The following is a 72,089-nucleotide window of genomic DNA, read 5'->3' on the forward strand; positions in this document are numbered from 1 at the left end:
TTCCTAGAAACTGCAATGTACTGGTGCAGGGAGGGCAAATTATCTCCCTCCCTCAGCCTTGGAAAAACCATCAGGCAAAAATCTTATAATGGCCTATGGTCGATTTGAAAGATAAAATATTTGGATTTGGGATTAAAACTATACTCTCAACCCTTGATCCTTCAAAACCTGAGTGAGTAACAGGTTATCTATCCATCATGTGCTTAAATGACCACAACATTAAGAGGCTGTGAGAATAACTGGTTAATCTGAGGCAACAGTAGGTCAAGATTATAGAGATACTATTCCAAGCAGGATGACGAGCTGCCCAGAGGACTGAACGTAGTCAAGAACTTACCTGAAGTTGTTTACCAACTTAAGTTGTTTGAAGTGTGATTCCCAGCCTCTCTTGCAAAAAAAAAAAAAAAAAGTGGTTTTCTGCTAATGAACTGAGCAGACATTTAATATTTTACATACCTTTTGAGCTGTGTAACTAAATATTTCCATACTTGACATTTTGTTTTATTATGTAATTCATAAAATGGTGACGTGTATAACATTAGCTCAACCATATATTTATACTGTCGAGGAACTTGTGGTTATAGTTCTGTGGGAGAAATAATTTGTCAGTGTTCACCAGCTTGTAAAAATCTAGTGCAATAGCTTAATCATGAAATGAATGATGAAATGCAAAAAAAAAAAAAAAAAAACTTCAGTTATTACCAAACCAGGAAAAGATGCCCCAGAGGCCACTAGGGTCCTTTCTAGAAGACCCAGGAGGTCTTCTGATCAAGCCTCATAGAGGCTACTTTGTCATTTTTGTTGATTTAGATTAACTCTATGAGTTGGCAATTGAATAAGCTGTTTGAGAAATATTTGTTGAAAATCTTAGGGAATTATCACTCAGTTTCTCACCAATAAGGACCTCATCATTGCATGCTGTATGGTAAGTTGCTTCAGTTGTGTTCAACTCTTTGAGACCCTATGTACTGTACCCTGTCAGGCTCCTCTATCCATGGAATTCTTCAAGCAAGAATACTGGAGTGTGTTACCATTTTCTCCTCCAGGGGATCTTCCTGACCTAGGGATGGAATCCTAGTCTCATGTCTCCTGCATTGGCAGGTACCACTAGCACCACCTGGAAAGGCCCATCTCATCTTTAAATGATGGAAAATATCTCACCATTAAGTATCTGAAGTCTCATATCCATTATTCCCTAAATGCAACCATTGTACTGGAGAATCTATTTCACCATATTAATTGACCATTGTCACCCAGTAATATGTATATACTTTCACAGTTTTAAGTTCCTCCTTGACTTATTTCTTTCAGAAGAAATACATCATGATATTATATCTATGATACTCTCACATGCTAGCGAAGTAATGTTCAAAATTCTCCAACTAGACTACAACAGTATGTAAACCAATAACTTCTAGATGTTCAAGTTGGGTTTAGAAAAGGCAGAGGAACCAGAGATCAAATTGGTAGATCCTCTGGTTCATAGGAAAAGCAAGAATATTCAGACAAAATCATGTATTTTTGCTTCAATGACTAGGCTAAAGCCTCTGACTGTGTGGATCACAACAAAATGTGGAAAACTCAAGAGATGGGAATACCAGACCACCTTACCTGCCTCTTGAGAAATCTGTATGTAGGTCAAGAAGCAACAGTTAGAACTGGACATGGAACAACAGGCTGCTTTCAAATTGGAAAGGTGTATGTCAAGGCTGTGTATTGTCACCCTGCTTATTTAACCTGCATGCAGTGTACATCATGCAAAATGCTGGACTCGATGAAGCATAAGCTGGAATCAAGATTGCTGGGAGAAATATCAATAACCTCAACTATTCAGATGAACCACCCTTATGGCAGAAAGTGAAGAGGAACTAAAGAACCTCTTGAAAGTGAAAGAGGAGAGTGAAAAAGCTGGCTTAAAACTCAGTATTCCTTGAAATATGTATAATATCATATATGAAATGAATCGCCAGTCCAGGTTCGATGCACGATACTGGATGCTTGGGGCTGGTGCCCTGGGACGACCCAGAGGGATGGTATGGGGAGGGAGGAGGGTGGAAGGTTCAGGATGGGGGACACATGTATACCTGTGGCAGATTCATTTTGATATATGGCAAAACCAATACAATATTGTAAAGTTAAATAAAATAAAATTTAAAAAAAACTCAGTATTCAAATAACTAAGATCATGGCATCTGGTCCCATCACTTCATGGCAAGTAGATGGGGAAACAATGGAAACACTGACAGACTTTATTTTTCTGGGCTTCAAAATCACTGAAGATGGTGATTGCAGCCATGAAATTAAAAGACATTTCTTCATCCTTAGAAGAAAAACTATGAAAACCTGGACAGCATATTAAAAAGCAGAGACATTACTGACAAAGGTCCACATAGTTCAAACTATGGTTTTTCTGGTAGTCATGTATGGATGTAAGAGTTGGACCATAAAGAAAGCTGAGGAATGAAAAATTGATACTTTTGAACTGTAGTGTTGGAAAAGACTCTTGAGAGAACCTTGGACAGCAAGGAGATCAAACCTATCAATCCTAAAAGAAATCAACCCTGAATATTCATTGGAAGGACTGATGCTGAAGCTGAAGCTCCAATAGTTTGGCCACCTGTTGCAAAGAACTGACTCATTGGAAAAGACCCTGATTCTAGGAAAAATTGAAAGCAGGAGGAGAAGAGGATAACAGAAGATGAGATGGTTTGGTGGCATCACTGACTCAATGGACATGACTTTGAGGTAGCTCTAGGAGTTGGTGATGGACAGGGAGGCCTGGTGTGTTGCAGTCCATGGGGTTCCAAAGAATCATACATGACTGTGCGACTGAAGAAAACTGATTATTTTGATAATGAATCAATTTTATTTTTATAATGATGAAATTCAAATTTGGTTTCTGGATTCAATAAGCTTGCAAATTCAGATATCTGCCTGAATGGGAGGATGATGATGTAGAGTACAATATTACAAAAAGGTGGATTTTACTTCATTTTCTTTTATAGTTAGAATAAAATAGGAAGCATTCAGCGTGCTTCTGTAAGAATACCATTCCCTTTAGACTGTGGGACTTACTGAATAGCTTTCATCGTGTCTGATAAAGTGTAGGGTAAAATGCATTAATTTATTCTAACCACAATGATCAATAGTTAGTCCTTCTGAGCCATTTATTTATTTATTTTTTACAGACTACTCAAGATAAATGAGATGCAATTTGGTGAACATTAGAGCCCTTTCTTTCAACATGTCTCATTTAAAGCTGATATTTCCTGCCCCTGTAAAATGTGATACTACTTAGTTGTATTCTGATGTAAAGTTTGGGAAATTTTCAGTTTTCTCATGTGGTATGACCAACGGAAAGTAAAAGTCGCTAAGTTGTGTGCAACTCTTTGTGGCCCCACGAACTGTAGCCTACCAGGCTCCTCCTTCCACTGGAGACAAGAGTACAGGAGAGGGTTGCCATTTCCTTCTCCAGGAGGTCTTCCAACCCAGGGATTGAACCTGGTCTCTGCATTGCAGGCAGACGCTTTACCATCTGAGCCACCTGGCAAAGCAGACACTTGCCCCAAATCCAACAAGTAATAAATGGCAAAGCCTTTTAAATCTCACTCCTATCTCAGCTATGCATTAAATGAATAAGTGATGACCTGTAAGGTCTGCTTATCTTTCTTGTTTTGCACTGTATTAGTTCTCTATAGCCTCTCTGTCTTCCACTACAGCATCACTTTAGCCACCAGGACCTACATTTAGTTTGCTTACAGCCCCCTGACATTTTCTATCAGGTACTGAGGTGCATTGTGCACTTGTTGGCATTTAACATTATCCTCAGGTTTTTCCATTTAGACAACAGCAAATGCTACAAATGATCCTTAATCTCCTGCTGACTTTTAGGCAAATAGGTTCTAGACCTCAACTCAATCATCTTTCTCTCACCATCATAATAAATTGAAAACATGAAATAACCTGTTCTAACACCCAGTTTCCAATCTTATTCACTGTTATTGGATTTACATGGTTCTACCACATTTGTCCTTATTAATGTATCAGTGACTTCTGTATACTTATTTTTCAATCCTCATATTTCTTGATTTCAGTCAATCTCTCATTCTTCTTTAAAACTGTTTCCTCACATTCACTTTCCTATTTGGTTCACCTTACAATCTGTGCACTTCTTTGGATCTCCTCCACCTTGTTTATAGGTGCAGAATATTCATATCCCTCTAATATACACTGAGAGTCTTTTCTTTTAATTCTTTATTCTCTTGATAATTATGTTGGGGACTCAGCAAATTTTCTCTGTAAAGGACCAGAGAGTAAATATAACTAGAAAGTGAGTTTATCGTGTGGGTTGTCTGGTGTTTGTCATAATTACTCAATTCTGGATTGTAATGTGAAAATAGCATAAACAGTGTATAAACTAATGGGTATAGCAATTAAAAAGTAGCATATCATTTGGAAAATATAGTTGGCCACTGATCTTGTTCAATATTGAGAATTTTATTTGACTCTGTACTATTACAATATAGGTACTTTCTAGCCAAAAACACTTTTGTTATCTGTACTCTTTTTATTTAACAATGTTCAATGAGCCCACTATCACAGAATCTTAAATTCAAGATTTCAAACTATAATTATAATTTTCTCTTTCAAACTTTATTTTATGGCAGAGAAAAATTATGAGTTTTTTCTTATGTTTTTCTGCATCAACTGTTTAAGCTTAGTTTCAGTTTAATGATGATTTGGTGATTTCTCCTCAGTTTCTTCTTCTCTGCCACCTTCCTTAGCTAGCTCAAACACAAGTTAGAATAGATTTGAAATAACTGCATAAGGAAAAAGCCTTCTGGTAAATTTTATTGAAGTTTCCTGTTATCTGTTCCTATAAAGAACTGTACAAATTTATTTTTACACTCATCAAACCTCTCATTACATATGCAGTAGTTGTCTTTCCAACTTTGAATATATGTTAAAATCAGAGATGATGGCTCTCTTGTTACTAGATTTTCTATTGTAGAGAATCCAATGAAAAGAACCCATTTTCAAAAATATATTGAATAAATGTATATATTTTTTAAGGTTTCCCAGGTGGCTTAATGGTAAAGAATCTGCCTGCCAATGCAGAAGCCACAATCAGGTTTGGTCCCTGAGTCAGAAAGATCCCCTGAAGAGGAAATGGCAACCTACTCCAGTATTCTTGCCTGGAAAATTTCATGGACAGAGAGGCCTAGAAGGCTACAGTCCATGAGGTCACAAAGAGTCGGACATGACTATGAATGCACATGTGTTTTAAATAATGAGTTGTAATCTGGTAAGTTAGATTGATAAAGCTACCATAGCAAAATACCACAGACTGCACAGACGGGGTGTCATATAAAACAGAAATTTATTTCCTCACAGTTCTGGAGGCTAGAAGTTCAAGAAATGGAAGGGTTAGTTGCTCTGAGGGCCATTCTTCTCAGATTGCAATTATCTGTCTTTCTCTGTGTATGCGCCCATTCCTAGTAACTTTTGTGTCCAAAGTTCCTCTTTTTTAAAAAAGTTTTCTTTTTGCCTGTGTCACCGGTTGTAATTAATTGCATTTAGGTTGACATAAAGAGATGGGAATACCAGACCACATGATCTGCCTCTTGAGAAACCTGTATACAGGTCAGGAAGCAACAGTTAGAACTGGACATGGAACAACAGACTGGTTCCAAATAGGAAAAGGAGTACATCAAGGCTGTATATTGTCACCCTGTTTATTTAACTTATATGCAGAGTACATCATGAGAAACGCTGGGCTGGAAGAAGCACAAGCTGGAATCAAGATTGGCGGGAGAAATATCAATAACCGCAGATATGCAGATAACACCATCCTTATGACAGAAAGTGAAGAGGAACTAAAAAGCCTCTTCATGAAAGTGAAAGAGGAAAGTGGAAAAGTTGGCTTAAAGCTCAACATTCAGAAAACGAAGATCATGGCATCCAGTCCCATCACTGGGAAATAGATGGGGAAAGAGTGGAAACAGTGTCAGACTTTATCTTTTTGGGCTCCAAAATCACTGCAGATGGTGACTGCAGCCATGAAATTAAAAGATGCTTACTCCTTGGAAGAAAAGTTATGACCAACCTAGATAGCATATTCAAAAGCAGAGACATTACTTTGCCAACAAAGGTCCGTCTAGTCAAGGCTATGGTTTTTCCAGTTGTCATGTATGGATGTGAGAGTTGGACTGTGAAGAAAGCTGAGTGCTGAAGAATTGATACTTTTGAACTGTGGTGTTGGAGAAGACTCTTGAGAGTCCCTTGGACTGCAGGGAGATCCAACCAGTCCATTCTAAAGGAGTTCAGCCCTGGGTGTTCTTTGGAAGGAATGATGCTAAGGCTGAAACTCCAGTACTTTGGCCACCTCATGCGAAGAATTGATTCATTGGAAAAGACTCTGATGCTGGAGGGGATTAGGGGCAGAAGGAAAAGGAGATGACAGATGATGAGATGGGTGGATGGTATCACCGACTCGATGGACGTTGATTTGGAGTGAACTCTGGGAGATGGTGATGGACAGGGAGGACTGGCATGCTGCGATTCATGGGGTTGCAGAGTCAGACACCACTGAGCAACTGACCTGAACTGAATCAATGATTAAGATTAAGTTTATACCTGTTTTTTTAATTATGAAATTATGATAACACATTTGCAAGTATGGAGACTTGGAAAATACAGGATAAAGCTACATATAGTCTCACTATATTATAACTATTTTAAATAGACATATTAAGATTTGTAGTTGACGTTTCTATATCAAACTCTCAAAAAATAATAGAACAAATAGGCAGAAAAGTAGAAGGATATAGTAGGCCTGAAAAGCACTATGAATCAATTCAACATAATTAAGATTTATACAATTTCACACAACAGCTGGATACAAATTCTATTCAAGTTCCCATAGACTATAAACCAAGGAACACGGGAACATATCCAGGGACATAAAATAAGGTGAAAAAAATTTAGTGGTCTAAAGGTATTTAAATCATATAGATTCTATTCTTTTATTATTGTGTAATTATGTTAGAATTTAATATCAAAAGATTTGAAAATAGCCCACATATTTTCAAGTTCAATGTGACATTTGCCAAGAGAGATCTTTGACTTAGTCATTGAAAACCAATAAAGTGAAAAGACTGAAAAAAATCAGAGGGAAATTGCAGAGAAGAAAACATTTAAATGAGAAATTAACATCAAAATGAGAAATTAATATCAATGATAATTTGAAAACCCCACATATTGGACATTAAATGTCCACTTTTAAATTATGACTGTATCTAAGAAGACATAACAAGGAAAATCAGAAATATTTGTAATAAAATAAAAATGAAAAGAGAATTTATCAGAGTTTGTTGCATGCTGCTGAGGTTGCTCCATTCAACTAAATACAATGTAGATTACTGAATAAGGTATGAAAACAAATAATGGACCCTAACATAAAATATTGTGAAGTTTGAACAAAATATGTACTTTAGTTAATAATGCTATATCACATAAAATACCCCCTTTTCCTGCAACATAATATTTTTTTACATTCTCAGATTCAAAGTTTAATTTCTTACAAGAATACCAGTCATAATGCATTAGGGCCCATTCTATTGCTTTATTTTAACTTAATCACTTCTTTAATGTAATATAAGTGAAAATTTCAATAAGTGAATTTGGGAGATGAACAGAAATTTCTCCATAATATCTGAGAAATAAAATCAAATGTAGATGGTAAAGTATACACTGGCCTTTTTTTTTTTTTTTTGTCTAACAATCACTCTAGAGAATGAGCTCTCAAGGACAAGGCCACGTGTTATTTTCCTTCTCTCTGCACCTGTAGCCTGGTACCTGTAGAGAATTAAAAAGAAAAAAAACAAAGTTTGCTATACTTAATTAAATTGAATTAAATGCAAGGTTGTAAAGTAAGAATTTTTTATCAATGAACAATTGATAAAATATATTGGCATAAATATATTCTTACTGCATTAATTATGTGAAACACACACAGAACTTGAGGGAGAATCTGGATATTTTTAAAGCTGTACTTTTTAATTTTCTAGTTTGGATTCTGCTGTGAAGAAATGAAGAGGGTAAAACCACCAAAATTGCCATAGAGAGGTAATAAAACCAACTTCAATTTTTAAGATCAACTTTTAAGAATGAATCAAGTCTTAGGTAATTCATAGCATGTTTGAGCAAAAAAACTAAGCTTGGGATTCTTTCTAGCACAACATACTCATTTTATTATTTCTTAAAAATCATGAATATACATTTATGGCCAGTTATTTCAAAGGGAAATAGTTAAAAATGTCTTGCATGTGTGGGTTTTATCTATTAGTACTCTTCACACAAATTCAAGATGTTTAAGTTGTAGTTCCACTTACAAGATGAAATTTAATCAGGCTTTTTAGAACATTTACATCTCTCAGAAGTAGAAGGGTGTATGATCATTTTGGAATATAAAATCATGATGAAAGTTGACGTGATATGATTTCATATAAGCATTTATAGCATAAATAAATCAACTCAAACATTTACTACTCTATATGAATCAGGCATGAAATATAATCTTTCATAGAAATTGATTTTTGTCATTACAGTTAATTTTTTCTGCATATGTTTTTCAAAGTAAAACCTTGAAAATACACAAATTAGTTTTTTTCTTTTCCAATTATATGATATATGGCTTTCATTAAAATTGAGAAATAATGTTTGTTTACTTATTAGATAATTACTAATTAGGGGTTCTTTTTTGCCTGTTTGGATGCCAAGATTGGTTAAAATTTTTTAAGTGCTTTAGTATTTTTGTTTTTGGCAACTTTTTCTTGAATCATGGGAAGTGCACTAATATTTCTCAATGTAAACAATCAAAAGATTCCCAACTTAGACCAGAAGGAAAGTGGGGGTTAAGGACTGTGAGGAATATTGAGAAAGGACAACAAAGGATTCTCTGGAAACAGTAAAAAGACACTAATAAAAAGGCACCAACTAGGATAAGAAAGAATAGAAAGTTCCTAGCTCAGTGAAGCTTCCCTGCTTTGTCCTTAGTGAGAAAATTGTCACAGACTAAGAGCCCTGGCTTTCAGGGGGCTCATCTCATTAATTATGCTTCTCTCAGAGGTTGTAGCCTGGGAGCCTGTCAATCACTAGCCAAAAATTGTAATCCAATGTATTCTGTTCATTTTCTTCTCATTTTTGGTGCTAGGGCTTCCCTGCTGGCTTCCCTGCCTACAGTGCCAGAGATTTAGGTTTGATCCCTGGCTCAGGAAGATCCCTGGAGAAGGGAATGGCTTCCCACTCCAGTATTCTTCCCTGGGGAATCCAATAGACAGAGGAGCCTGGAGGGCTCATGCAGTCACAAAGATTCGGATACGACTGAATGCTAACACACACAGGGCTGGTTTGATGCCATTTCAGTTCAGTTCAGTTCAGTCGCTCAGTCATGTCCAACTCTTTGCGACCCCATGGATCGCAGCACGCCAGGCCTCCCTGTCCATCACCAACTCCCGGAGTTCACTCAGACTCACTTCCATCGAGTCAGTGATGCCATCCAGTCATCTCATCCTCTGTTGTCCCCTTCTCCTCCTGCCCCCAATCCCTCAGAGCCCCAATCCCTCCTCTAATGCCCCCAGCATCAGAGTATTTTCCAATGAGTCAACTCTTCGCATGAGGTGGCCAAAGTATGGGAGTTTCAGCTTTAGCATCATTCCTTCCAAGGGCTGATCTCCTTCAGAATGGACTGGTTGGATCTCCCTGCAGTCCAAGGGACTCTCAAGAGTCTTCTCCAACACCACAGTTCAAAAGCATCAATTCTCTGGCGCTCAGCCTTCTTCACAGTCCAACTCTCACATCCATACATGACCACAGGAAAAACCATAGCCTTGACTGGACAGACCTTTGTTGGCAAAGTAATGTCTCTGCTTTTGAATATGCTATCTAGGTTGGTCATAACTTTTCTTCCAAGGAGTAAGCATCTTTTAATTTCATGGCTATAGTCACCATCTGCAGTGATTTTGGAGCCCCCAAAATAAAGTCTGACACTGTTTCCCCATCTATTTCCCACGAAGTGATGGGACCGGATGCCATGATCTTTGTTTTCTGAATGTTGAGCTTTAAGCCAACTTTTTCACTCTCCTCTTTCACTTTCATGAAGAGGCTTTTTAGTTCCTCTTCACTTTCTGTCATAAGGATGGTGTCATCTGCATATCTGAGGTTATTGATATTTCTCCCGCCAATTTTGATTCCAGCTTGTGCTTCTTCCAGCCCAGCGTTCCTCATGATGTACTCTGCATATAAGTTAAATAAACAGGGTGACAATATACAGCCTTGACGTACTCCTTTTCCTATTTGGAACCAGTCTGTTGTTCCATGTCCAGTTCTAACTGTTGCTTCCTGACCTGCATACAGGTTTCTCAAGAGGCAGGTCAGGTGGTCTGGTATTCCCATCTCTTTCAGAATTTTCCAGTTTATTGTGATCCACATGGTCAAAGGCTTTGGCATAGTCAATAAAGCAGAAATAAATGTTTTTCTGGAAATCCCTTGCCTTTTCCATGATCCAGCGGATATTATCAATTTGATCTCTGGTTCCTCTGCCTTTTCTAAAACCAGCTTGAAAATCATGAAGTTCACAGGTCACGTATTGCTGAAGCCTGGCTTGGAGAATTTTGAGCATTACCAGTCGTGTCCAACTCTGTGCGACCCCATAGACAGTAGCCCACCAGGCTCCCCTGTCCCTGGGATTCTCCAGGCAAGAACACTGGAGTGGGTTGCCATTTCCTTCTCCATTTCCTATTTGGAACCAGTCTGTTGTTCCGTGTCCAGTTCTAAGTGTTGCTTCCTGACCTGCATACAGATTTCTCAAGAGGCAGGTCAGATGGTCTGGTATTCCCATCTCTTTCAGAATTTTCCACAGTCTATTGTGATCCACACAATCAAAGGCTTTGACATAGTCAATAAAGCAGAAATAGATGTTTTTCTGGAACTCTCTTGCCTTTTCCATGATCCAGCGGATGTTAGCAATTTGATCTGTGGTTCTTCTGCCTTTTGTAAAAGGAGCTTGAACATAAGGAAGTTTACGGTTCACGTATTGCTGAAGCCTGGCTTGGAGAATTTTGAGCATTACTTTACTAGTGTGTGAGATTAATACAATTGTGCGGTAGTTTGAGCATTATTTGGCATTGCCTTTCTTTGGGATTGGAATGAAAACTGACCTTTTCCAGTCCTGTGGCCACTGCTGAGTTTTCCAAATTTGCTGGTATATTGAGTGCAACATTTTCACAGCATCATCTTTCAGGATTTGAAATAGCTCAACTGGAATTTCATCATCTCCACTAGCTTTGTTCATAGCAATGCTTTCTAAGGCCCACTTGACTTCACATTCCAGGATGTCTGGCTCTAGGATCACACCTTCATGATTATCTAGGTCGTGAAGCTCTTTTTTGTACAGTTCTTCTGTGTATTCTTGCCATCTCTTCTTAAATGTTTCATTTCATTTTTGCTTAAAATGTTCTCAAAATACATTTTCTAAATTAAAAAAAATATGCTCAACAACCTTTCATCTTATAGGGCATTCAAATATTATCTTCTGTAATTTACTTATTTAACATCTCTTCATTCTTTCAAATAGGGTGTTAAGCCCTTAGGTTACCGTTTTTTCTATTTTTCAACTTATTGGACTTGAAGAACTTGATTGTTGTTCCCTATCACTTGAATTTTTCAAACTATGCAAGTCAAACCTAGCTGCTCAGTCTACCAATGTTGTTTCCAGTAGGTTGATTTTGTGATTATTTAACCCTTTGCCATTGTGTGTCATGCACTATTGATTTCCATCTCCAAGAATAGAATCATCTTTGCCTTCAAACCCAACCAGTTCAGATAAGTAATGCTAGATTTCCAATTCTGAGCATCTGTTACTTGACTTTTTTTCCTGCCAAACTTTAAACTTTTTACTTTGTATTGGAGTATGGCCATTTAACAGTGTTGTGGTAGTTTCAGGTAACCAACAAAGTGCCTCAGCCATACATATACATGTATTCATTCTCCCCTAAACTCCCCCCCAATCCAGGCTGCCACATGCCACTGAGCAGAGTACCATGTGCTGTACAATACAGTAAGTACTTGTTATCCATTTTAATATACTACTGTGTACATGACCTTCCCAAAGTCCGTAACTTTCCCTTCCCTCTGGCAACTGTAAGTTCATTTTCTAAGTCTGTGAGCCTCTTTCTGTTTTGTAAATATGTTCATTTGTATCATTTGTTTTTAGATTTCACATATACAGTATGTCATATGATGTTTCTCCTCTCTCTGCTTTACTCTACTCAGTATGACACTCTCTAGGTCTGTGTTGTTGCAAATGGCAGGCATTATTTCATTCTTTTTAATGGCTCCCAACCCACAGGTTGGGGGAACATATTTGCAAATGGTGTGATTGATGAGTTTAGTTTCAAAAATTTATAAACAGCTTATGATGCTTAACAGCATCAAAACAAACAACTGACTCAAAACATGGGCAGAAGATCTGAATAGACACATCTCCAAAGAGGATATTCAGATGGTCAATAGGCACATGAAAAGATATTCAACATCACTAGCTATTAGAAAAATGCAAATAAAAAACTACAATGAGATATCACCTCACTCCGTTCAGATTGGCAATCTTAAAATAATCCACAAATAATGAATGCTGGAGAGGGTGTGGAGAGAAGGGAACTCCCCTACATTGTTGGTTAGAATGTAAATTGGTACAGCAACTGTGGAGAACAGTATGCTAAGTTGCTTCAGTCTTGCCTTCTTGCCTGACTCTGTGTGAACCCATGGACTATAGCCTGCCAGACTCCTCTGTCCTTGGGATTCTCCAGGTAAGAATACTGGAGTGGGTTGCCATTTCCTTCAGCAGGAGAATAGTATGGAGGTTCCTCATAAAACTAAAACTAGAGGTACTAAATGACCCTGCAATCCCACTCCTGGGTGTATATCTAGAGGAAAACATGATCCAAAAGGATACATGCACCCCAATGTTCATTGCAGCACTGTTTACAAAAGCCAAGACATGGAAGCAACCTAAATGTCCATCAACACAGGAATGGATAAAGGAGGTGTGGTGCATATTAACAGTGGACTATTTTTCTGTTACCTAATTTTATTGTTAAACATTATGTCAGTCTCTAGTGGCTCAGTGGTAAAGAATCCACCTTCTAATGCAAGAGCCGCTGGAGATGCTGGTTTGATCCCTGGGTCAGGAAGATCCCTTGGGGGAGAAAATGGCAACCCATTCCGCTATTCTTGCCAGAAAATTCCCATGGACAGAGTAAGTAGCATGGTGGGCTACAGTCCATGATTTTGCACAGAGTAGGAAACAGCTGAGTGACTGAGTATGCACATACACAAGCTGTCAAGCCAGAGCAAAGATAAAATAAACCAACTATGTATTTTACCAGAAAGAATTAATTAAGTATAAATACTTAGGTCAATAATCTTAAAAATGGCAATGTGTTAGTTTTCTAGGGCTGTTGTAGCAACACGAGCTTCCCAGGTGGCTCAGTGGTAAAGAATCTGCCTACTAATGCAGAAGATGTGGGTTTGATCCCTGGGTCAGGAAGACCCCTTGGAGAAGAAAATGGCAATCCACTACAGTATTCTTACCTGGGAAATCCCATGGACACAGGAACCTGGCAGGCTACAGTCCATGGGATAGCCAAGAATCTGACACAACTTCTGACAGCACACACCACAACAAAACACTACAAACTGAGTGACTTAGAATACCGATTTATTTTCTCACAACTCCAGAGGCTTGGCATCAAGGTCAAGCTTCTGGCACGGTTAGTTTCCTCTGAGATCTCTTGCCCTGTCCCTTTCTAACTCTTCACCTGGTCATCACTCCTTACACGTGTGGTACTGGTGCATTTCTGTATATACTAATCTCTTTTTATAAGGCCAACAGTTATATTGCATTAGTTCCAAACATAATGGTCTCATTCTAACCTAATTACCTCTTTAAAAGCCTTATCTCTAAATACAGTCACATTCTGTTGTACCTGGGGTTATGACTTCAGCATACAAATTTAGGAGGACGCGATTCAGTCCATAACAGGTGGGATACACCTGATCTAGGTTGTAAATATAGAAATGGCTTCCAGTAAGCCGCAAAGCTGACTCTCTAAAGATTTAGAAAAACAACTGGAACCAAGGAAAGCACACTATTAAAACTCACACCAGAGTGTTTCCAAACTTAGGTTTGGCTTCTCCTCACTCACAGGCCAATAATTCAAGAGGCAAGTCTTACTAGAAAGAAAGGAGCTTTAATTAGGAAAGTTCCAGTCTGGGGAGATGATGGACTCCAGAGACTAACTCTGAAGATTTTGCTCAGTTAGGACAGTTTTTAGAGGGGGGTGGGGAGGAATGAGGAAGAATAATCTCAGTGAATCATCTAAGCAGGAGGTTGGTTTCTGAACCAGGGTCCATTGAGTGCAAACTGACTGACTCTTTCTTCAGATATTATCTTGCCCTCCTGATTTGCATGTAGGATTGCTTAGGGTGTTGTTGGGGGTAGAGAGCTAATCATTCTTTAATTACTTAATTCTTCATTCTTACCTATTTTTATGTAGGGAAAGAATCAAGGTTAGACAAGGCATAGTGTGCTTTCAAGAATGAGTAACAGGAGATAGTTTAAATTGCCTAGTGATCTCATTTCTATAATTAGATTATTTTAAGATTAGAAGGGAATAGAAATGGGCAAACAGGAAAACAGCAAAATAGAGGCTAAAGGATCAGTGAATGGCTGAGAAATGCACTGTAATATTTGTCTGAAACTCTACTCAAAACTGGTTAAAATACTTTAAATCATCATATTTTTAAAATGTTTTTTTTCTTATTATTAGCCTAATTTGAAATCCTGTTGCTTTAATTTTCTTGATTCTTTGAGTACAGAGAAACAGGTATTATAGTTTTGTTGGTTTAATTATTATGATTAATTGTGTACATATCTTTCTCAACAGATTACCGTTTTTCCCGCTGACAATACATCTAGTCATCAATTGTCAGACTTCACCTTTCAAATGTTTACTTTGCAATCATATTTATTTGGCATGTTAAAAAATGTGCATTTCTAAAACAAATTTCTCATTTAGAAATAAAGTAGTTTGGGCTCAGAACACTCTCATTTTGTTTATTATATTGACATTTTGAAATGTGCAATTAAATTTAGATTTAGTTTTATAATACTCCTTCTGAGGTTCACTGTCATTCATCCTACAGATAAATGTCTTACTTGAAATATAAGACATTTAGAAGGTTAAACATGAGGCAGGTTAAGAATGGAAACTGTAAAGTATATTTTACAACAGATTTAATAAGAGTATGGAGAAAACATAGAATCCAGCAGTATTATTTATATACTTATGGATGATTCCTTCTCTTTTCCATTAGTTATTTTTTTATAGATAATTCTACATGTTAATTCCCAAAGTTATAAAAAATAGATTAAGATACAATGACTATTTTACCAAATGCATTTTTGTTTCATTGGACTGTTTGCCAGAGTGGAATCTATACTGACTGCATTTCTCGTTACTATGTTGGTAGAGACTATAAAGAGAAAACAAATGAATTGGGGATAAATACAGGAAAATAAATTGCCTTTGAGGCAAGAGATAGATGGTCCCCAGGCTAGGCATTTACAACTAGCTTCCTGTTTACACTTCATGGGGCAGGAAAAAAAGTGGACTTCAGGTGGGACCCTTACAACTAGCTCAATAGGTGGGCTCCAGGTTAGATATTTACAACCAGCCTCCTGCTTGCTCTCTGAAATGGAAGTAACAACTGAAACAGGGTGAATAGCCAGGCTCTGTCTCCTGTGGACACCTTATGATAACAGTTATGCAGGAACAGAAAGGGCTTAAACCTTGTTTGAGCAAAAGATCAAGAGGCCATGTATTTCCCATTTTGGGGGCACAGGAGACATCATAGATGTGCAGAAATGCTTCTTAGGGTTCAAAAATAAGGGGATGCCAAGCCATAATAAGTCATGCTTCTCCTAGACAGCTTTACATTGAAATCTATACTGGAAGAAAGTTGTGCACACGTATTAGAGAGGATCCTAGCACAGGTCAGATTGGAAAAAGAAGCCAGATAATTGGCCAAAGGTAAACAAAGGCCTGGAAGAACTGCCCTATAAAATGATTTAACCACCTCTTTCCTATACTCCTCAACATTAATGGGGATGTGCACATCCTTTATCTTCGGGTATGCATCTCTGCCTTGCTTCCACATTAACTAAACAAGCTTTCTCTGTTTAAACAAGCTTTTTCTTCCAATTGCAGTCATCCTATGTCTCTAATAATAAAATTTGTGCCTGTGTTTACAGGCTTAGCCCCTGTGAGAAATGCATTTTTCACTGGGGTCAAGAACCAGGGAAAAATAGCTTCCACCCTTTAGCCCTTGCTGGTTTGGTAGCTAGGATTCCTGGTTTTCACCCAGGCTACCAAGATGTAATTCCTGGCACAGAATTAAGATCTTGCTTCATGCCACCACTTTGTGCCTCTCCAAGATCACCTTTGCCTAGCTGACTGTGGTATTAAAAAGCATTGACCTTGTCTGTTTCTATGCCTCTATAACTCCTTTCTTTTGCCCTGTTTCATTAAACCTTCCAGTCGGAAATGAGACAAACTCCATCTGAGTGAACTGATTCCTTATCTTTATTGGTTCATGTTTATTAAGGTGCAGTACTCTCTGTTGAAAGGTCAAAGGCTTTCTTTTGTCCCTGCTAATTTATGCTTCTCAAACAATTGGATATATCATGTAAGCCCATTCCTGGATCTATATGAAAAATTGATATTTTGCTTAATTTCTCCTTTTCTTCTACAGAATATTATCTTCTTGGATATTTGTATTAAATTTGTGTTTACTGACTGTTAGGTAGTTAGAATAGAAAAAAGGAGTCCAGAATGGCGGTGGCTAAACAACGAGGAAGGGAAAAGCCCGTGAAAATAGAACAAAGGAAGGCCCGAGGACTGAGTGAGGACCTCAGGTAGAATAAACAGCACTCGTGGCTAGCCCAATTTACATAGGGCAGGCCCGGGGGAGGAAAAAAACATAAAAAGAGGAGCCAAAGGGCCGGGGGTCTCTCTCTCCCACACGCGCACACTTGTTCTCTCTTTCTCTTCTCTTTGTATCTTTTGAGTCGGCATGCCCTCGTGGCTTGAGGATGTATTTTCCTTTATTTTCTAAATAGAACTGATCTGTCCAAGAGCTATAACACGGGCTGTCAGAGAGCATTGATCTGCTGAGGGCTTTAACATCCGTCACTTCAAATTTTTGTTGTGACAAGACAGAACTGAGGAGATTACACCCCCCTGACATAAAGAAAGCTGAGCTCTGAGGAACTGATGCTTTGGAACTGTGGTATTGGAGAAGTCCCTTGGACTGTAGGGAGATCCAACCAGTCCATCCTAAAGGAAATTTGTCCTAAATATTCATTGGAAGCACTGATGCGGAAGCTGACTCCAATACTTTGGCCACCTGATGTGAAGAACTGACCCATTGGAAAAGACCCTAATGCTGGGAAAGATTGAAGGCAGGAGGAAAAGGGGATGACAGAGGATGAGATGGTTGGAAGGCATCACTGACTTGATAGACATGAGTTGGGCAAGCTCTAGGAGTTAGTGATGGACAGGAAAACCTGGCATACTGTAGTCCATGGGGTCACAAAGAGCTGAACATGACTGAGTGACTGAACTGAATGGAATTGAAACCTAAATCACTGAAAAGGGAAGATTCAAAGTTCAAATAACAATTGGTAAATAAAGGAACAAACTTTTAAATTTCTGAATGTAAAGCTGTCCTAAACTATATTGTGAAAAATAATAGACATAGACCTCTTATAAACAAACAAACAAAAAATACTGAAAGCACAAGCAACACATAAATGTAAAGGGAATAAAATGACATTTTCATCAGTAATTAGCATAGACTTAGAGACTTAAAGATTTATTTGAGATCATCAACTTATACAAATACAAAGAAAAATATTACTTAAAAAAATTTGCCCAAGACATTAGTAAAGCTTGATTATTTCTGAGCAATGTTTTAAAATGTAATCATCAATAGTAACTTTTATAAAATCAAAGCATTTAAGAAAGAAAGTATCATGATTATATTTTATAATACTGATAATTCTGGATAGTTTCATTTGCTATTCTATAAAATGGTTAACATAATTATCACAAAAGATGGTTAAACAATTCATAGAATGTCAGATGTATATTAAAAAGCAGAGACATTACTTTGTCAACAAAGGTCCATCTAGTCAAGGCTATGGTTTTTCCAGTAGTCAAGTACAGATGTCAGAGTTGGACTATAAAGAAAGCTGAGTGCAGAAGAATTGATGCTTTTGAACTGTGGTGTTGGAGAAGACTCTTGAGAGTCCCTTAGACTGCAAGGAGATTCAATCAGTCCATCCTAAAGGAGATCAGTCCTGAGTGTTCATTGGAAGGACCGATACTAAAGCTGAAACCCCAATACTTTGGCCACCTGATGCGAAGAGCTGACTCATTTGAAAAGACCCTGATGCTGGGAAAGACTGAAGGCAGGAGGAGAAGGGGACGACAGAGGATGAGATGGTTGGATCACATCACCAACTCAATGGACATGAGTTTGAATAAACTTGGGGAGTTGGTGATGGACAGGGAGGCCTGGTGAGCTGCAGTCCATGGGATCTCAAAGAGTCGGACACGACTGAGCAAACTAAACTGAACTGAACTGAAGATGTATGGTTTAATTTTTGAGTTTCTGAAATAGGCAAAAATAATCTTCAGTGAAAAAAATTGGGAGAGTGGTTACCTTTAAGGAAATAGAATTGAGAACTCTGGGAAAGAACTTGTAGGAACTTTCTAAGGAGATGGTAATTGTTTATCATGACAGAAGTTTCAATTATATAATACACATGCTTTCTCAAAATTCTCAGGAATTTTGTATATATCTCTGTGTATAAAGGTTTGTATGTATCTCTGTATAAATCTACCTAAAACAAATGAAAAAACCTAAACAAATATTGAACTCTAGTTACTCTTATGGAGAAGGCAATGGCACCCCACTCCAGTACTCTTGCCTGGAAAGTCCCATGGACAGAGGAGCATGCTGGGTTGCAGTCCATGGGGTCGCCAGGAGTTGGACACAACTGAATGACTTAACTTTCACTTTTCCCTTTCATGCATTGGAGAAGGAAATGGCAACCCACTCCAGCATTCTTGCCTGGAGAATCCAGGGATAGGGGAGCCTGCTGGGCTGCCGTCTATGGGGTCGCACAGAGTCGGACACGACTGAAGTGACTCAGCAGCAGCAGCAGTTACTCTTATGCTTCCTGAAATCTAAAGGTGAAATGGATTATGTCTGTAACTTGGTTTGAAAAGCATCAGAAAACTAAGATAAGTTGACAAATGGACAATTATATAGATAAATGATACAGTTGTATGTTCATTCTAGAATCTAGGAGGAAAACATATAGGTGCACTATTTTACCTTCTCTGTACAATTAATTTTTGTAATAAAATATTATAAAACTGTAATGACATATCTTTCCTAATACTACACTGTTAGATTTATATACTGTTACATTTATAAGAAAAAAACATGATCATCCCCATACTTCCTTCTCTATGAATATCTGTAGTAAAGAAGTATGTCCAAAATTGCTTATGTGTGGAGGATATAGATATATACAGTTTATACATTTTATAAGGATTTAATTGTAAGATATGTCTGTAACTAATTAATTAGCTATCTGTTACAAGAGGAAGCATTTTTCTCCCCTACTTTGGGAAATAACTGCTTTCCCATTGTGAAATATGTCAACAATGAGAAAGCACTATATAAATAAATGGCACTCAGGCTTCATTCAGAGGCCATGTGTTATTTTAACTTTTAGAGTTTTATAATACTAACAGATTTACTTCTTCTCTGCTGCTGCTGCTAAGTCGCTTCAGTTGTGTCCGATTCTGTGCGACTCCATAGACTGCAGCCCACCTGGCTCCCCTGTCCCTGGGATTCTCCAGGCAAGAACACTGGAGTGGGTTGCCATTTCCTTCTCCACTTCTTCACTACTATTCCTTTAATTGACTATGTCTAACAATGTTTTATTTGTTTGTATGTTTTGTTTCCCCCCGCTTTCCCATCAGATAAATGTATCACCTCTTTTCTTAAGTATTTATAAAATTATATAGTCTATCCGTAGATTTATCTCCTTAATTTGTAACCTCTTTCTCCTTCTTCCTCTCTTACATTTTAAATGAAATTGGAAAAAATTAGGCAGGATTTATGGAATATAATAAGCGGTTAAATTATGTGTGTAAATATAAGACAGAAAACCCTCTACAATAGAGGTGAAATCACATATTTGGTCCAAGAGTTTGTGAAAAGAAAAATTAAATGAATCCCAATTAAACCTAGCACAAGGCTTAGTAGACTTAGTGTTTATTTTTCATTAGAAATTGGAAGAACACACTCCTGGGAATAGAGTGTTTTAAAGGAAGATCTTTGGTTTCATGTTAATTAAAAATCAAAACTAACCTCAGACTGAGTAAAGAAATGCAATTGCTTTTTTTTCGTATGAGCAAAGCACCAGAAAGAATATCTTGGCATTTAATTTCTATGTGTGAACTTGCAGTTAATACTGTTTCACTGTAGTAACTTACCACACTGCACTAAAAACAGCTCATAAGTATTTATTGCCTACTGGACTTGTATCATAATGATTCTCCAGATCACAAATTTCAGATATTATTTTGTATTTTCTTTATCTATAAATAAAAATAATAAACATATTTTTCTAAACACCATGGTTCAAATTTATATAAATAAGTCATTTACAGAATTGTAAATAAATCAATTTTGTCTACTTAAAATTTTCTTTTCACTTAGAACCTTTAGTTTTGTCATTGAAATAATAATATCCATTGCAATACATTTCAAGTAAGGATTAAAATTAATTTAATATATTCTCTTCTGAGAATAATGTGGCTGCATTGCAAACTTTGAAAAATAAAATATTAATATAAAATATTTTGTTATATCATTTTCAGATAATTTGTAAGAATCATCTTAGCAAACTGTGTAGAGAACAAATCTAATAAATTTCCTATTAAAAACCAGAATATTTAACAAAATGTTGATTTATAGTATGCGTGCTTGCTAAGTCACTTCAGTCATGTCCAACTCTGTACAACCCTGTGGACAGTAGCCTGCCAGGCTCCTCTGTACATGGGATTCTCCAGGCAGGAACACTGGAATGGGTTGCCATTTCCTTCTCCAGGGATCTTCCCAATCCAGGGCTTGAACCCACGTCTGTTATGTCTCCTGCATTGGCAGGCAGGTTCTTTACCACTTGCTCCACCTGGGAAGCCTGATTTAATGTATGGGGGTCTACTAAATATTTTAGATTAAGAATCACAAATTTTTTAAATTGTTGCAAAATAAAGCAAACTGAAAAATTAAGAAAATATTACAGATGTATAACATTTTAAAAATGTTTATCAGTTTAGTTCAGTTCAGTCGCTCAGTCATGTCTGACTGCGATCCCATGGACTGTAGCATGGCAGGCTTCCCTGTCCATCACCAACTCCTGGAGGCTGCTCAAACTCATGTCCATTGAGTTGGTTATGCCAAAAACAAGATATTTCTGTATTGAGAGAGGAAAGCATTGATTGAATTAAACAAAATAATTTCCAATTATCTGTTTCAGAAACACAATGACAATTTCAAAGTAACAAACTAGTCTATAAGTATATTTCAGAAACAATAACTGAATTTCAGACTAAAGGCTTATAAGTGTAGACATTTTCCAGATGTCATGTTTGCTAAAGTATTAATTACATAAATCCTATGGAAGACATATATTAAAAACTGGTTTGCTATATGTACAACATTTAAAAGTTAGTGTGACCTCCTAAATTTAGGACTCTAATTTTAAAGGCCAAGATACTAAAATGTGACTATGCTTTGAAACAGCAACATTTGTAAAAGTATAACTTTATTGATCTTTATTGAAATTTGAAGTTCTTATGTGCAATACAATTGTTACAAATAACATAAAAATCATTTTATTATAAGTAACATAATGCTGTATCAATTTATACAAAAACAAATCAAAACCCCTACAATATTGTAAAGTTTCTAGCCTCCACTTAAATAAATTGAAAAAGAAATTACAAAGCCCCAACAGTTAGGGAGAAATCTATAGTAGTAGAAGAGTACAATAGTAGAATAGGAATATAATAAAAAGATTACAATTGTGATCCATTCTGAGAAACAGTGCATGAAAAAAGAAAGTAAAAAGAAAATTACAATCTCATACAGAATGCATGTGTCTTCAACAAAATGTACTTTAAGTTGTTGAATAATATATTTTTCCATATACAATGCGGGTCAAATTTTACCAGTGTGGTACCATTTAGTATACCTCAATCCAAATTTAAAATTAATAAGAAATACACACCAAAAGGGCTTCCCAGCTGTCGCTAATGGTCAAGAATCTGCCTGGCAATGCAGGAGACATAAGAGACCTGTGTTGGATCCCTGGGTTGAGAAAATCCCCTGGAGAAGGAAATGGCAACCCACTCCAATATTCTTGCCTGAAAAGTTATATGGACAGAGCAGACCATGTAAAAAAAGCAGAACCTCTTTTCATGAGGTTGAAAAGAGCTGGACACGACTTAGCGACACAACAAACACCCCAGGAGAATATGGGCTCAATATATGCACAATAGCTCACAGACTTACCTTTCAAAATAAATGAGAGTATGTTTAGATTTCTTTCAAATTGAAACTATCAATCAAAACTGCAGTGACTACATTTTACATGTTGAAAAACTCTCTCTCTCTCTCTCTCTCTATATATATATATATTTTTTTTTTTAAGCCTGTAATTTTAAAAACCTTCTATTGTGATAATGTTGTGAAGATCTTTCTGACCCAGGGATCCAGCCAAGGTCTCCCACATTGCTGGCAGACGCCTTACCATCTGAGCCACAAGGGAAGCCCTCTATGTGAAGAAACAACCAATTATTGTTGACTATGCAAAATGGTACAGTTTCCATGGGAAAAAAAATGTAGTATTATAAAATTACTGTTTTTCAATTTGGGGATTTTTAGGAAACAATTTCTGAAGTGATTATAAAGGCTTATTCTTATTTGTTGAGTACAAACCCAAGACACAGAGAATGAAGACAAAAGAGGAGAAAAACAGAGAAGAAGGAGATCAATGCTACGCTGGGATAGACTCTCTGGGCACCAAAAAGCCTAATGTTCTAAGCTATTCAGACAAGTAAGATGTCTTCAAACAATTTGTATTCATAATCTATACCTCAAATCACTCCATCGGTGGTAGACAAGAGAAACAGATTGATTGACCTAGTTTTTTCCTCTCTCCTAATTTTTATGGTCAAGATTCACCTTATGGAATGAGAGCTTTCCTACGAGTCATTTTAGTTGGCTGTTCTGCTTACCAGGTTGGAAGTCAGTTTCCAACTCCTTTGTTGTTTCCTTTGGAAAACAGAGACTCCGGACAATGTCATTTGGCTGGAGCTGAGAAGCAGGGTTCAGTACCAGTGGGCAAGCAGAATCCATCAGCTGAGAATCTGAGTGTTGTATCTCAGGTTAGGCAGCTGAGGGTTAACTGAAGAGACCTTGGCAATCTGAAGAGGTTGGTAATTTATAGGACTGCTGGTAATAGATACTACATGCACCACTCAGATCCCGTTGTTTGTCCACAGTAAAACTTAGAGACACTAATTTTTGTCAGTACAAAATACATGCATTTTTCCTAGGAGAATGAATCACAGAATCTCTTTCAAGGTGGTTCTAAGTCACAATCCCCTGGAAAAGTTAACATTATAAAAGCATATGCAGACGCTGCTGGTCTCAAGGTTACAGCAGATATTTATCATTTTTTTTCTACCAAACCATTCTAAATGCCCCTCACTTGTTGAAAACGCTTTGTCTGGTTTAGTTTGCTTACCAGATGGGGAGATTGAGGCCTTCAATCCCCAATTTTCTGAACTTTTTAATTTCTACTGTTGTCTGGATTTTTATTTTTATAATTCTAGGTACAGTTATTCCTTGACTAGAAAACACAGAAATGCACACCTAAGTAAATTCTCTGGTTTCCAGAGTAATCCTTCTTGCTCTCATTAAGTGGTAATATCCTTAATTTTCTGTAGTAATAAGGATTGATTATTTCAGTCAGTAAATCTTTCTTCCCTCCTTTGCTTATCCACTATTATGGGAACCCAAAGTTGTAGAGTATTATATATGTTCTAGATCAATGAATCACTATCAGATCCTCTTAGGAAAAAGGGATGAGGATGAGATAAGGATGAGATGGTTGGATGGCATCACCAGCTTAATGGTCATGAGTTTGAGCAAGGTCTGGGAGTCGGTGATGGACAGGGAAGCTTGGCATGCTGCAGTCTGTGGGGTCGTGGAGTCGGACACAACTGAGCGACTGAACTGAACTGAATTTAGGATCTCTTAGAAGGTGTTCCTTCCCTGCCATGAACAGTTTTTATAACCTTAACAGATTAAAATTCTTAAGAATGGAAAGTCCAAGTGCCAGATATGGAAAACTGGATTTGACAGTGAGATGAGCTAATAATTCTTTTTTTAAATAATTCTTATACTCTTTGGTCTAGAATATTCAGGTAGTGCTAGTGGTAAAGAACCCACCTGCCAATGCAGGAGACATAACAGATGTGGGTTAAATCTTTGGGTTGGGAAGATCCCCTGAAGGAGGAAATGGCAACCCATTCCGGTATTCTTGCCTAGAGAATGTCATGGACAGAGGAGCCTGGTGGGCTACAGTCCATAGGATTGCAAAGAGTTGGACATGAATGAAGTGACTTAGCACTCACACACCATGGTGTAATAGCAATTAGTGACACAATATAATTTATTGCTTTTTGTTTGTTTTTGTTTTGTTTTTTGTTCAGTGTCTCTATCACATCCTAAGAGACAGCACATGTTCAAATTCCTCAAGACACTCTCATCTGAGTATTCCTCTATGTAGCCAGATGTTCCCATGTTGGTATATAAAGAATGTTATTTCTACAGTCAGGAGTCTATTGTAATTGCTCATTTGATATAATATTTTTGCTTTTGTTCTGAGAAGATTATATACCATACCATGTTGATAATTATTGCATTCTATAAGATTAGATTGTTGATATACCATATATCAAATTTATATGGGCAACATTAACAGGTAGATCAAGCTTGGTGAAAGGGAGTCTGTGTACTTTAACCCAAGGGGACTTCTAGCCTTCTGATCCAAACCGCTTGGCTTATAGAACAAGCACAGATGTGGGCAAGAAGAGAAGCCGAAACACTAGTATAAACCTGCTTGGTGTGTGCAGCCTCTGCACTGCATACTGTCTACTGGGCTTAGATTTGAGTCATAATGTTCATCCCTCATCTTATGCACCCTGAGAGTTCTACCACATATCTTCTCCCATAGTACTCTTGATGAGAGGAATTCCATATGGTTTATTCCCCGTACCATTTGCCTCTTGGACCCTTAAGAAGCAGTGTATTTGCTTCTGTTTTCTTTTGTTTTGGGTGTGCACAGGATGGTGATTACAATTACACTTCTGCCATGTCATACTCGTGGTACTAGTGGTAAACAATCCCCTTGCTAATGCAGGAGACATAAGAGTCAGGGGTTCAACTCCTGAATCAGGAAGATCCTCTGGAGTAGGAAATGGCAACCTGCTCCAGTATTCTTGCCTGAAAAATTCCATGGACAAACGAGCCTGGCAGAGGCCACAAAGAGATGGACACATCTGAGCACGACACCATGTCATACTGTGAAGACACCTGGGGGGTGGTCTGAGGATGCAAAATACCTTCTATTGATATAACAAACTGTGTGCAATATCACTGGCATTGACAGGGATCTCATGCAATATCATACAATTAGCTACAAAAAATGCCGACATCCCATACTAGAAAAGTCTATAATTCTCAGCATACATTTAGCCTTAATTTTTCCCTGGTAATATCATGTTTTATAAAATTTAATAATTATGATACAATTCTAATGTTTCTACTGAAAGAATTTGTAACATAATAGTGATTTAAAGGTTCAATTTGAAACAGTTTTAATGAGTATGAGCCAATAATATTTCTAAAGTTGAGGCTTGCTAACTGCTTTTGAGTACCTATCATATACTCCTAATGAATATCTTCATGGTAATAAAATATAAATCAGTCACATTTTAGTAAACACATGTTTTTATTTTGACTATAATGAATCACCACATATAATAAAGTGTTATTCTTAATTTTAATTCAGTGGAGTAATATTATGCATTGATTTTGGCATCACTGTGAATGGAATTTTCTTTGCTGCCCTTGAAATTCGTATCATTCTAACACATACACACATTTACGTATGCACGTGTATATGTCTGTGTACCTATATATAATTTTAATATTTTAATACTTTAATTTTTGCAGTAATTTTAATTTCACCAGAGTGGTGCATATGTTAAAATTGATTAATCCACATTAATGCATCTCATCACCTGAAGTCCATAGTTTGCACTAGGGTTTTGCTCTTGTACATATAGATTTAAACAAAGATATAATAAATGGTATGTGTTCATTATTATAATATTAGGGAGATTATTTTCACCTCTCTGGAAATCCTCTGTACCCCACTTACTCATTTCTCTTTCCTCTCAAATCCCTGGAGACAGCTAAACTTTTTACTGTCTCCACAGTTTTGCCTTTCCCAGCACGTTTTTACTATACAGTTGAAACCATACAGTACATAATGGCTCCTATTGTTCCACATCCTCACCAGCATTTAGTTTTGTCAGTGTTTGGAGTTTTTGGTTATTCTAATAGGTGTATAATGATATCTCATTATTGTTTTAATTTTCTTGATGACGTGATATGGTACACTTTAGATATTTTAAAAATACAATCAAATTAACTGAAATGTGATTTCAGTAGTTTCTTAAAAAGTATCATTTTAGGAATAATATGTCAATGTAAAATTTAAAATAGATGAATTTAGTGAGTTCATGAAATGGATCTTGGACCTAAACTCACAAATAGTACACCATATCTAAAAAGTAAACTCAAAATCACTGGGCAGCCTTGGCAGCTTATAAGAAAAGGTAAACTTGGTTCTTTTAAGAAAAGACCTATATAAGTTTATGTGCATGCTCAATTAAAATAAAATTACCTTATTTGTTTTTAAGTCAAAAACTAAGACTTAGAATCTCAATCATAAAAAATATAAAAAGGTACTAGAGTATGGTTACTATACTTCTCTAAGTCTGAAATATTATCTTTGTAAATTATAACATGAATATAAACATCAGTTACAACATAAAATTTAGCTCATAAGGAATTACTTTTAGCTTACCATCTATTTTATCTATGTGAAATTAAAAATTATATGATGATACCAAACAAATAAAAATACCTATACTTAATTCATCATGATACTGATAAAAAGCAATGATGCTAAACAAAAATAAATGAATGTGATTTAACATACTGCACAAAATTTTAAATTAATTACTGCTATTAATTTTATGCCATTACATAAATATTAAAACTGAAAGCTTATGTGTTATTCAAGTCCAAATACTGCAAATACTTGAGTGACTTGCATTTGATCAATATAGGAATGCACATAAGTCTTTTTAAGGAAATAAATTAAAAATTAATTTATAGCAATTCAGAGACTACACAAAATCAAAATGAACCCAGAAACACCGCTGATCCAAAATGATAGATTATAATACATCCAGCTGACAGTGCAGAAACCAAGTCATCATGAATAAATATAAGAAGAGCCTTGAGCACCTTAATAAAATCCTGTAAATCACTGACTCAATTCCACCTACTGTGTCAGCGACCACAGATACACACATTGGTAAATATGATGGAGCTTAAATTCTGATGATGAAAAAAAGACTGAATAATATTAGTTACCATAGTACTTAGACTTCCTGTGAAAAATTTTGGAGGTACATTAATGTATAAAAATAATTATTACTTCTTTTATAATATATTTAATCAATATTTGTGAATATATTCCTTTCTCCTCCTAGATATAAAACGGTTTACTAGTTATCACTTCTTAATGAAAATTTGACAAATTCCTGACTTTGCTTTGAATCTTTTGACTATCCAAATCATTTCTAAAATTCTGGAAACTGGTGTTTTTAAGTCACAATAGTCTTTCTACTGTCAACATTTTTTTCTAAAGGAAATTATATTCTCTTTGATACAGTTTAATTTTCCTAGATTTACTATGGAAGTCTCTGTCTGCCAGAACCTCATTTCATCTCTAAACCCTATATAACTATATCTTCATCAAGTGCTCCAACTAAATGAAGTAAATTAGTGTTCTTCTAGAGGCATTATTTCTTGTGCCTCTTAACATCTGTGAATGGCACGAATGTTTTGTGATATATCTTTACATTTACTCCAAGTTAAACTTTTCATCCTCTTTGAAATATTTTCTAAATCTTGTCTTTCTTTCTTTTTTTCTTGTATCTGGCTACATATATATACAGATATATGCACATATAGATATACATATGTATCTGGCCTTATATGCATATATTTGTATAAATTCTACATGTATATATAAATTATAATATCTATGTCATAGTATTGTAGCTCATATTTAGTTTTCTCCACTACTACCTGGAAAATGAATAATGTGCTTTTAAATCCTGTGTTTCTAGGATTTAGTATAAGTATAGAGACACATTAAACTTTTTATGAGTCTAATAACCAAATGCTTAAATTTATAATACATAATGCTATGAACAAATAATTAGTAACTCAGAGCACAAAGGTTAGAGCTAAAGAAATAGATTCAGTATGGAGCCAGGTTTGTTCTTCTCTGATACACTGGGACTGAAATTTGAAACTTTTATTAATGATATAAAAGAATTTTGCATAAGAAAATGGTGAGCAGCTGGTTAAGATTTGGCTGAATAAATTTGATGTGTTTAGCAGTTAAATGAACAACCAGATATCTGACCTAAGTTTGCATCAGCTGTAATTGCAGTCATCAAAGTTATAATGATGGCAGAGATCCAATATTAATTTTCTGGTTCATCTTAGGTTGGGGAAGATAGTAAATTATTTATGAAACAGGGAAGCTTGGAAGAGTGAAAATATTATGCACAAATAACAAGGTGTGAGAATTTGGGGTGGACACAATGAATGATAGAAATCAATTCAAAATATTTTTATCCAATTATTTGGTGATTTGTTCTCAATTCAATGGCACCAGTTGGGAGATTTAAAAAAATAATTGGAAATATCATATATTTTATTCAATAATTGTAAACTACAAAACTGTAACATGTTCAAACTTGAGAAAACATTAACGTCTTAGTGTTTATTGATCAGGTATGTATTCAATACATTAAAAAAAAAAACAAAACTTGGAATACACTAAAAAAAAATTAAATACAGTCTTCTTGAGTTTAAAACATTCTTAATATATTTGCATTTAGTAGTTTTTTTTGTTGTTGTTGTTGTGTCACTAAGTCTTGTCCAACTCTTGTGATTCCTTGGACTGTAGGTCTCCAGGCTCTTCTGGCCATGGGATTTCCCAAACAAGAACACTGGAACGAGTTGCTATTTCCTTCTCCAGGGAATCTTCGTGACCCTGGGAATCAAATCTGTGTCTCCTGCATTGGCAGGCAGAATCTTTACCCCTGAGCCACCAGGAAAGCTCATTTAGGAGTTAAAAAATATATTATACAAAGTTTATCAGATAGCCAGATTTCTGCCTCTTAAAAAAAAAGCAAACTTTCATTGCTGCTTTTTCTCTTCCAAAATACAATATTTGGAGATGTCATAGGTACCAAAAAGCAACTAATATGAGAGCTTAATTTAACCAAGAAAAAAAAGAAAGAAAAAGGAAGGAGGAAAGGGAAAAAGAAAGAGTGAGAGAGAAAGGGAGGGAGGAGAGAGAAAGTAGGGGGGCAAGGGCGGGAGGAATAAAGACGGGGAAAAGGGAAAAAAGGTCAGAGCCCACTATGAGACTCTATGATTTGTTGTTCAAAGTGTAAGAGGAGAAGCCCCCAGCGATGAGTGTAAGACGATGGTTTTAGTCATATGTTTTATTTTCCCGACATTGTGCTTCTACCCCATCAGTATGACAAAGCATAAATGCAACAACAGTATGTTACAGGGTCAAATGACCACAGCAAACCAACTCACAGAGCCTGCAGGCATCGGGCTGGATAGGAGGCAAGGCCCATTGCTCAGGTTACATGCATTTTCTCCTGACCTCGGCATACTACAGCTCAAGAGAAGCTTTGGCAAGAGCACTTCCTCTGGCAGAGCACAGGGAGCATTATTCTTTGGTTAGTGGGTGTAAGGGAAATGTAGCAATTGGTTGAGCCAGATTGTAACACTAGAGCATCTAAACAAAACTAACATTCACAAAAAAACATCCTCTGCCACGTTAGCAGGCATGCTAACCAGGACCTGAGCTCTAGGCTCTCACACATAACCCACTGAAAGTGTAAGATGTAAAAGTGAAGGTGCAAAAGTGAATGTGTTTCACTTTCACTTTGAGACCACGGTCATGTCTGACTCTTTGCGACCTCATAGACTGTAACCCACCAAGCTACTCTGTCCATGGAATCCTCCAGGCAAAAATACTGGAGTGTGTAACCATTCCCTTCTACCAGGAAATCTTCCTGATCTAGAGATAGAACCCAGGTCTCCTGTATTGCAGACAAATTCTTTACTGTCTGAGCCATACATAACCCCAGAGAAACAGAAGTCTAATGGTTAAAAATACAACAGTACTCAACTGACCTAAAAGAAACACCACAAACGAAAAAGTCTATAACAAATGAAGCAGAATCACTCACCCAGCATAAGTAAATATTGAAAATAAATTTCCATATATTCCCAAAGAGTTTAGAAAAAAATTAGAGAGCAGAATTAGAATAACCAAATGATGAAAAAGAGCAAGTACTAAATAGGGAAAGATAAAAGTAAAGTCAAATAATTACCGAGAAAGGTAATGAGTGTATTTAATATCAGAATAGAGACAGAATAAATGAATGAGGTGGAATAATAAACCAAAGACTCATCCCCAAAAGTATAAGGAAGAGAAAAATGGAGTCAATGTATATCAGAACACTTATGTGACATGGAGTTTAGACTTAACATGAACATATTGCAAAATATTAATGGCAGGGAAGAAATAATTGAAGAAATTACCAAAAATCGCCTGTACTTAGTAAAGACATTAGCCCTCAAAATGAAAGAATTAACACATTTCTAGTCAGTAATAATACAACATTACTGAACCACACAACAGTAAAAATTAATAATAAAAAATTGGAGAAAAATCATTAAGCCTCTAAAAAAAAAACCAGGTCATCCAAAGTCAATAGAATCAGATTGAAATAAGATTAATCAACTGCAATAATGGATATAAGATGATCATGGAATAGTAAGTTCAAAGTAGTACAGGAAAATAAATTTAATTTTATAGCAAGCAAAATAACTATTTAAATCTGAAAGTAATTTAAAGATATTCTAAGTCACACAAGATCCTTTTGGAAATAAGAAAACTTGGAGAAAATCAGTCATAAAAGAAATGCAAGCACAAAAATGCATATATTAGAGAAGTAAATAATTAAGGAAATACTTTTTTTGTCCACAAAAATAAAATAAGAATATTTATAAACACCACACACACACACACATTAGTAAAATTAACACATTTCTTTTGCAATTGCCTCTTTACCCTGGTGCCTCTTCATTTCTTTTTCTATAATAATCAGAGAAACCCCATGAAATATTGTAATACATGTGGTAAATGACTAAGGTTGTACTCAGAATCAATCTTTACCTCTTTCTAGGGTAAATTCCAAAAGTGGGAGGCTGAGATGCAAAGCATTTTATTTCCCAGAGGCCCTGGTGATGAGGGTTTTGGATTCAGGTAGGTTCTGTCACTTTGCTGCATGAGGGATTTGGAAGCAGCACTGGGATAAGAGTGTGGGTTACTCTTTGAGCTATTGCTGTTAGGCAAGCAAAGTCATGGGAAAATTGAAGGAATTTGACAGCAGAGTGTCCTCCAAGTCTGGAGAATAGCTTCATTGCTGTTAAGTGGTTATTGTAAGAGTAGCAGTTGCTTCCTACTCATTAAATACCAGCTGCCTTCAAGTCAATACCTTCAGTGGATGGTTTGTGATTCCTTCGTTAGAGGATTGTCTGAGAAGTAAAGACACCCAGAATATTTCAAAGGAATGACAGTGAATGGATTATTAACAGATGTGTGGGCAGGGGTAAGGGACCACAGAAAGGGTTAAGGACCACAGAAGTGCCCAACATGAATGGCCATCACTTGAGCTAAAGGATGGTTGGTGAATACAAAATGTTATTGGAGCCCTGGGAGAGCTCAAGTTGAGGAAGAAGATTTACCAGGCAAGAATGATGTCTTCAAGATTAGACTGACACTGTTTTAATATCTAATTATGTGTGTTAAATTTCTTTAGTTTTAAAATCTCTGTTAAGTTTTTCTATTTCCTGCCACAAAATGTAAATCCTGAATTAAAAAGTTGCTGTCTTGATCCCATGTCCTTATAGCACCATTTCTATGCAACTCTTTACTGTAGCTGGAAAGTTACTCCCTGCCTCCATTACTTCTCTAATTTTCTATTTGTCTCACTCCCCAGCAAGTCATCCCTACCCTTTCACCCTCACTTCTTCAGATAAGTTCTTGTCAAAATCACTAGTGGCTTTTATTTTGACAGAAACAATGAGGACATTTCAGTTTTCATCCGACTGGGCCCTTGAATTTCTTCCCTTGCCATATCACTCTTTCCTCCACTATTCATGAATTCACATAATCTGCCACTGAGTCGTTTTCATATTTCCAAACTCCACATATCTGAGACTTCCCAGTTTCAGTTCTCAGATCTCTTCTTTTCCTTGTCTTTGCTTCCACTTCAGCTGATCCCATTTGGTCCCATGCTTTTAAACACAATCACTACTTTGCTGACTCACAAATTTATATCTTCAACCATTATTCACCTTGCATTTCAGACTTATACAGAAATGTCTCCTCAATACCTGTATTTGTATTTTATTGTTGTTGCTCAATCACCAACCTGTGTCCAGTTTTTTTAGACTCGATGGACTGCTGCATGCCAGGCTTTCCTGTCTCTCACCATCTCCTGGAGTTTGCCCAAGTTCATGTCTATTGAATCAGTGGTGCCATCCAACCATCTCATCCTCTATCACCCTCTTCTTCTGCCTTCAATCTCTCCCAACATCAGGGTCTTTTCCAATGAGTTGGCTGTTCACATCAGGTGGCCAAAAGATCGGAACTTTAGCTTCAGCATCAGTCCTTCCAATGAGTATTCAGGGTTGCTATGTTTGCATATCTAATGATTATTTCAGATGGAAAGGACTTCACTCAACTTGATCTTCCCACAACCTACCCATCTTTCTAAATGGTATTTCCACCTTTTCTCATGTTCAGGTGAAAATATGTGAAGTCATCCTCGACCTCTTTGTCTCTCATACTTAATAGAACTCTTCCAGGAAAAAAAAAAAAGAGAGAGAGAGAGAACTACTGCAAGACCTAGTTCACATTTTGATTATAGTCTGTGTGAGACTCTAAAGGAGAGGACATGGTTAAGGCATGCTAGGTCTCTTCACTCTCAGAAATTATGAGCCAAATGTTGTTTAGATCCACTAAGTTTTGGAGTATTTTTAAACAAAGACAAATAATATCTCCTCCATAGAGGAAACAGCAAATATTAGGGTGATCATATTACATCATCATTTTTAGGTCAAAATGTTCAATTATCAGTATTTTTATGAATTTTAAGATATGTTTGTTGAATGGGTTAATGAAGAGCTTGCAGAAATACAAATGAGAATTTATAAGTATAAAGTTTCTTAAAGAACTTAAGTAATTTAAAGTCGCACTTTACTCATTTAAAGTAATTTAAGGAGTAACCAGTACAACCTAGTGGGAAAATATTAATGTAGGATTAGGAAGGGGTTTTGAATTGTTATTTTATGACTTTCTGGCAATGAGATATTTGGTAAATTATCCTCAAACATTTTAATGGATAACATTAATTATTTTAGAGTATTCTTATGAAGATGAAGGGATAAAAACTAGAGAGCATAACTAACTTACTGACTGATAGTGAATTAAAAAAAAAAAAAGGATTGTTCAAGAAAAAAATATTGCTTGTTTCATGTATATTGAATGAATATACATGAAATGTATATTCATGTATATATTAAAATATACTCATGTGTATATTCAAATGTATATTGAATGAGTATACAACATTTCAATATATGCCCATGTATATTTTGTGGTGTTTTCCCAAATATGAGGAAACTGAAATGAAAGGAAGCCAGCTAAATAATTTTTATAAATATATTGGGCCTAATATTTTCTTTATACAGTCTACTCTCTAAGATCAATCATTTATAATGTAATGTTATTCTAAATATTCATTTCTGTAGAATCAAGATAATACACTTAGAAGTTCTTTAATCAATCAAATGTAAGGTAAACTTTCTCAGAATCTTAGTTCAAAAGGAAATGATTATCTTAGTTTTGAATCAAAGTCATATATTTAAGTTCAGAATTAGACTTTTCAGTAACAGCCTCCATAAAATATTCAAAAGCTAGAAGACATTTGTCTTAAATGTCAATTAAAGGATGAACATTTTAGAAACAAATCTTAGTGATTTATGTGTGATTTTTTTAATTAATCCAGATATGTTAGTAACTTAAAGCTTTAACAAAGGATTAATAAAAATGGTTAAAGAAGAGAAAATCCTTTTATATTTAAGAAAGGTATAAGAGATATTTTCTTGATGGGTGTACAAATTAAAAGGAAAGCAATAATTCAGAGAGCAAGTCCTTATGTTTATAAAGCATAGGTAATATGTATGTATAGTGTAAGCATGCTCGATAAGTTTTTCAGTCATGTCCGAATCTTTGCGACCCTATGCACTGTAGCCTGCCAGGCTCCTCTGTCCATGGGATACTCCAGGCAAGAATACTAGAGTGGTTTGTCTTGCACTGCTCCAGGAAATATTCCCCACACAGGGACTGAACCCATGGCTCTTAAGTTTCCTGCTCTGGCAGGCAGGTTCTTTACCATTAGAGCCTCCATAGTATGTGTGTGTGTGTGTGTGTGTATGTTTCATTTGAGAAAGAACTATGAACATTAATTAGCTACTAATAATCTCAAATTCTAGTCACAACTTTTTGTTAAAACAGTTTGTTTCCCATTATGAATATATATTTTAAAATTAGGTGAAATCTCAAAGTATTTTATTCAATTTGTATGATTCCAGATATGCCTTTCTTTCAGTAGACATTTAGTTATTTGAAATACACACTGTATGGTTTCACATAGATAAGACATGTAAACTATTGCCTGAATTCAATTTAATTATAACTGAAAACAGGTATTCATGAGGTTGAAATGCATATAATCGTTCATGAATTGAATATATTGCTACAGTATAGACATTGGTGACATATCAAGAATGAAAACAAAATTTAAATAAACACGTATATGGCACGATAATCTTCAGTTCAGTTCAGTTCAGTTCAGTCTCTCAGTCGTGCCCAACTCTATGCGACCCCATGAACTGCAACACACCAGGCCTCCCTGTCCATCACCAACTCCCAGAGTCCACCCTAACCTATGCCCATTGAGTCGGTGATGCCATCCAACCATCTCATCCTCTCTTGTCCCCTTCTCTTCCTGTCCTCAATCTTTCCCAGCTTCAGGGTCATTTCAAATAAGTCATTTATTCCCATTAGGTGCCCAAAGTACTGGAGTTTCAGCTTCAACATCAGTCCTTCCAATGAACACCCAGGACTGATCTCTTTTAGGATGGACAGGTTGGATCTCCTTGCAGGCCAAGGGACTCTCAAGGGTATTCTCCAACACCACAGTTAAAAAGCATGAATTCGGCTCCTCAGCTTTCTTTATAGTCCAAATCTCACATCCATATATGACCACTGAAAAACCATAGCCTTGACTAGATGGGCCTTTGTTGACAAAGTAATGTCTCTGCTTTTTAATATGCAGTCTATACCTGTGGCAGATTCATTTCGATGTTTGGCAAAACTAATACAATATTGTAAAGTTTAAAAATAAAATAAAATTAAACTAAAAAAAAAGAGTTTAATCTTCAAAAAAAAAATACGCAGTCTAAGTTGGTCATAACTTTCCTTCCAAGTAGTAAGCATCTCTTAATTTCATGGCTGCAATCACCATCTGTAGTGATTTTGGAGCCCAGAAAAATAAAGTTAGCCACTGATTCCACTGTTTCCCCATCTATTTGCCATGAAGTGATGGGACCTGATGACATGATCTTCGTTTTCTGAATGTTGAGCTTTAAGCCAACAGTTTCACTCTCCTCTTTCACTTTCATCAAGAGGTTTTTTAGTTCCTCTTCACTTTCTGCCATAAAGGTAATGTCATCTGCATATCTGAGGTTATTGATATTTCTCCTGGCAATCTTGATTCCAGCTTGTGCTTCTTCCAGCCCAGTGTTTCTCATGATGTACTCTGTATAGAAGTTAAATTATCAGGGTGACAATATACAGACTTGACATACCCCTTTTCCTGTTTGGAACCAGTCTGTTGTTCCATGTCCAGTTCTAACTGTTGCTTCCTGACCTGCATACAGATTTCTCAGGAGGTAGGTCAGGTGGTCTGGTATTCCCATCTCTTTCAGAATTGTCCAGTTTATTGTGACCCACACAGTCAAAGGCTTTGGCATAGTCAATAAAGCAGAAATAAATGTTTTTCTGGAACTGTCTTCCTTTTTCCATGATCCCAAGGATGTTGGCAATTTGATCTCTGGTTCTTCTGCCTTTCTAAAACGAGATTGAACATCCGGAAGTTCATGGTTCATGTATTGCTGAAGCCTGGCTTGGAGAATTTTGAGCATTACTTTACTAGTGTGTGAGACTGAGTACAATTGTGTGGTAGTTTGAGCATTCTTTGGCATTACCTTTCTTTGGGATTGGAATGAAAACTGACCTTTTCTAGTCCTGTGGCCACTGCTGAGTTTTCCAAATTTGCTGACATATTGAGTGCAGCACTTTCACAGCATCATCTTTCAGGATTTGAAATAGCTCAACTGGAATTCCATCACCTCCACTAGCTTTGTTCATAGCCATGCTTCTTAAGGCCCACCTTACTTCACATTCCAGGATATCTGGCTTAGGTGAGTGATCACAGCATCATGATTATCTGGGTCATGAAGATCTTATTTGTACACTTCTGTGTATTCTTGCCACCTCTTTTTAATATCTTCTGCTTCTGTTAGGTCCCTACCATTTCTGTCCTTTATTGAGCCCATCTTTCGATGGGCTTTGGATTCCCTTGTTATCTCTAATTTTCTTGAAGAGATCTCTAGTCTTTCCCATTATATTTTTTTCCTCTATTTCTTTACATTGATCGCTGAGGAAGGGTTTCTTATCTTTCTTTGCTATTCTTTGGAACTCTGCATTCAAATAGGTATATCTTTCCTTTTCCCCTTTTCTTTTCACTTCCCATCTTCGTAAGGCTTCCTCAGACAGCCATTTTGCTTTTCTGCATTTCTTTTTCTTGGGGATGGTCTTTATTCCTGTCTCTTGTAAAATGTCATGAACCTCTGTCCATAATTCATCAGCTCCTCTGTCTATCACATCTAGTCCCTTAAATCTATTTGTGACTTCCACTGTATAGTCATAAGGGATTTGATTTAGGTCATACCTGAATGGTCTAGTGGTTTTCTCCACTTTCTTCAATTTCAGTCTGAATTTGGCAATAAGGATTTCATGATCTAAGCCACAGTCAGCTCCCAGTCTTGTTTTTGCTGACTGTATAGAGCTTTTCTATCTTTGGCTGCAAAGAATATAATCAATCTGATTTCGGCGTTGACCATCTTGTGATGTCCACGATCATCTAAGCATGCTAGAAAATGTTAATATTGTTTTGAACTTTTATACATTTGTCATCTTTTTGCTTTAGTTGTAAAAAATGTAAGTCTATTGATAAAATATTTATTTTTATTTAAAAACATTAGATTGATTGTAAAATACAATACTACCATGTGTATATGTGCATACACACACACAGGCAACTTATCAGTTCAGTTCAGTTCAGTCGCTCAGTCGTGTCCGACTCTTTGCGACCCCATGAATCACAGCACGCCAGGCCTCCCTCCATCACCAGCTCCTGGAGTTCACTCAGACTCATGTCCATTGAGTCAGTGATGCCATCCAGCCATCTCATCCTCTGTCGTCCCCTTCTCCTCCTGCCCCCAATCCCTCCCAGCATCAGAGTCTTTTCCAATGAGTCAACTCTTCACATGAGGTGGCCAAAGTACTAGAGTTTCAGCTTTAGCTTCATTCCTTCCAAAGAAATCCCAGGCCTGATCTGACCTTCTAGAACTAACACTCAAAAAGATGTCCTTTTCGTCATAGGGGACTGAAATGCAAAAGTAGGAAATCAAGAGATACCTGTCGTAACTGGCAAGTTTAGCCTTAGAATGCAAAATGAAGCAGAGCAAAGGCTAGCAGAATTTTGCCAAGAGAACCCACTGGTCACAGCAAACACCATCTTCCAACAACATAACAGTGTGAATCAGCCATAAATACACATATAATGTTTGATTTGCTTTATATAAAATGCATGCTTCATTTTGCACTCTAAGGCTAAACTTGCCAGTTACAACAGGTATCTTGATTTCCTACTTTTGCATTCCAGTCCCCTATGATGAAAAGGACTAGTTCTAGAAGGTCTTGTAGGTCTTCATAGAAATGTTAAACTCCAGATTCTTCAGCATTAGTGACTGGGACATATCCTTGGGTTACTGTCATATTGAATGGTTTGCCTTGGAAATGAACAGAGATCATTCTGTCATTTTTGAGATTACACACAAGTACTGAATTTTGGGCTCTTTTGTTGACTCTGAGGGCTACTCCATTTCTTCCAAGGTATTCTTGCCAGCACTAGTAGATATAATGATCATCTGTATTAAATTCTCCCATTCCAGTCCATTTAAATTCACTGATTCCTAAAAATTTGATGTTCACTCTTGCCATCTCTTATTTGACCACTTCCAATTTGCCTTGATTCCTGGGCATAGCATTCCAGGTTCCTATACAATACTGTTCTTTACAGCAATGGATTTAATTTCACTACCAAACAAATTTACAACTGGGTGTTGTTTCTGCTTTGGCTTAGCCTTTTCATTCCTTTTGGATCTATTACTCCTCTCTTCTCTAGTAGAATACTGAGCACCTACTGACCTGGGGAGTTCATCTTTCAGTGTCTTATTTTTTGCCTTTTTATACTGTTCATGAGATTCTCAAGAATGCTGAAGTGGTTTGCCATTCCCTTCTCCAGAAGACCACATTTTGTCAGAACTCTCCACCATGATGCATCCGTCTTGGGTAGTCCAACAAGGCATGGCTCACAGTTTCACTGAGTTAGACAAGGCAGTGATCTATGTGAACAGTTTGGTTAGTTTTATATGATTGTGGTTTTCATTCTGGTTGCCCTCTGATGGATGAGGATAAGAGGCTTGAGGAAGCTCCCTGATTGTCAATACCAAAATAAGATTGATCATATTCTCTGCAGCCAAAGATGGAGAAGATCTATAAGATTAGCATAAAGAAGACCAGGAGCTAACTGTGGCTCAGTTCATGAACTCCTTATTGCACAATTCAGAGTTAAATTGTAAAAGTAGGGAAAACAACTAGGCCATTTAGATATGATCTAAATCAAATCACTTATAAATATACAGTGGGAGTGACAACTAGATTCCAGGGATTAGATCTGATAGAGTGAGTGAAGAACTATGGAAAGAGGTTTGTAGGTAACATTGTACAAAGGCAGTGATGAAAACAATCCCCAAGAAAAAGAAATGCAAAAAGGCAAAATGGCTGTCTGAGGAGGCCTTACAAATAGCAGAGAAAAAAAGAGAAGCTAAAGGCAAAGGAGAAAAGGAAAGATAGACCCATCTGAATGCAGAGTTCCAAAGATTGCAAGGAGAAATAAGAAAGTCATCCTAAGTGAACACTGCAAAGAAATAGAGGAAAATAATAGAATGGGAAAAACTCAAGCTGTCTTCAAGAAAATTATAAATACCAAGGGAATATTTCATGCAAAGATGGGCACAATAAAGGACAAAAGTGATATGGACCTAACAGAAGCAGAAGATATTAAGAATAGGTGGCAAGAAAATACAAAGAACAATACAAAAAAAGATCTTAATGATCTGGATAACCAAAACGGTGTGATCACTCACCTAAAACCACACATCCTGGATTGCAAAGTCAAGTGGGCCTCAGGAAGCATCACAACAAACAGAACTTGTGGAGTTGATGGAATTCCAGTTGAGCTAATTCCAATCCTAAAGGATGATGCTGTGAAAGTGCTGCACTCAATATGCCAGAAAATTTGGAAAATACAGCAGTGACCACAGGACTGGAAAAGGTCAGTTTTAATTCCAAATCCAAAGAAGGATAATGCCAAAGAATGTTCAAACTACCACACCACTGCACTCATTTCAAATCCTAGCAATGTAATGCTCAATATCCTCTGACATGGGCTTCAGCATTGTGTGAACCAAGAACTTCCAGATGTACAAGGTAGATTGAAAAAAGGCAGAGGAACCAGAGATCAAATTGCCAACATGTGGTGGACCAAAGAAAAAGGAAGAGAATTCCAGAAAAAAAAATATGTATATGTATACTTCTGCTTTATTGACTATGCTAAAGCTTTTGACTGTGCAGATAACAACAAACTATGTAAAATTCTTAGAGGGATGGAAATACCAGACCACCTTACCTGCCTCCTGTGAAACCTGTATAAGGTCAAGAAGCAATAGTTGGAATCAGGCATGGAACAACGAAGTATTTCCAAACTGGAAAGGAAGTATAACAACATTGTCACCCTGCTTATTTAACTTACATGCAGAGTACATTATGTGAAATGTGGGGCTGCATGAAGCACAAGCTAGAATCAAGATTGCCGGGAGAAATATCAATAACCTCAGATATGCAGATGATACCACCCTTACGGCAGAAAGTGAAAAGGAGCCAAAGAACCTCTTGATGAAGTTGAAAGAGAAGAGTGAAAGAAACAGCTTAAAGCTCAACATTCAACAAATGAAAAATCATGGCATCTGGTCCCATTGCAAATAGATGGAGAAACAATGGAAACAGTGACACACTTTACTTTGCTTGAATCCAAAATCACTGCAGATGGTGACTGCAGCCATGAAATTAAAAATCACTTGCTCCCTGGAATAAAACCTATGACCAACCTAGACAGCATATTAAAAAGCAGAGACATCACTTTGCTGACAAAGTTCCATATCAGTTCAGTTCAGTCACTCAGTCGTGTCCTACTCTCTGCAACCCCATGGACTGCGGCATGCCACGCCTCCCTGTCTATCACCAACTCCCAGAGTTTGCTTAAACTCATGCCCTTTGAGTCGGTGGTACCATCTAACCATCTCATCCTCTGTCGTCCCCTTCTCCTCCTGCCTTCAATCTTTCCCAGCATCAGGGTCTTCTCCAATGAGTCAGTTCTTTGTAACAAGTGGCCAAAGTAATGGATTTCAGCTTCAGCATCAGTCCTTCCAATGAATATCCAGGACTGATTTCCTTTAAGCCTGACTGGCTTGATCTCCTTGCAAGTAAGGGACTCTCAAGAGTCTTCTCCAACATCACAGTTCAAAAGCATCAATTTTTGTCACTAAGCTTTCTTTATAGTCCAAGTCACACATCCATACATGACTACTGGGGAAAAAACATAGCTTTGATTAGACAGAACTTTATTGGCAAAGTAATGTCTCTGCTTTTGAATATGCTGTCTAGTTTGGGAATAACTTTTCTTCTAAAGAGCAAGCATCTTTTAATTTCATGGCTGTGGTCACTATCTGCAGATTTTGGAGCCCCCAAAAATAAAGTCAGTCACTATTTCCACTATTTCCTCATATCTGTCAAGAAGTGATGGGGCCAGAAGCCATGATCTTAGTTTTCTGAATGTTGAGCTTTAAGCCATCTTTTTCACTCTCCTTTCACTTTCATCAAGAGGCTTTTTGGTTCCTCTTCACTTTCTGCCATAAGGGTGGTGTCATCTGCATATCTAAGGTTATTGATATTTCTCCCGGCAATCTTGATTTCAGCTTGTGGTTCATTCAGCCCAGCATTTCTCATGGTGTACTTTGCATATAAGTTAAATAAGCAGGGTGACAATGTATAGCCTTGATGTACTCCTTTCCTGTTTTGGAATAAGTCTGTTGTTCCATGTCCAGTTCTAACTGTTGTTTCTTGACCTGCATACAGATTTCTCAGGAGCCTGGTCAGGTGGTCTGGTTTTCCCTTCTCTTTAAGAATTTTACACAGTTCGCTGTGATCCACACAGTCAAAGGCTTTGTCACAGTCAATAAACCAGAAATAAATGTTTTTCTGGAATACTCTTGCTTTTTTGATGATCCAACAGATGTTGCCAATTTGATCTCTGGTTCTTCTGCCTTTTCTAAATCCAGCTTGAACATCTGGAAATTCTTGGTTCATCCCAGTGACAGGGGAGCCTGGTGGGCTGCCGTCTATGGGGTCACACAGAGTCAGACATGACTGAAGTGACTTAGCAGCAGCAGTACTATTGAAGCCTGGCTTGAAATGCAGTACTTAGATGCGATCTCAAAAATGACAGATTGATCTTTGTTTGTTTCCAAGGAAAAGCATTCAGTATCACAGTAATCCAAGTCTATGCCCCTGCCAGAATGCTAAAGAAGCTGAAGTTGAAAGGTTCTATGAAGACCTACAAGACCCTCTAGAACTAACACCCAAAAGGATGTCCTTTTCATTATAGGGGACTGGAATGAAAAAGTAGGAAGTCAAGAAATACCTGGAGTAACAGGCAAATTTGACCTTGGAGTACAAAATGAAGCACGTCAAAAGCTAATAGAATTTTGCCAAGAGAACACACTGATCATAGCAAACACCCTCTTTCCAACAACACAAGAGAAAACTCTACACATGGACATCACCAGATGGTCAATACTGAAATCAGACTGATTATATTATTTGCAGCCTAAGATGGAGGAGCTCTACACAGTCAGCAGAAACAAGACTGGAACCTATTGTCAAATTCAGACTTAAATTGAAGAAAGTAGGGAAAACCAGTAGACCATTCAGGTTTGACCTAAAACAAATCCCTTATGATTATACATTGGAAGTGACAAATAGATTGAAAGGATTAAATCTGATAAACAGAGTGCCTGAAGAAATATGAATGGAAGTTTGTGACATTTTACAGGAGGCAGGAATCAAGAACATCCCCAAGAAAAAGAAATTCAAAAAGGCCAAATGATTGTATGAGGAGGCCTTACAAATAGGTAAGAAAAGAAGAGAAGTGAAAAGCAAAGGAGAAAAAGAAAGATATACCCACTTGAATGTAGAGTTCCAAAGAACATCAAGGAGAGGTAAGAAAGCTTTCCTCAGTGATCAATGCAAAGAAATAGAGGAAAACAATATAATGGGAAAGACGAGAGATCTCTTCAAGAAAATTAGAAATACCAAGGGAACACTTCATACAAAGATGGGCACAATAAATGACGGAAATGGTATGGACCTAACAGAAGCAGAAGATATTAAGAAGAGGTGACAAAAATATACAGAAGAACTATATAAAAAAAGATCTTCAGAACCCACATAATCATGATGGTGTGTTCACTCACCTAGAGTCAGACATCCTTGAATGTGAAATCAAGTGGCCCTTAAGAAGCATGACTATGAACAAAGCTAGTGGAGGTGATGGAATTCCAGGTGAGATCTTCCAAATCCTAAAAGATGATGCTGTGAAAGTGCTACACTCAATATGCCAGCAAATTTGGAAAACTCAGCAGTGGCCACAAGACTGGAAAAGGTCAGTTTTCATTCCAACCCAAAGAAAGACAATGCCAAAAAATGCTCAAACTACCATACATTTTTAAAATTTACACTTGTATAAATTATTACCTGAATGACACAGGAATTTAATAATTGAGATGGACTTTGAGAAAATAAAGTTAGTGACTGAAGTAACAATTGTGTTGTAGAATGTTTTCTAACTGTATCAGTCATTCCTTATACTACAGTTTTAAGTTTTTGAGGTCTTTCTGGTGCATTCTCAGCTTGGCTTCTGCTGGCTTCAGATGGTATAATACCCAGTGTTTATTCCGTCTGTTCATAACCCACACCATTTGGCTTTCTCAGTGGAGCTTTTCTACAAATTTTAGATGTCAGGTCCCATAAAATGCACCCATACCTGCATAATCAAAACTACAGGGGAGTTGTGAACCATGATGTCTGCTCCTGATGAGTGAGAATTGGAGATAAGCAAGTCAATTCCTTGCTTTTCTTATTGGCTCTCCTACTTCCCTTGGCTCACTTGCTTTTTTCCCTCTTTCATTCCCTGGAATTACAGTTCCTATTACAATAGCAATGTATAAATTTTACTGTAATTTTCTTGTTGGGCAGCATAGGCCAAAACTGTTCCAGAAGCATTTTTAAATCTAGACCCTCAAGATGAGATTTTGGAACAATGTTATTCATGGTCCTGATGGAAACAAGTAGGTCTAAATTAACCACTGGCATCCATGGAATTTTGATTATTATCATTCTCAGCATTAATTGAGATCAACTACATTCAGCAGGTGACCTGTTGACATACACAGGAACTCTGGGCTTGAAGAGCGATGGAGTCAGTGATAAGTATGAGACATTGTCCAAGCCAAAGTCACAAGGATTTTCTCAATCAGGACAGGGAAGCCTGGCATGCTTCAGTCCATGGGGTCTCAAAGAGTTGAACATGACTGAGTGACTGAACAACAAAAACTCATATATTTTCTTATAGGCATTGTACAAGTTTCAGCTTTTACATTCAGACTATGATCCATTTTGAATTTTTTTATGGTGTGATTAAAGAGTTGGTGTTTTTCCATCAAGTTGTTATGACAATATTATTTTAGAAGACTAATTGTTTCCAATTGTATTATATGGAAACATTCAATTGAAAATCTATTGACCATATATACATGGATTTGTTTTGCTCCTCTGTTTGACTTTTATATTTATCTTAATAAACCTCATCCCTCCATTCTGAACAAAATCACCATCTTGATTAATGAAAATTTTTAGTAAATATTGAATTTGGTAATGTATGTTTTTTTTTCCTTTTTCCTAATAGAAATATTAGCTATTCTAAGTTCTTTCATTGTCAAATCAATTTTAGAATCATGTATGTATGTATACACACACACACACATGTATATACACATAAATTGGATGGTATTGAAATAGAAAATGCAAGGAGTTAAAGGTCAACTTGGGAAGCATTGGAAGTCTTACTATTATGAGTCTTCTAATCTATGAACATAGTACATCTCCATTTATTTGGGTCTTGTTAATTTTTTCTCAGCAATGTTTTGTAATTTGCAGTGTACCTGTTTCTACATATTTGTTAAATTCATTATTGCATTTTAATTTTTTGCAATATTATTATGGGTTTGGATCAAATTATACTCCCCACAGGGCTTCCCAGATGACTCAGTGGTAACTAATCCATCTCTCAATGCAGGAGATGCTAGAGATGCAGGTTTTAATCCTGTGTTTAGAAGATCCCCTGGAGGAGGAAATGGCAACCCACTTCAATATTCTTGCCTAGAAAATCCCATGGACAGAGGAGCCGGAAGGGCTACAGTTCATAGGTCGCAAACAGTCAGTCATGAATCAGTAACTAAGCACACATACTATCCATAAAGCTGAGATCAGTAGAATTTTTATTTCTCATAGGTGATCCATCCATTTATTCTTCATGGAAAATTTTAGTGTTTTTGTTGTTGTAGTTATTGTTTGTTTTTTTTTCTTTGTTTGTTTCATTTTATTTTCTTTACAACATTTCTTCATGTGGCCTCGTCCTTAGTTTTGTTGTTTTTTCCATTGTCAGTCTTTGGGCCCTTTAGTTCTAATAGGTACTTTTCAAAAATCATGCAATTAATCCCCACCTTTTCTTCAAACATTTTCTTGTCTCTTGTCTTAAATTTTATTTCTTTTAAGCCTCCTGGATTTGTTTCCCCATGCTTCATTCTGTAGGTTTTTGTTCACTTATTTATATCTTAAGCTTATCTATTTGCTTTGTAGACAACTTATTGTATTCTCTACTTCTCCAATTATACATCTTAAAGCTACTAATTTGTTGATTTATAATTATTGGCTGACCTATTCTAGTATTGCTACAGCTGATGAAATAGATCATCTAGAATATTGTGTTAGATACTACTCTGTCAGTAGCATTAAGAAAAGAAAACTGTCATACTGTTTATAGCATCCCCAGAGAGCTGTCTATAGTAAAGCAGATGAATCTTTGGGTGGAAAATACATAAAATTAAAGAGGAAATCACAGTTAATTTGATCTCAGTTAAAAAAACAATTTAAATTCAGAAACTCTCCCTGAACCTCAGAGTTAGTTTATGAGTTGAAATTTATTAAATGGCAGTTTGTCAGAGCTGGAGTGTAAAAGTGACTGCTAGTTATCACTGTATCCACAAATATTTATCTCAGTTCCAGGATACTTGTTCTGAGTTGTCACATGTTGAGGGCAAGACACGTGGTTTTAAACAATGATGGAGAGGAAGCAAGTGCAGAATTCAACAATACCTTTCCTTTTTTATCTTCTTACTGCAACTGTTTCATCTTCATTTTTGTACATACAACAATGTGACTATTTTACAATTTAAGTTCTTCTGTATTTAGCTAAATTTTTCATTGTGCTTTCCTAATTTAAAAAACAAATGTATTTATTTTGTGGATTTGAATAGTATTCTATTTTCCAAGTATGAATTTTTAAAAATGATTTATTTCCATTTTTAAAATTACTTTATTTTTTACTTTATCAAGCTTTATTATGCAATACATCCAAGAATCCCCATATTACATTGCAGATAACTCTGATCCAGCATTTTTAATTCTATCCTTTTTTAACCCCACACATTAGTATCCGTACAATTGTTGGTGATTTTGTTGTGTCAGTTCAAATATATATTAACGTTCATTACTACTTAACTACTCATTTGCTTACTGTTTCTTCTCGCATCTCAGAATTCCTTCTGAGTTCATTTTCTTCTTTCTGGATTCAGCCCTTTATAACTTCCCACATATAGTGGAAATGTTTGTGTTTTTTGTGCTCTCTCTTTTTTGATTTCTCTGATGTCTCTTTCGCCTTTCTCTCTCTCTTTCTTTTTTTTTTTCTTGATAAAACTGATCATTGATCACTGATTCAATTGTACATAACTTTAAATCAATATTTCCATTCAGGATTGTAAAATATATTATAGTTATTCTCTGTGATTATTATAGGTTTTATTTTTAAAATATATTTGCACATATATTCCTTTGCTGTGCTGTAACGGGTTTTATAGCTATGTTTCACCAATTGTAGGCATTTATTAGCCACTTTCACTTCACATATTGTGGCTCACTCCTATATATTTTTTAAATATTGTCTCCTGTAGTTTGAACTAGATATTTTTGAACCTTATTTCACCTTATTTTTTTTTATTGTTTCTATACTTTCTTCCATATTTTCTTTAACCTTGTGTACCTACCGTGCACCCAGTACTTTTACAGATATAGCTTCCAGTTTAACTATTCTTTATTCAGCAATAGATAATCTGAGTTATTTAAATGGCTTAATGTCTTGGAGTAACAGGCAAATTTGGCCTTGGAATACGGAATGAAGCAGGGCAAAGACTAATAGAGTTTTGCCAAGAAAATGCACTGGTCATAACAAATACCCTCTTCCAACAACACAAGAGAAGACTACACATGGACATCACCAGATGGTCAACACCAAAATCAGATTGATTATATTCTTTGCAGCCAAAGATGGAGAAGCTCTATACAGTCAGCAAAAACAAGACCAGGAGCTGACTGTGGCTTAGACCATGAACTCCTTATTGACAAATTCAGACTTAAATTGAAGAAAGTAGGGAAAACCACTAGACCATTCAGGTATGACCTAAATCAAATCCCTTATGATTATACAGTGGAAGTGAGAAATAGAATTAAGGGATGAGATCTGATAGATAGAGTGCCTGATGAACTATGGAATGAGGTTTGTGACATTGTACAGGAGACAAGGATGAAGACCATTCCCATAGAAAAGAAATGCAAAAAAGCAAAATGGCTGTCTGGGGAGGCCTTACAAATAGCTGTGAAAAGAAAACAAGCGAAAAGCAAAGGAGAAAAGGAAAGATATAAACATCTGAATGCAGAGTTCCAAAGAATAGCAAGAAGAGATAAGAAAGCCTTCCTCAGCGATCAATGCAAAGAAATAGAGGAAAACAACAGAATGGGAAAGACTAGAGATCTCTCCAAGAAAATGAGAGATACCAAGGGAACATTTCATGCAAAGATGGGCTCGATAAAGGACAGAAATGGTATGGACCTAACAGAAGCAGAAGATATTAAGAAGAGATGGCAAGAATACACAGAAGAACTGTACAAAAAAGATCTTCACGACCCAGATAATCACGATGGTGTGATCACTGACCTAGAGCCAGACATCCTGGAATGTGAAGTCAAGTGGGCCTTAGAAAGCATCACTATGAACAAAGCTAGTGGAGGTGATGGAATTCCAGTTGAGCTATTTCAAATCCTGAAAGATGATGCTGTGAAAGTGTTGCACTCAATATGCCAGCAAATTTGGAAAACTCAGCAGTGGCCACAGGACTGGAAAAGTCAGTTTTCATTCCAATCCCAAAGAAAGGCAATGTCAAAGAATGCTAAACTACCGCACAACTGCACTCATCTCACACGCTAGTAAAGTAATGCTCAAAATTCTCCAAGCCAGGCTTCAGCAATATGTGAACCGTGAACTTCCTGATGTTCAAGCTGGTTTTAGAAAAGGCAGATGAACCAGAGATCAAATTGCCAACATCCGGTGGATCATGGAAAAAGCAAGAGAGTTCCAGAAAAACATCTATTTCTGCTTTATTGACTATGCCAAAGCCTTTGACTGTGTGGTCACAATAAACTGTGGAAAATTCTGAAAGAGATGGGAATATCAGACCACCTGATCTGCCTCTTGAGAAATTTGTATGCAGGTCAGGAAGCAACAGTTAGAAGTGGACATGGAACAACAGACTGGTTCCAAATAGGAAAAGGAGTATATCAAGTCTGTATATTGTCACCCTACTTATTTAAATTCTATGCAGAGTACATCATGAGAAATGCTGGACTGGAAGAAGCACTAGCTGGAATCAAGATTTCCGGGAGAAATATCAATAACCTCACATATGCAGATGACACCACCCTTATGGCAGAAAGTGAAGAGGAACTAAAAAGCCTTTTGATGAAAGTGAAAGAGGAGAGTGAAAAAGTTGGCTTAAAGCTCAACATTCAGAAAACGAAGACCATGGCATCCGGTCCCATCACTTCATGGGAAATAGATGGGGAAACAGTGGAAACAGTGTCAGATTTATTTTTTTGGGCTCCAAAATCACTGCAGATGGTGACTGCAGCCATGAAATTAAAAGACGCTTACTCCTTGGAAGGAAAGTTAAGACCAACCTAGATAGCATAGTCAAAAGCAGAGACATTACTTTGCCAATATAGGTCTGTCTAGTCAAGGCTATGGTTTTTCCAGTGGTCGTGTATGGATGTGAGAGTTGGACTGTGAAGAAAGCTGAGCACCGAAGATTGATGCTTTTGAACTGTGGTGTTGGAGAAGACTCTTGAGAGTCCCTTGGACTGCAAGGAGATCCAACCAGTCCCTTCTGAAGGAGATCAGCCCTGGGATTTCTTTGGAAGGAATAATGCTAAAGCTGTAACTCCAGTACTTTGGCCACCTGATGTGAAGTGTTGACTCATTGGAAAAGACTCTGATGCTGGGAGGGATTTGGGGCAGGAGGAGAAGGGGACGACAGAGGATGAGATGGCTGGATGGCATCACTAACTCGATGTACGTGAGTCTGGGTGAACTCCAGGAGTTGGTGATGGAAAGAGAGGCCTGGCGTGCTGCGATTCATGGGGTCGCAATGAGTCGGACCCGACTGAGCGACTGAACTGAACTGAATGTCTTTTTTAAATCACCTAGATTATTTTTGATTGTATAATTTAATTATATTTTATTTATTTGAAAATATGTAATTATACCTCTAAATGATATAATTAACAATTTCATTTTTTTATTTCTTTTTCTGCTATCACTTCTTTTGTGTGGTTTCTCTATGTGTCACTGGCTTTCATTGGAACATATATTAACTTGAATTTATTTTGTGAAAACTTGGAAGAAACTAAATAAGATGTGATTTTTTCCCTTATTAGAATTTGAAGTTGCTTCTTTATCACTAAAATATTCTATTCATCTCTATTTGGTGATTTAAGACTTTTTATATAAACTAATTTATCCCTCCTACCTCATCTTCCTTGCTATTGATAATATCGATTTTTGCATCTCCTTCAAAATTAACACAATGTGTTTCAGCTCACCTTTTATTTCTTACCAGATTGACAATAGACAATATTATATGCTATTTAGAATTTAGTGTTCAAAAGCAGAATATTTATTCAAAGTATCTGTTCTGCCAGATATAGTGTGTGTGTGTTTAAAAAAAAAAAAAGGCCCATTGAATTATCTTTCTACACGGTGAACTGCCTACTAGTAAGCAAAATGTTAGCTGTGATATATTAGGAGTGATTAGGACTAATATTAGTATGATTACTATATAAAAAAGAGATCCACATATTTATTTGAAGCAATACAAACTCTGCTATTTTGAAACATTTTCTCAGTAAAATAAAAAACCACTTACTATTTTTAAAATTTCATTAATTCAAATATATATATTAAGGAAATATTTCAACTTATTTGAAGTCATGAAATCTGATTTAAGACAACACTTAAGTTTAATGTACACTTTTCCAAAGAAACATGTTGTTGTTCAATTACTCAGTCCAACTTTTGCAACCCCATAGACTGCAGCACTCCATGCTTCCCTTTCCTTCACTTTCTCCCAGAGTTTGCTCAAACTCATGTCCATTGAATCGGTGAGACCATGCATCCATCTCATCCTTCATCATTCCTTTCTTCTCCTGCCTTCAATCTTTCCTTTCATCAGGGTCTTTTCCAATGGGTCAGCTCTTCGCATCAGGTGGCCAAAGTATTAGAGGTTCACTTTCAGCATTAGTCTTTCCAATGAATATTCAGGGTTGATTTCCTTTAGAATTGTATGCTTTGATTTCCTTACTGTCCAAGGGACTCTCAGGAGATTTCTCAAGCATTACAGCTTGAAAGCATTAGTTTATACTTATTTGTATTTTTTTTTCACTTAATGTGCATTGTAGCATATTCTTAATGTACAAAGCTTCGCTGGTGGCTCAGAGAGTAAAGAATCTGCCTGCAATGTGGGAGGCCCCAGGTTTGATCCCTGGGTCTGGGAGATCCCCTGGAGAGGGGAACAGCTACCCACACCAGTATTCTTTTCTGGACAATTCCATGGACACAGCAGCCTGTTGGGCTACACAGTCCATGAGATCGCAAAGAATTGGACATGACTGAGCAACTAGCACTTTTTACTTTCAGTCTGCATTGTAGCCTATTCTTAAAGTGTATGCTTGGAATCTCAGATTATGTTATAAATTTGTTAATAGAAAAGACATACTCCTTTCCAAGTTTGGAATTACCTTCTTATCCTGGTGACACAGTGGTCAAGAATCTGCTTGAAATGCAAGAGGCCACCTGCAATGCAGGAGACCTAGGTTTGATTCCTGGGTTGGGACAATCCCCTGTAGAAGGAAATGGCAAACCAGTTCAATATTCTTGCATGGGAAATCACATGGAGAGAGAAGCCTGGTGGGCTACATTCCATGGGATTGCAGGAGTCAGTCACAACTTAGCGACTAAACCACCACCACTATCAAGTAACAATAAATTTGGTTAAAAAATGTAATTTTGCAATTATTTTTCATTTTTTGAAATTTAGTTATTAACATATGTAATATGTGGTGACAGATACAAACAAAATGGTTGAGAATCATAAAACCTCAACTTCATATGTTTGAATCAGTTCTAATGAGGTGGATGAAACTGGAGCCTATTATACAGAGTGAAGTAAGCCAGAAAGAAAAACACCAATACAGTATACTAATGCATATATGTGGGATTTAGAAAGATGGTAACAATAACCCTCTATACAAGACAGCAAAAGAGATAGTGATGTATAGAACAGTCTTTTGGACTCTGTGGGAGAAGGAGAGGGTGGGATGATTTGGGAGAATGGCATTGAAACACGTATAATATCATACATGAAACGAGTCACCAGTCCAGGTTCAATACTAGATGCTTGGGGCTGGTCCACTGGGAAGATCCAGAGAGACGGTATGGGGAGGGAGGAGGAAGGAGGGTTCAGGATGGGGAACACATTATTACCTGTGGCGGATTCATTTTGATATTTGGCAAAACCAATACAATATTGTAAAGTTAAAAAATAAAATAAAATAATAAAAAAGTAAAAAAAAATCAACTTCAGAATTCAAAACAAAGTTATAAAAATAAGCATAATTCTCTGAAAAAAGTACAAAAAATTGTTTAATGCATATTAGTGAATTTTTCTACAATAACAAATCATTGACCCCAAATCACGTCTTACAAGAAACATCCATATACTCTTTTCACTATATACCAAAGTTGTGAGTTACCTATTTATAGCACTTCTCTACATATCTTTACATTCTGGGATAGAAGTTAAAGTGAACCCTAATTGAGATGATCAACTTTTTGGTAGAGAAAAAAGCATAAAACCTGAAAGAATTTGTAGTAACTTAAACCTTCAATTTAAAATTGTCACATGAAATGCCTACTCAAAGCAAGGAGTCAAAGCAAGTCACATGCCCAAGCTCCAGACTCGGAGAACTTGCCCTTAATATGCTATAGATAAGCAGATACGATCTTTCTTCGTAAAAAGGAGGAACAAATAATTGGGTAAAATAAATACAGACTTAATAAGAGAAAACACCAAAAGACAAAGAATAGGTTTGTTTGTACTACTTAAAAAAAAATAGATGCAGTAACTTTTTGTTCATTTGTGATGTGAATGCTTGAAGTCATTTCTCCTCCAATTTCAAGTATACGATGCAGTATTATTAACTATAATTACCATGCTGTACATTGGATGCCCATAATGTTTTTTACTTTATAAGTGAAATTTCTATCCATTGCTGGTTATACTTTAATAAATCTGAAAAAAAGAAAGAAAGGAAAATAATTATATGCAATTCTATAGTTGAACAATAATAATGTTTTCTATTAAAAACTGTACTTGATTGAAAAGATACATATGGCATGCAGCCTCCGGTCTATCCAATACTATACACACATAACAGAGGGATCAATTCAGTTAAGTTCACTCGCTCAGTCATATCTTACTCTTTGTGACCCCATGGATTGCAGCACCCCAGGCTTCTCTGTCCATCACCAACTCGCAGAGCTTGCTCAAACTCATATCCATCGTGTCTGTGATGCCATGCAACCATCTCATCCTCTGTCATCCCCTTCTCCCACCTTCAATCTTTCCCAGCATCAGTGTCTTTTCTAGTCAGTCAGCTCATCGCATCAGGTGGCCAAAGTATTGGAGTTTCAGCTTCAACATCAGTCCTTCCAATGAATATTCAGGACTGATTTCCTTTGGGATTGACTGGTTGAATGTCCTTGCAGTCCAAGGGATTCCCAAGAGTCTTCTCCAACACCACAGTTCAAAAGCATCAATTCTTGGGACCTCAGCTTTCTTTATAATCCAACACTCACATCCATATATGACTACTGGAAAAGCCATAGTTTTGACTGGAAAGACCTTTGTCACAAAGTAATGTAACAGAGGGATAGCTAATAGTAAACTGTTTCAATATTTTCCAAATATAAAACAATAACCATATGGCATTGTTAGCATTGCTTTGTTAACTGAATATGTCAAAAAGCTATACATTGTATCTATATAGAAATGTGGTACTGAGACTAATTATTAAATTCAGGTCAGTGATCACACATTTATAAATGAATTTCTAATAGGAGTGCTTATATTGTACATAAAAACTTATGTGCAAATCTTTATTCATAAAAAAACACTAGTTCTGCAACATTTTGTAAAGTTCAGCAGAAAATTTAAAATTAAAATATTCACTGATAAATAACTAAAGTTCAAACTCCATAACAAAATGTTAACTGGTGGTATAACTGAAAGTGAAGTCCAGATGCTCACCCCTCAAAAGCCAACAAACTTTTTGTGGGTGGAAAGTAAAGTTTTGCCTTATTTCTGCATTTGGGATGGTGGGGAGGGTGGACTTCCATCCAAAGGGCAATTCTTCCCCACTGACAATCAGTGGGCAAGAGATTTTATAGACATAGAGAGAGGGCATCTGAGTTAAATTCACCCATTCCAGTCCATTTCAGTTTACTGATTCCAAGAATGTTGACATTCACTCTTGCCATCTCTTGTTTGACCACTTCCAATTTGCCTTGATTCATGGACCTGACATTCCAGGTTCCTTTGTAATATTGCTCTTTACAGCATCAGACCTTGCTTCTATCACCAGTCACATCCACAGCTGGGTATTGTTTTTGCTTTGGCTCCATCCCTTCATTCTTTCTGGAGTTTATTTCTCCACTAGTCTCCAGTAGCATATTGGGCACCTACTGACCTGGGGAGTTTCTCTTTCAGTATCCTTTCATTTTGCCTTTTCATACTGTTCATGGGGTTCTCAAGGCAAGAATACTGAAGTGGTTTGCTATTTCCTTCTCCAGTGGACCACATTCTGTCAAATCTCTCCACCATGACCTGCCCGTCTTGGGTTGCCCCACAGGCATGGCTTAGTTTTATTGAGTTACACAAGGCTGTGGTCCTAGGGTGATTAGATTGACTAGTTTTCTGTGAGTATGGTTTCAGTGTGTTTGCCCTCTGATGCCCTCTTGCAACTACTGCGGGCAGGAATCCCTCAAAAGAAATGTAGTGGCCATCCTGGTCAACAAAAGATTCCAAAATGCAGTACTTAGATGCAATCTCAAAAACGACAGAATGATCTCTGTTCATTTACAAGGCAAACCATTCAATATCACAGTAATCCAAGTCTATGCCCCAACCAGTAATGCTAAAGAAGCTGAAGTTGAATGGTTCTATGAAGACCTACAAGACCTTTTAGAACTAACACCCCAAAAAAGATGTCCTTTTCATTATAGGGGACTGGAATGCAAAAGTAGGAAGTCAAGAGACACCTGGAGTAACAGGCAAATTTGGCCTTGGAATACGGAATGAAGCAGGGCAAAGACTAATAGAGTTTTGCCAAGAAAATGCACTGGTCATAACAAACACACTCTTCCAACAACACAAAAGAAGACTCTACACATGAACATCACCAGATGGTCAACACCAAAATCAGATTGATTATATTTTTTGCAGCCAAAGATGGAGAAGCTCTATACAGTCAGCAAAAACAAGACCAGGAGCTGACTGTGGCTTAGACCATGAACTCCTTATTGCCAAATTCAGACTTAAATTGAAGAAAGTAGGGGAAACCACTAGACCATTCAGGTATGACCTAAATCAAATCCCTTATGATGATACAGTGGAAGTGAGAAATAGATTTAAGGGATGAGATTTGATAGATAGAGTGCCTGATGAACTATGGAATGAGGTTCATGACATTGTACAGGAGACAGGGATGAAGACCATTCCCATAGAAAAGAAATGCAAAAAAGCAAAATGGCTGCCTGGAGAGGCCTTACAAATAGCTGTGAAAAGAAGAGAAGCGAAAAGCAAAGGAGAAAAGGAAAGCTATAAACATCTGAATGCAGAGTTCCAAAGAATAGCAAGAAGAGATAGGAAAGCCTTCTTCAGCGACCAATGCAAAGAAATAGAGGAAAACAACAGAAAGGGAAAGACTAGAAATCACTTCAAGAAAATCAGAGATACCAAAGGAACATTTCATGCAAAGATGGGCTCGATAAAGGACAGAAATGGTATGGACCTAACAGAAGCAGAAGATATTAAGAAGAGATGGCAAGAATACACAGAAGAACTGTACAAAAAAGATCTTCACGACTCAGATAATCACGATGGTGTGATCACTGACCTAGAGCCAGACATCCTGGAATGTGAAGTCAAGTGGGCCTTAGAAAGCATCACTACGAACTAAGCTAGTGAAGGGGATGGAATTCCAGTTGAGCTATTTCAAATCCTGAAAGATGATGCTGTGAAAGTGTTGCACTCAATATGCCAGCAAAATTGGAAAACTCAGCAGTGGCCACAGGACTGGAAAAGGTCAGTTTTCATTCCAATCCCAAAGAAAGGCAATGTCAAAGAATGCTCAAACTACCGCACAACTGCACTCATCTCACATGCTAGTAAAGTAATGCTCAAAATTCTCCAAGCCAGACTTCAGCAATATGTGAACCGTGAAGGTCCTGATGTTCAAGCTGGTTTTAGAAAAGGCAGAGGAAACAGAGATCAAATTGCCAACATCTGCTGGACCATGGAAAAAGCAAGAGAGTTCCAGAAAAACATCTATTTCTGCTTTATTGACTATGCCAAAGCCTTTGACTGTGTGGATCACAATAAAGTGTGGAAAATTCTTCAAGAGATGGGAATACCAGACCACCTGATCTGCCTCTTGAGAAATCTGTATGCAGGTCAGGAAGCAACAGTTAGAACTGGACATGAAACAACAGACTGGTTCCAAATAAGAAAACAGTCCATCAAGGCTGTATATTGTCACTCTGCTTATTTAACTTCTATGCAGAGTACATCATGAGAAACGCTGGACTGGAAGAAACACAAGCTGGAATCAAGATTTCCGGGAGAAATATCAATAACTTCAGATATGCAGATGACACCACCCTTATGGTAGAAAGTGAAGAGGAACTAAAAAGCCTCTTGATGAGGTTGAAAGACGAGAGTGAAAAAGTTGGCTTAAAGCTCAACATTCAGAAAATGAAGATCATGGCATCCGGTCCCACCACTTCATGGGAAATAGATGGGGAAACAGTGGAAACAGTGTCAGACTTTATTTTTCTGGGCTTCAAAATCACTGCAGATGGTGACTGCAGCCATGAAATTAAAAGACGCTTACTCCTTGGAAGAAAAGTTATGACCAACCTAGATAGCATATTCAAAAGCAGAGACATTACTTTGCCAACAAAGTTCCGTCTAGTCAAGGCTATGGTTTTTCCTGTGGTCATGTATGGATGTGAGAGTTGGACTGTGAAAAGGCTGAGTGCCAAAGAATTGATGCTTTTGAACTGTGGTGTTGGAGAAGACTCTTGAGAGTCCCTTGGACTGCAAGGAGATCCAACCAGTCCATTCTGAAGGAGATCAGCCCTGGGATTTCTTTGGAAGGAATGATGCTAAAGCTGAAACTCCAGTACTTTGGCCACCTCATGCGAAGAGTTGACTCATTGGAAAAGACTCTGATGCTGGGAGGGATTGAGGGCAAGAGGAGAAGGGGACGACAGAGGATGAGATAGCTGGATAGCATCACTAACTCGATGGATGTGAGTCTGGGTGAACTCCGGGAGTTGGTGATGGGCTTGGAGGCCTGGCATGCTGTGATTCATGGGGTCGCAAAGAGTCAGACATGACTGAGTGACTGATCTGATCTGATTTGATCTGAGAGGAGGGCAACATAAAGAAATAGCACAGTCAACTTGGCAGTCATCTTCATATTGGTCCTTGGTGCTCTGATCAGCATCAGCCTGATTGTTTTAGGTAATTAGTCTTCCATTCTAGCATCAGCTTGTCCCCATTTCTTTAAGACCAGTTCTCAGAACTGTGATTGCTTATGTCATTGGCTATGTTGTCATCATGTAGTTGATTCTTCCCCCTAGTAGAGGTTTCAATATCTACAAAGTAACTCACAAGGGATGGCTCAGGATATTATCTGTAGACCTTGAAAAGGAATTAAAGGGCCATGAGTTTGCTTAATGAGTACACTATATTTATTTTGTTATGTTTTTACTTTATTTTTTCTGAATTTTCTCACTTCTAAAAGGCAGGTTGAAAACAAGGTGGTGGGAAAAGGGACAAGGACTGCAGGGTCGTGCTCTGTCTCAGTAACTCTGTTCTGTAAGGTTGAGTTATGACAGTGACAGTCACTCAGTCATGTCCCTGGAATTCTCCAGGCCAGAGTACTGGAGTGGGTAGCTGTTCCCTTCCCCAGGGGATCTTCCCAACCCAGGGATTGAACCCATGTCTCCCACATTGCAGGCAGATTCCTTACCAGCTGAGCCACCAGGGAAGGCCTGAAGTTGATGTCAAGACAGACCCAAACCTGGAATGTTAATTTATGGACCTCAAAACAATAGGAGTGACCTCCAATGCCAGAAAAGATCTTAGGTGCATAGCAGCCTAAAGGTAGTGGTGGTGGTTGTTGTCTGTCACTAAGTCGGATCTGACTCTTTGTGACCCTGTGACCTGCAGCACGCTAGGCTTCCTTGTCCTTCACTATCTCCTGGAGTTTGCTTAAATTCAGGTCCCTTGAGTTGGTGATGCCATCCAACCATATCATTCTTTGTTATCCCCTTCTCTCTTGCCTTCAGTCTTGCCCAGCATCAAGTTCTTTTCCAGTGAGTCAGATCTTCGTGTCAGGTGGCCAAAATATTGGAGCTTCAGCTTCAGCATCAGTCCTTCCAATGAATATTCAAGATTGATTTCCTTTAGGATTGACTGATTTGATTTCCTTGCTCTCTATGGGACTCTCTAGAGTCTTCTCCAACACCACATTTTGTAAGTATCAATTCTTTCATGCTCAGCCTTCTTTATGGTCCAACTCTCACATAGTTAAAGGTAGTGGTAAAGATAGCTAATTGATATAGTGTACCTATGGGCAAATAGAGAGGTAACCAACTCTAATTCTTTTAACATCTTCAGTAAGAAAATAGCAAGATTGGTGGAGCAGGAAGAAGAGAGTAGTCATCCCAGTAAAGAGTCTTGATCCTATACTCAGTTTCTAGAAGTGTGTGGATTTTCAAATCCATAGTTCATTTATCAGTATAGAGGGGTTTTAGCTAGGACTGGTTTTTGCAACAATGCAATCAGTACATATTGCAAGGATTTCTTCAGTTCTTCTTCAGAGACTTCAGTAAATTAAGAAGAGAGCTACAGTTTGTTTCTGAAAGCTGTCTATTGGCTGAAATTCCTTTTCTGTTAAGGCTTTTAATTGATTAGATGGAGCCCACTGATACTATAAAGGGTAGTCTGCTATACTCAAAGTTTACTAATTTAAATGTTAATCTCATCTAAAAAATACCTTCATAGAAACACCTAGAATATTCTTTGACCAAATATCTGGTTACCATTACCTAACCAACTGACACAGAAAATCAACCATTCCATTTTGTAATATTTTTTTTCTTCATTTTCTCTTTCCTCTCCTCCCTCTTCTTTTTCTTTCTCCTTCTAATATCCTTATGCCTTTGTATAGATAGGAGATTGAGGTAATAACTAAGAAAGAGACATGCAAACAGTAATCAACTATATTATTATGGTAATATATAAAGATCAGACAAACTGTGAGAAATCATGATTGCGGTAAAGTAGTGCTATTAATCATGAAAAATAGATTTGTGGAAATATTTTGATTTTATAGTTTTCACTTGCTGCTTTTAATTCACTTTCCAATTAACTTGCAAGGTTTCCCTTTTCAGATTTTGGTAGTAACAATGATTAAAAAAAAAAAAAAAAACAGGAGTATAATTCACAGTTTTACTGACAGAAGTATGAAGAAAAAATGGTCTGTTTGATAAGCCTAAAACTTATTTAAAAGATTGCAATCTTTACTTCTACATTCTGTTAAATGTCAACAATGTTTGACCATTTATTCAGACCTAAAATGAATAGTCATTTATTTCACAGTCCACTTTTCAAGATTATCTGATAAGATTCAGGTGGAGTCCCCAAACCAAGTTGTGTTTTCCATCCTGTTGTTTCATATACTGAGCACTGCTTTTTTGAATAAAACTTCAATCTACCATTGAATTTTTACTGTTTATTTTTCTTATTATATAAATACATGTAATACTACTTAGAAAAGACTAAATTCTACTTCATGTGTTTTGAAAAAGAGTGGTATGAAATGACAAAAACCCTAATTTTTAACTAACTGGGCTAATTTATTAATGGGAAAATCTTGATACCACATTTAACCAAGAAATATTTATTATTTGTATCAAGTCAGGCACAGAGCTATACAATGAAATTAACATAAATACAAGGTATTCTGCATGCTTCCTCTTAAAGGTATAGAAAATGGGAAAGAGATAGAAATAAAAATGTCAAAACAGTGATTATAGAATGGAAAATACAGAGTGCTATGCCCTGGGCCCCTAGTTGAGGGTAAGAATCAGAGAGCTTGATTTACTCAAGTATAGTGGAAAATTTAGAAGACAGGGGGAAAAAACTTCGGATGTCAATTGGTAGTTTGACAGAATAGTCAAAACTATGGTTTCTCCAGTAGTCATGTATGGATGTGAGAGCTGGACCATAAATAAGGCTAAGCACCAAAGAATTGATACTTTCAGATTGCAGCACTGGAGAAGACTCTTGAGAGTCCCTTAGACAGCAAGGAGAGGAAACCAGTCATTCCTAAAGGAAATCAGTCCTGAATATTCTTTGGAAGGTCTGATGCTGAAGATGAAACTCTAACTTTTCAACCACTTGATGGGAAGAGCTGACTCACTGGAAAAGACTCTGATTTGGGGAAGACTTAGGGCAGGAAGAGGAATGGGATGACAGAGAGTGAGATACGTGGTTAGATAGCATCATCTACTCGATGGGCATGAATTTGAGCAAACTCCAGGAGATAGTGGAGGACAGAGGACCTGGCATGCTGCAGTCCATGGGGTTACAAAGAGTCAGATATGACTTAGCAACTGAACAACAACAATAAATTGGTAGAGAAGCTACTAGTGTTTTTGTGTTTAGGGGAAAATGCAAGTTACATATTGGATATTTTTTTCATTTTTAGACTTTTTCATGGCCTGGCACCTTCTTAGTAATGCTGGCTTAAAAGGATTAGGGATGCTTTTGCTTAAAAGGATTTAGGAAGAGTTATAACAGACTTACAGGCTGAAAAATGCTATCCTTGGTTTTATGAAGTGGCTGCAATGGCTAAAACAAATAGTGTTGAAGATACTGTTTCTGAGGAGAGGATACATCACAGATTATGAACCTGATAATTTCTCTTTGGAGGAAAAAAAAAAATATATTAGGACCTCTCTAATGGAATTAGATTGTTCAGAATGAAGTCCAGTCACACTGAAGGCTGCAAAGACCTCCAAGGGGGTACTCATAAGAAAGCAAGAGAACATCTGTATGCTTCTTGCATAAAGAGTAAAAAGTATCTCCAGCATTTGTGGGTTTGTCTAGATTATTCCTCTGTGGTTATGTTTGTAGTTGAGTCTATAGTATCAACCACCCAGACACAGTGGATGATATACATGATACTTTGTGGGACCCTGGAGAATATTTCTAGGAATATGACTCACCAGATGAGTCATCAAAATAGAGACCAAGATTTACTAGAGTGTGTTAGACATTTCTTTTTCCAATTAAGGTTTATTGGAACTCTGTGCTGTAATTTACAATGCTCACATATTCCAGAAGTCAAGGAAAGTTGCAGGTGATATCTTAATAATTTGCAGACTCCAGCAAAGGGAGGCAGCTTTCCATTCAGAGGTGCCCCTTGGGATTTTGGACTCCTTGGGATTTTAATGACCCTGACATAACTATTAGGTACTTTTTATTTTTTGTTTTGTTTCTGTTCTTTTTGTTGTTGGTTTGCTTTCTGTTACAGCTTTCTTTTTAATAAGAGTATGTTGCACCTCGTTAAATTGAGTCAAATGCTAACAAATAAATCTAATTTGCTAGTTATTTCTTTTCCAGGAATTTACAAACCATATTGTTTCCACTGGCCTGTCTTATCAGCTGAATTCCTGATCATTTGTTTGGAAGTTATTATAGCAACCATTAAACCACCCACTCTCTTCTCACTTTTGAGACTGTAGCTAGACAACATTTGCCAGCCATGTTGCTGTTATTGATGTTCAGTGTGACCTTGAGGCCAAGTTTTCTCAAATAAAATATGTGCATCTGTCATATGTTTCATTTCCAACTTGGGCATTTAAATATGTCATATATATATATATATATATATATATATATATATATATATTCCTTTTACTTCAGCTGACCATCTCCCACTGGTCCTAGAAGATGACAGAGTCATAGATGGAAGAACATTCTCAATGGATCCTGTGTAGAAGTGGCAATACATTGAACAGAACATCACTCTATAATATAAGAGTATTTCATTTTGAACTTAATTTTGTAATAGTTTAGTCCAAGCTAAGAAGTGTATGGCTAAAATTATAAAGGAAAATGGCTTCTAGACAAATGATTTCATGATGCCAAAGCTAAGTTAGGGGTTCAATTAATATTTTTAAAAATGCATGTGGATATATTTTTAATCCAAGTTTGTGAGAAAATGTTAATTTGTTATACATTAATGGATTCAAAATTAAATTTCACTTTAAAATTTTAAGTAAACATTCAAAGGTGGCACAGTTGATAAAGAATCCGCCTGCCAATGCAAGAGACAAAAGAGATGTGGGTTTGACCCCTAGGTTGGGAAGATTCCCTGGAGAAGGAAATGGCAATGTACTACAATAGTCTTGCCTGGAAAATTCCACGGAGGGAGGAACCTGGTGGGCTACAGTCCATGGGCTCACAGAATTGGACACGTTCACTGTAAACAATCAAAAATTTGATTTTTCAAATTAGCCATCCGTTCACAAACATACACATACATGCCTAAATATAAAGGCAATAAATAAGGTCATTTCTAACTTTGTTTTGCAAACATTATGCTGCTTCTGCTGCTGCTGCTAAGTCGCTTCAGTCCTGTCTGACTCTCTGCGACCCCATATATGGCAGCCCACCAGGCTCTCCTGTCCTCGGGATTCTCCAGGCAAGAACACTGGAGTGGGTTGCCCTTTCCTTCTCCAATGCATGAAAGTGTAAAGTGAAAGTGAAGTTGCTCAGTCCTGTCCGACTCTTGGAGACCCCATGGACTGCAGCCTACCAGTCTCCTCTGCCCATGAGATTTTCCAGGCAAGAGTACTGGAGTGGGGTGCCATTACCTTCTCCAACATTATGCTAAGAAATGAAAGTTGTTCCATTACCGGTTATTCTTACTAATTATAATGGTATTATCCAGTTACTTAAGATAATTTGCAAAATTAAAAAACAATGTATAAAGTTACTAAAACTGCTGAAATCAGTAACTTCATATTTAAATTTGAGAATGAATTAAAATATGCCATAGCATAAGTTCTATATAGGAGATAATTTGAAGAGCACATATAAAATATTTTACTTAGTATAAATCAATATTTTCAGTATCAATATTTCATTATTTTTCCTCAGAATTATCACTTCTTGATTTTAATAATAGAAACTACGTACTCAACTATCTAGGCACTATTTTTTTTTTTTGCTATACTTATATATCCAGGATTTTTATGTAAAAATATGCCATAATTTAGCTTTTAAATTAAGCAAAATGATACACTGGATTATATGTCTTAGAAATATGATGTTTCACAGACTGCAGGAAGACAAGGTGTTGGAAACCACATGCATTTTTGTTGAATTTTTGTCAAAAGAGGGCAATATTTAATTTGGTTGGGGATATACACTATCCTTTTGGGTGGAAAAAATCACTTAAATTTTTTTTGATATATATACACATATATGTATATATATATATACTACTGCATTTGATGAAGATCTGATTACTATAGTAATCTCTAAGTATTTAGGTTGGTAGCTGCAGTTTATTTTAATCATTATAACTAGGGTCTACCACATTTTTACAAATCAAAATAGTAACCATTAAAAACAACACATTTTTGCCAACCATAAATAAGTTTATTTATTCCTGCAGCATACAAATTCTTGCTTTAGGATTCAGTGAACTCTTGGAAAGCATTTTCTGCTTCTGCTGGTTGTGAAAGCCGTTTCCCTGCAAAAGGTTGTCAAGATGCTTCAAGAAGTGGTAGCTAGTTGGTGAGAGCTCGGATGAATATGGCAGACGAGGCAAAACTCCATAGCCCAATTCGTTCAACTTTTGAAGCATTGGTTGTGTGACCTGTAGCAGGATATTGTCACAGAAAATTGAGCTCTTTCTGCTGACAAATGTTGGCTGTAGGCTTGGCAGATTCCAGTTCACCTTACTGATATGCTGAGCCTACTTTCCAGATGTAATGGGTTTGCCAGGATTCAGAAAGTTTTAATGGATGAGATAGGCAGCAGACCACCAAACAGTGAACATGAATTTTTTTTTTTTTTGGAGTGGGGTTGGAGGGAACAAGTTTGGCTTTGGCAAGCACTTTGGAGCTTCTGTTCAGTCCAATTGCTGATCTGGTCATTATAGGTAATATAAAATCCACTTTTTTTATACATCACAACCAAATTGAGAAATGGTTCATTGTTGCATAAAATAAGAGAAGACGACACTTCAAAATGATTTATTTGTGGTCACCTCATGAGGTACCCACTTATAGAGCTTTTTCACCTTTACAATTTGCTTCAAATGCTGAATGACCATAAAACGGTCGATGTTGAGTTCTTGGGCAACTTATCTTATAACTGTAAGATCAGCTTCAGTGATGGCTCTCAGCTGGTGGTTGTCAACTTCCAATGGCTGACCACTGTACTCCTCATCTTCAATGATAATGTCTCCTTGCAAAACTTCTTGAGTCACCCCTGCTCTGTAAGTTTCTTAGTTGTTCCTGAGCCAAATGCATTGTTGATGTTGACAGTTGTCTCCCCTGCTTTATGACCCATTTTGATCTTGAAAAAGTAAATTTCTCCAGTTTGCTTTTTGTCTAACAATTTCCTAGTCTAAAATAAATATAAAATAAATAGCAAGTATTAAATCATTAAAAAAAAGAAAAGAAAAGAAAAGAAAACATAAAGCAAGAAATGAGTATTAAAATGATGCATGGTATAATCACATTTATTTATGAATGTACTCCAGTATCAAAGTTCAAAAATATAAAATAGCAATTACTTTTGCATCAACCTAATATTTGATCAGGTATTTAAAATTATTTGCTCAGTGGTTTGTTTACAATTGTAATTTGAGTTTTCCTTTATAAAAGAAAATTTCCTGTAAATATTTCCTCTGAGTCTGTATTTAGGAAATGTTACTTTTGAAAATTAATTGTACATGAGTAGAACTCTATATTTAGGTAACCTGAAAGACTGATTACAGTAGGTCTATTTACACATTAGACTAGGCATTGAGAGAATGACTATTCTTACATGAAGTGCCCACACAATGCACATCAAAGACACAGATGAAAAATATATATAAAAGTAACAATGATACAAAAATATTGGTCTCCTTTTACATTTTATAAAGAATCATGGCTACATATTTTTAAAATATTATTACTATTTTAATTTCAGGCAGATTTTTTTGAAAAACATTTCAATGTATACTCAAGGAGAGCAACAAATCTGCCATCCTTGTATTTAATATATCTTTTTATTGCATTATAGAAGAATATACTTTATGAGTTGCTTATCTTAACTGTGATAGATTCACCAGTTATTTTATAATAGGTTTGTGGTTTAGCTCATCATCTAAATTCTAAAAAATTAGTCTTGCTCATTTCTATTTAGATGAGTGCCTGATTAAAGTACAATGGTGCTATGACTTCTTAATATAAACCTTTACAATTTTTTGATAGGAAAGTGTATTCTTTCCACATAGTTTAACAGAGTAAAGTTTGATGCCATTTAAACACTGAATATCTGCTTTAGTCCACACTTTCATTATGATGTACTTATACTATAAGTTTGTGTAAGTGTATAATGATTCCCAGTAACATTTTCTCCTGAATAGTGTTTTAATTTTTATAAAGAACTTGAAAATTAATAGGAGAAACATCATGGACAAAGGGCTGAATAAAAAAATGAAAAACTGAAAACAGGATAACAATGAATATGTGAATTAAAACATTAGCTGCATTGTCTTCTATAAATAATTTTTGAAACTTCACTGAGTATATATGTATTTTCCCCTTCTCTAACATAATAAAGAATTTCTTTCTTCTAAATCTCTCAATAATTATTCTTGTTATCCTCCATTAGCAACTTATGAAAGACATGCCTCCTACCCTTACTTGATATTCTGTTAATCTCCTCCTATTATTAGATAATCACATCAACATTCAAATATACCCTAGAATGTGTGTGCTTATTCTCTCAGTTGTGTCCAGTTCTTTGCATCCTCAGGGGCTATAACCTGCCAGACTCCTCTGTCCATGGGGTTATTCAGGAAAGAATGCTGGAATGGGTCGCCATTTCTTTCTCCAGGGTATCTTTCCTACCCAGGCATTGAACCTACATCTCCTATATCACCTGCTTTGCATGTGAATTCCTTACCCACTAACCATCAGGGAAGCCCCATACCCTAGGAGCTCTTTCCTTAAATAGGAAAAAAAAAAAAAAAAAACTTTTAAAAGATTGCTTAGATCTTTAAATTAAATGTCTGGTCCAATTACCTAGTGATATGCATTGTAATACAGACAGACCTTAAGTCTAGGGACATTATTTCTATCATTCTCTCTTTTATTTTTTTTCTCTCTTTAACATATTACTGTGTATTGTCTTATTGGAACCAGCTGGTAACACTCCAGTTCAACTTGTCACTGAATTCCTTTTCTGAAACTTCCTATTCCTCTAATGCTAACCTCACCATTTCTTTTATCACTTGTTTGATTATATAGAAAGTAAAGCTAATGTAGTGGATATAAGCAGTTGCCTACTTCACTTTCAATCTCTCTACCAGGTTATCAACTTTGTCCATATTTTTAATTCTGTCTCATATGACTCACTGTTAAATCCTGCTTACACTAAGCTAATCATTAAAATCTTAGTCTCTCTGCCAGTGATAGATGTAGGGAAGATTACAAACCTTTGATCCTGCCCTAAAGATAAAATATTTTATTCATGGTCATATTTGTATTCATCTTCATTTACATTTGGTGAAGTCTACTGGAAAGACTCTGGGGAACATTTTCTTATTAAAAAAGGAAGACTCACACAAGAAGTGTTACCCACATTTTCTACTACATATTCTTATGTTTACACACACAGTCATAAACATTTTATTCTCATGAAAGGAGGAAGCCTGAGAACAAAGATGCTGAGAAGCACAGTTCAGAAAATGAGGAGAAAATCTGAGTTCTTGATGGCATCATTCAGCCACTGAATTAAACAACTCTGGGGGTGCCTGAGTCTACAGTCTTTGGTATATGAGATAGTGATATTTTTTGTATTGAATTGGGCTTTTTAATTTTTTTTCCAGGTAAAATAATCTTATATCACAGTGTAGTATTTAACCACACTTCTGGTGAGATGATTTAACAAGTTAGTTCACATACAAAACATAGCAGAGAACTTGAGACATAAAATACCTTAACAATGGAAGTGACTACAATTGAATTTTCCTCTATTTCTCTTCGTCTCCTTTCTTTGCTCCTTCTCATTCTCACAGTATTAGTATAAATTATTCTACTATTTCATGTGGTCTAATAAAATTTTATTTCCTCAATAGTAATATCATACATCTTTATGAAATAAAACATGAAATAATACTAAATGATTAGATAAGACAAGACAAACACATAACATTTTTTTGTAGTTTAAGAATTGTTTTTTGGGTTACAAAATTTTCAAATGTAGGGGATTTAATTTATTTTTTTTATTTTTTTAAAATGCTTACTCAGTTCTTCAGTACCTGCTGATTTATCCATGACCTGAATATATGCCTTATTTTTACTTCTTTACAGTTACAGTTTTACAATTTTTACAGTTACTCATATGCCTCTTTTAGGGGTGACACATTTAACTTAATAAAGCATATAAGTTCAGTCAGTTCAGTCACTCAGTTGTGTCTAACTCTTTGTGACCCCAAGGACTGCAGCACGCCAGGTCTCCCTGTCCATTACCAACTTGTGAAGTTTACTCAAACTCATGTCGATTGTGTCAGTGATGCCATCCAACCATTTCAACCTCTGCCATCCCCTTCTTCTCCTGCCCTCAATCTTGCCCAGCATCAGGGTCTTTTATTATTATTATTATTATTTTTTTTACTTTACAATATTGTATGGGTCTTTTCAAATGAGTCAGTTCTTCGCATCAGGTGGCCAAAGTATTGGAGTTTCAGCTTCAGCATCAGTCCTTCCAATGAATATTCAGGACTGATTTCTCTTAGGATGGACTTTTTGGATCTCCTTGCAGTCCAAGGGACTCTCAAGAGTTTTATCTGACACCACAGTTCAAATGCATCAATTCTTTGGTACTCAGCTTTTTTTATAGTCCAACTCTCACATCCATACATGACTACTGGAAAAACCATAGCCTTGACTAGATGGGCCTTTGTTGGCAAAGTAATGTCTCTGCTTTTCAATATGTTTTCTAGGTTGGTCATAACTTTTCTTCCAAGGAGCAAGCATCTTTTAATTTCATGGCTGTAATCACCATCTGCAGTGATTTTGGAGCCCAAACAATAAAGTCTGCCACTGTTTCCCCATCTATCTGCCATGAAGTGATAGGACCAGATGCCATGATCTTAGTTTTCTGAATGTTGAGCTTTAACCCAACTTTTTCACTCTCCTCTTTTACTTTCATCAAGAGGGTCTCATTCTTCTTCACTGTCTGCCATAATGGTGGTGTCATCTGCATATCTGAGGTTATTGATATTACTCCAAGCAATCTTGATTCAAAATTTAAACAAATAATAATGTGAGGAATGGATCTTAATCATTGTGAATCTTGCATTTCTCATTCAGAAAGTAACAGGCTTTCCAAAGTAATAGCAGAGTAGATTAAACATCTCATGACATTAGCTTCATTGTTCTTACTGTTGTGCCAGAATATTATGTATGTTTTTATTTCCTGATTATTTTTTAGATCTTTTTTTTTTTTCATTTATGATGTTGACTACGATGTGGTTTTCTTTAAAGGTATTCTATTCATGTCTTGTGGAATTTAAAAAAGAAAAACTTTTTTTTAGGGAAAAAAATAGATTTACAGAAAAGTTGAAAGGATAATACACACATTTCCCTTTACCCAGCCCCAAGTTACATCTGTCCCTGTCCTGGATTCCCCTGACCTCCTAAATGATTATTTTTAAATGTGATTATAATAAAGGATCTGCCCACAATGCTGGAGACCTGGATTGGATTCCTGGATTGGGAAGATTTACTGGAGTAGGGAAAGGCTACCCACTCCAGTATTCTGGCCTGAAGAATTCCATGGGCTGTATAGTCCGTGTGGTTGCAAAGAGTCGGAAACAACTGAGTGACTTTCACTTTCACATAAATATTTACTATTTGAGCTGTAAATCTCTATGGAATTTGACAAATGTTTAGTGTCATATATCTGCAATAAAAGTACATAGGATTGTTTCAATAGTCTGAACATATTTTCTGTGTTTCATCATCAACATTTCTAGCCCTTCTTTGATCACCTTCATTGGCCATTACTAATTTACCATATCTTTATGTTCTGTCATTTCCAGATGTCATATAAGTGGAATAATTCAATAGGTAGACTTTTCCTACTGATTTCTTTCATTTTACCCTATACATTTAATATTCTTCTGTATATTTTCATGGAGTGTTAATTCATTTATTTTCACTGAATAATATTGCCCTATTTGAATGGACCACCCTTTATTTATCCATTCATCTATTTCTCTCTTGATTGCCTTTGACCATTGTGAAATATCAGTTGACTCTATTTTTGTGCATCCATTTCTGGGCTGTTTATATGGTTTAATTGATCTATATGTCTATTTTTAAGCCAATATTATGCTGTCTTGATTACTGTAGCTTTATAGTAATTCTTGAAACTAGGAATTGTGAACACTACAACTTTGCTATAATTATTTTATTATTGTTTTGGTCATTCTCCTTTCCATATTAAGTTGATAATAGTTTGTCAATATCTAGAAAATAGCTCACTGGAATTCTTATTGGGACTGCATGGAATCTATAAATGCAGTTAAGAAAAATAGACATCCTAATAATATCAAATTTTACAGTCAATAACCACAGAATAACTCTTGATTTATTTAGTCTTTGATTTATTTTATAAGCATTTTATAGTTTTGTAATATACTTCCTATAAATATTTTGTGAGATTTGTATTTATTTTTATGGTATGATATCCATGGAATTTTAAAATTTAATTTATTTATTAAATACATCTTTGTTTATATTTATATGTAGTGTGTATATATATATATATATGGGATTCCCTGGTGGCTTGGACAGTAAAGTGTCTTCCTACAGTGCAGGAGACCTGGGTTCAGTCCCTAGGTTGGGACTATCCCCCAGAGAAGGACCCACTCCAGTACTCTTGCCTAGAAAATCCCATGGATGGAGGAGCCTCTTGGGCTACAGTCCATGGGGTCACAAAGAGTCTGACATTCACTTTCAGTCAATAACCACAGAATAACTCTTGACTTATTTAGTCTTTGATTTATTTTATAAGCATTTTATAGTTTTGTAATATACTTCCTATAAATATTTTGTGAGGTTTGTATTTATTTTTTATGGTATAATATTCATGGAATTTTAAAATTTAATATATTTATTAAATACATCTTTGTTTATATTTATATGTAGTATATATATATATATATATACACACACATATACATAATATATACATACATGTATGCTGCTGCTGCTGCTAAGTTGCTTCAGTCATGGTCTGACTCTTGTGGCCCCAAGGACTGTAGCCCTCTAGGCTCCTCTGTTCATGGGATTCTGAAGGCAAGAATACTGGAATGGATTGCCATTTCTTCTTCCTGGGAATCTTCCCAACCCAGGGATTGAACTTGAGTCTTCTGTACTGAAAGGCAGATTCTTTATCACTGAGCCATTCTGGGAAGCCCCATATAACCACTTACTCTTGGCTAAGTGAGGTCCTTGATTGCCTTACAGAGGCTCTTTGCCCATAGTTCTTTATGCTCTGGATTTAGTGGTATGCTTTTAAAAGTTTTTGAAGAAATCTAGTTACTTAGCAGTGCTGAGTTGTTTATTTATGTGTTTAAAACTTGAGTAGCATAAATATATTGCTCTTCTGCTTAATCACCAAGGACTGACATATGGATGTTTCAATTTCTTTTAGTATATTCAACAGACTAACAAATAAACTTGGTCCATTCTCCTTCAACAGTCTTTGTTGTTCCCATTCACTACCCATATGATAATAGAGCTGTCCTTCACATTTATCTCAAAATTACCTGAGAATAGTTTGAAAAGAGTTAAATATTAGAACCATCGTAATGTTAACTGGTAGCAAGGGACTACAGATACACATGGGGCTTCCCTGGTGGCTCAGTCAGTAAAGAATCCACCTGCAATACAGGAGATCACCTTCAATGCAGGAAACATGGATTTGATTCCTGGGTCAGGAAGACCCCCTGGAGAAAGAATGGCAACCCACTCCAGTATTCATGCCTGGAGAATTTCAAGGACAGAAGAGGCTAGTGAGCTACAGTCCATGGGGTTTTAAAAATTGAACACAAATCAGTGACTAAACCATCACCACCATTGATACACACATAGATATAGATATTCATATCTATCTCCTCTGGAAAATTTTACATGATACATTAATTTATGAGAAGACATTTTTCAGAGAATATGTAATGGCCATACTTTGTGTATGTTTGCATATGTTACATAATACTCCTTGTATATGTAGATAGAAATCTACATACCACAGTTCTACTGCATTTATGTAAATATTAAGATTATTTTTATAATGAAATGTTAAGATTTCAGAGAATTTTATTTCTTAATTTTCTTCTAAATATTAATTTAATTATATAGGGGAATATA

The sequence above is a fragment of the Bos grunniens genome, chromosome 20 (assembly GCF_055505025.1).
Source record: "Bos grunniens cultivar Pamir isolate PY7600 chromosome 20, Bosgru_T2T1.0, whole genome shotgun sequence".
In the NCBI taxonomy this organism is placed as follows: Eukaryota; Metazoa; Chordata; class Mammalia; order Artiodactyla; family Bovidae; genus Bos; species Bos grunniens.